At 40.4% G+C, this 61,831-nt stretch overlaps 1 pseudogene; it reads left to right on the top strand.

The window, feature by feature from the left end:
• Positions 1-44,931: 44,931 nt before the first annotated feature.
• On the top strand, positions 44,932-45,031 carry LOC138811472 (U6 spliceosomal RNA; annotated as a pseudogene).
• The last annotated feature ends 16,800 nt before the right edge of the window (positions 45,032-61,831 follow it).

Genomic DNA, 61,831 nt, shown 5'->3' with positions numbered 1-61,831 from the left:
GGAGAGATTTAGTTTCATTGTATCCATAAGCTTTGGGAAATCATGCAGTGAAGGGTCCAGGTTAGGAACATAGCTCCTCCTTCTGCAGGTTTTCCTGTATGTTCTCTTGGCCATTGAACAGAAGGGGGGTCTCTGAAAGGGAATTTATATGGTGTTCTCTGTCTGTCTTGGTCCATATAACATAGAACCACTTTCCCATCCCTTTAATGATTTAGACATGCTCCATGTGATTTGTGCTGCACTGCTCTCAATGTAGTAACAATGTAGAGGACACAACTGGATGTTGTATGGATAGCTGTCCATACTTGGGCATGAGTCCCCTTCCAGCCAGGGCCCATAACTCCATGCTGGGAAAGTGAGAGGAAGATTAGCTGGCTTATACCTATGTAGTCTGAATGACCCCAGGAGGCATTGAGGCCTCCTTTTCATGTCCATGGCCCCTCAGCATATTGATAAAGAATGACACACCATGCCCAATCATCACCAAAATGCTCACCTGGTCCTGGGCATTATCACCACCATCTCACCCACTTCTAGAATATTCCCTTTTTCAAGGCATTGCCAATCCTCCTCCTTGCATTCTCAGTTAAAATACTGCTGTCCATGAGTAAAGAGCAGAAGACAAGGAAGCAGCTACCCTAGGGAAAGTAAATACTGGACCTCTTCCATGGTGAGAAGATAATGCAACCTGCAACTATAAAATAGCGAAGGACTTAAGATGGTTGTGCACACAGTTTGTGTAGAAAAAATGCCAGACCTAGTATGCCCTGTTCAGAGTTTCAGTCCATAATCGTCTCTAACAAAGTCATCTCAGGTACAGATAAACCAAGTTCATAGTGTCTTTCCTTCTTTTATTCTGTGCCTTTCTGGGGCTTGCAATCAGGAAATGGATACTATACCTGTAGTTTGTTTTTCCCCTCAAGTCTACTGCTTTACCACTGGAGCCACAATTCTACTTCTAGATTTTTTTTGTACATAATTTGAGATAAAATTCGTATAGGCTTTCCTACCCAAGTTGGCTTCAATCACTGATCCTCAGCCTTATGAATAGCTAGGAGTACAGGCTTGGCCACTGAGCCTGGCAGCAATACTCTTCCTTTTTTATTTCCTTTTCTTTATTTTTTTTGTCAGTTACGGGCATGAATTCTGGGCTTGGGCACTGTCCCTCATCTCTTCAGATCAAGGCTAGTGCTCTACCACTTGAGCCACAGCGTCCCTTCCAGCTTTCTTTCTGCTTATATGGTACTGAGGAATTGAATTCAGGGCCTCATGAATGCAAGGCAAGCACTCAACCATTGAGCCACCTTCCCAGCCTCATTTTCGTTTTCTTAAAAAATATTATTAGGAATATGATGTTCAGAGGGGTAACAGTTAAGTCAGTTAAATTAAACAGTTGTCAGGTAATGAATACATTTTTGGGGGATAATTACACCCCTTCCCTTGCTCTCAGTTTATCCCTCCCACTGTGGCTTTTTTGTGGTTAACTGGAGATAAGGGTCTTCCAGACTTTGCTGCCCAGGGTGACTTTGAACCACAATCCTCAGACATCAGTCTGCTGATGAGCTAGGCTTGAGCTTTAAAGTCGGGATGACTGTTCTGAAGGTTGTTCTATATTTTCTATGGGCTGTGGGCCTGAATGGACTTAGGCAGTGAATGCCAGGCAGGTCTGTCATCTGGAAGCATGTGTCCTACTTAAGCCTGACTGGCTCTCAGAACAGATAGGTGATGCTTTCAGAGCAAGAACCAGTGTGTACTAGCTCAACAGAAGTCCTCACTATATTTATCTCATTCAACAACTACTGGGTTGCTTATCTTATCAACACTTTTTCTTTCTTAAGAATATATGTATTGTAAGATTGCAGTAACTACAGATTTGTAATGGTCTAAGAATATATGTGTGTTATCATATTTAATATCCAAACTACATAACTGCTCCAAATCATGTTTTATTTATCTTAAAGTAGTTCTTGAATAATACTCTTTATTAGTAATGATATTATTAATATAAGTATTAAAGTTCTTCAAACATGTTTCTCTTATTAGATTAATCCTTACAGTGACATTGAAAACACCTTCTGGAGCAGCAATGGAAAAGATACTTGGTGAATACTAAGAATGAGGGATGAGAAGTGTGAAAAACTAAGAGACTTACAAGTGTGACTGGGAAACATCTTCCACAGAGCAGAACCCCAGACTTTTGAAGGTATGTCAGTGTGAGAATAGGTCTTCAACCAGTTCACATGACCACATGGGTGAGTCTCAATGTTGCCACATAGATTCCTATATGAAAGACTCATGTCTGATGGGCTTTCACAACGCCAGATTTATGAAAGTTTGCTGTCTTCTTTCCTTCAATATTACTTCATACTTTAGTATTGAGTGCATTTTTTCTTTAAAGCATGAAAAAAACACCATCTTTTGGACTGAGGTGTTTCCTGTCTCCCTAAGAATAGCTCTGGTATTTAAGAGGATTCCTGACAGGTTCCAGTGCCTCACTTCTTTAATACCAGCTACTCATGAGGCTGGGATTTGAATATCACAGTCGAAGCCTGCCTTGGTAGGAGAGTCCATCAGAATCTCATCTCCAATCAACTACCAAAAAAGCCAGAAGTGGAGCTGTAGAGAAGCCTGAGTCCCTGCCCAGCCTTCAGGCACACACACACACACACACACACACACACACACACACACACACACACACACACACACACACACACACGTGTCTTCCTGCCAGGCTTGTCCATGGGGTCCCATGAAATTGTTGGAGACCTCTCTTCAAATGGACTCACCCTTGTATTCATGCCTTTAATGTGGAAATTGACTCTCAGTCAATTTTGCATCCCACTTCCTCTGCTTGTTTTCTTAGGTGAGTCTTGTAGCTCAATACAGCTGTCCATACACTTCAAGATGCTGCTTATGATCTCAGGGCATGCATTCACACTCCAAATGGAAAAATAAAATATAACCTGAGGGTCTTGTTTAAATAGGGATGCAGGTGGACCCATTGCAACAATGAGATGTACAAGTCATTATGTCAAAAAACGAACTTTGCAACATTGCTGGGGGGGGGAGGATCTGTTAAGGGGTAAGGGAAGGTATGGGAAGAGATGGGAAGGAAAACATAGGAGGAGGCAACAATGTTTGATAAGAAATGTACTCATTATCTTGCCCATGTAATTGTAACCCTTTGTACAGTATTTTTACAAAACAAAAACCAAAACAAGAACAAAAAACAAAAAAACAAATCAGCAACTTGCAGATGGCTGCCGGTTTTACATTTGTTTTCTTTGCAAGGTCACCATACTGGGTCTGAATGACATGGCTGAAAAGTGTTTCTAACCTGGCATTGCTGAAGTCTGGCAGGCTACCAAGGAAGCCATAGGCCAACACGGCCACATAGGCCCTGTGTTCGAAGCCTGGTCCTGACCCCTACCAATGCAGGGAGATGCTAAGAGTCTGGTTCCTATACATAGGAATACCGATAGAAGGTTATGAATGTCAAGGTTGAATTAGTTGTTCCTTAATGATAATACTATAAAATTAAACAGAGTGATTTTAAGAGGCCAATGGATTTTAATGGATATTTTTTGACACATTAAAAGAATACTATTAATTACATGGACACAATAGATTCAGGACAGTAGTTGATTTAATCAATATTTCATTAAGGATGGAAATGAAAATATTAATTACATGGAGGCATAATAAATACCCAAGAATTGCTAGGAATGTAGTTTATATAACTGAAGAATGTATAGACATCTCTGGCACTCTTTAAAGATCTATATTTATTTGTGTAGTACCATCTGCATGTCAATCTGTTCTTATTTTGTCAATCCCTGGGGCTTGATCTCAGGTGCTGGGAACTTCTTGTAAGCTCTATATGCCCCAGGCTGGTGTGCTGACACTCACCCATTCATGAATTGGGCCATGTAGGCTATGAGTGCAGATGCCAGCCCTCAGAAAAATTGAATGGTGGAGTAAGAAGCCTATGGTGACACATGTTTTCCTTTTCTGTGAAAGTCCTCGGTGTCAGGTGTGAAGTTTCATACATAGGCAAATCTATATCTTATGTAATAAATGTAGTAAATGTTTCATGTGTAATAACAGTCAATAAAAATAAATGGTAAATAAATAAAATAAAACAAAAAATAAAATGAATAACTACACTAAATGCAATATAGAGTCAACATACAGGGCTCGATCTCAGGGCCCTGGAACTGCCTGGCAGCTGAATTGGCTAGAGGCTGCTGTGCTGGCAGTCACCCATTCATGAACTGAACCTTCTAGGCCCTGAGTTTAGATACCAGCTCTGCCAAAAATGTAATCATGGAGTGAGAAGCCGAGTGTGACACGTTTTCCTCTTCTTTGAAAGTGCTCGGTGACAGGTAGCTTGTATAAATTGTATGCAAATCTATATGCTATGCAATAGGATGTCATAAATGTAAGAAATGACATAGGTGGAAGAAAAACAGATTGAATTAGTAGTGAATCATTCTGGGATAAAATTCAACGCAATAAATATAGGACTTGGATTAAGTTTAATTAATATTTTATTGAGCATTAAGAGAATAAAAATTACATGGAGACATAATTAAATACCTAATAATGGGTAGTAACACACGATGCATAATTTAATTTGTCTCATTTATAAAATATGTGATTATATGTATGGATGTATGTACATATATGATAAATAATAACAGGATATTGAGTAATTATTAATGCTTTATCAATTGTTCAACTGGGACACATCATTAAATGGAGACATAATTTAAAACCTAATAATTGGTAGTAATATTATCTATAATTCAATAATATACAGACATCTATCTTTTTGTGTATATAATACTTATATACAGGAAGCTCTACCCATTTATACCTCGTTCACTCCTGGGGCTCGGTGGTTGAGTGCTCGCCTAGTAAGCAAGAAGCCCTGGGTTGGATTTCTCAGTGCCACATAAACAGAAAATCCAGAAGTTCTGCTGTTTTTCAATCAATTAAATGCTAGCCTGGAGCACCAACACTTAGGGACATTTTCTAAGCCCTTACTCAAGCCCCAGGACTGCCGCCAAAAAAAGGTAGAATGTTCTACCTGCAATGATATAAGGACAGGACTTCAAATACATCAGCACAGAGCAAGCTAGGAGTCTGGTGCTGACAGCTGCCACCTAACCTGACTTAGATATATGTAAACGGCTGCAACCCAGCTGCACGGAACCAGACGCTGATGGCTGGCTTAACCCCATCATCCTAACTGTTTGGGAGCTTTAAAACTCAGCCCTGGTAGGAAGTCTGTTAGACTCTTTAAAATGTGGCCCCTAGTGGCAGAGCTCTAGCCCTGAGCAAATGTTATTAGAACAGTATCCACATACTTTGAGTTCAAGCCCCATGGTTAACCCCCCACACAAAAAAACACCCCTCTAAGCCATTAGATGTGATCTTGTGTGGTTTGTGAAATGTTCCTCAAAGAGGGGTAATACTGATGAAACCACCCTAATTCTAATGACAATTTGTGGAATAGAGCTATGTGCTGAGCCCTTCATAGGGTGCTCTGTGCTGAGTCTTGCACAGGGTGCTATGTGCTGAGTCCTTTACAGGTTGCAGTGTGCTGAGTCCTGCATTGGGTGCTGTGTGTTGAGTCATGCAAAGATTGTCACGTGCTGTGTCCTTCATAGGGCACATTCATTCATCTGGTCCTTGTAAGATCTCCACAACTGAGATGATTTTGCAGACAAAAAATGTGATATATATATATATATATATATATATATATATATATATATATATGTATATATATATATATATAATCACATTCTATGCCTCCATAAGAAAAAAATGACATTGCCACATTTGTTAGGAAATGGAAAGACTTGGAAAAAATTATATTAAGTGAAGTAAGACAGGCCCAAAGAAACATAGGTCCCATGGTTTTCCTTATTTGCAATAACTAGTATATGCCTGAGACAAGCAGAAAATGTCAGATATGTTGCTCTTAGGCGAAATGAACCACACCATAAGGATTCAAATGTTTTTTTCTTTCATGTGGTTGTTTCTAACATATTAATAAGATGATTTATTTGTTGCTTTGTAGGTCTCTCCCCCACAGTATAACCCCTGTTTTCACTGCATTTGATGTTGGTATAATTAATGGAGGGGAAGGGAAAAAGCAAATTGTTTAAATAGGGATACAGGTGGACCCATTGCCACAATGAGATGTACAATTCATTATGTCTAAAAACGAACTTTACAACTTGGGGGGTGGGGAGTGAGGGGGAAAGGATAGGAAGGGGAAACAAAGGAGGAGGCAACAATGCTTACTAAAAATTGTGTTCAATACTTTGCCAATGTAATTGTGACCCCTCTGTACGGTATTTTCACAATAAAGAAAAACAGGAGTTTGATTAAAAAAAGAATATTGTGGCTCAGATGTGTCCCCATGGCATGGACAAAATTATGTATTACTGAAGGCTAGTGAGTTGTCTCATGCAGACAATTGTTTTGTTCTATTTTTACTCAGTCATGAACCTTGAACTTGGGGCCTAGGCACTGACCCTTACCTCTGGGCTCAGGATAGCCCTCCACCACATGGAGCCAAGGAACCCCTTGCAGCAGAGTGCCACTGCCTAGGGGTCTATAGCTGAGGTCTGTCATCCTGCCATCTCAGGAAGCTGAGATCTGAGGATCTGGGTTCCAAACTATCTCAGACACAAAAGGTCCCAGGAGACTATTATCTCCATTGACCACTAAGAAACCTGAAGTGAAGTTTGGTGTTTGTTGCTCATGCCTGTCATCCTAGCTACTCAGGAGGATGAGATCTGAGGATCATGGATCAAAGCTAGGCTGGGCAGGAAAGTCCTTGAGACACTTAACTCCAACGAACCACAAGGAAACCTGAAGTGGTGCTGTGGCTCAAGTGGTAGAGCACAACACTTGAGCTGAAGAGCTCAGGGACAGCACCCAGGTCCAGACTTTAACTGCTACAACAGACAACAACAACAACAAGAAAAACACAGAAACAAACTAACAAACCTGAAGCAGAGGGCTGGGAATGGGCCTTAGGGGTAGAGTGCTTTGCATATATGAAACCCTAGGCATGATTTCTCAGGACCACATCACTAGAAAAAAGCCTGAAGTGTCTCTGTGGCTCAAGTGGGAGAGAGATATCCTTGTACAAGAGAAACTAGGTACACTGCTTAGGTCCTAAGTTCAATCTCCAGGACTGGTGTATGCACGAATGCACATGGAAACACACACACACACACACACACACACACACACACACACACACACACACACACACACACACCAGAAGTGAAGCTGTGACACCAAATGGTAGAGCAGTGGGTTTCTGCACTGAGCTCATGTTCAGCACTCAGTCCCTGTGTTCAACCCCAAAACCTAGCCACCCAGAGCCCAACTAGGACAGGTCAAATATTTCAAAACCTGATGAGTTTCACCAGCCCTAGATGATAAGAAGCGTTGTGATATCCGACATGTGCTTGATTTCCCAAGGTTCCAGAAACTTAGGAGAGGCATCATAGGCCCATCATTGCCTGCAATTAAACATTTCAATAGGTTCAGTGCCCTAGTTGTCCGCCAGAAGGACGCCTGAATTATATTGAACAATGTATCTGAACACCGGAATTTAGTCTCACAAAGGCAAGATAAGTGCAGGAAATTTGGCCTGCCAAGGGTGGTGGCATAAATGAAGGCTTCCTGTCAAAACAGAGCACTGGTGAGCGAGATAACTTGTGGTACAAAGAGGCCTTTTTTTCCCTGACTTTCAGAGCCTACCCACACTCATCCTCACTAATTGGCCCAGATGGAGTTGTTTGTTACACAGCTGTACAGGAGTGAGGCTTTTTGTCTGCCTGTCCAGACAATGAGAGACTTCTTCCAACAGGCCTGGGATGCAGAGAAACCCTCAGGCTACACTGGGAACAGTGAGGGGAGCCCTGGAATATGCAATGTCTTGAAAGCCCTGTCTGTGCTATGAAATCATTGTACTGAAAACAAATTTCCTAGTTCAGTGCCATTCATCATAGCTACTCTGGAGATTCACCTATAGGGATACATCCATCCATATACAAATACATAGAGCTACACCATCTTTTTCTTTTTTGGTGGGGGGCAGATCCTGGGGTTGGACATTAACCCTAGCCATTGTCCCTGAACTCCTTTTGCTCAGAGGTAGTGCATTAAAATTCACAGCCCCATTTCTGGGTTTTTCTCTGATCTCATAGATATAATAGTGTCAAATTTCCTACACTGGCTGGATTCAAACTAAGGTTCTCTACATCTTAGCCTCCTGAGGAGCTGGAATTACAGTCAGCAGCCACTGGCACCTGCCTTTCTTTTCTTCTTCATTTTTTACTCTGGACATCTGACTTCTTAACAGGGTCATTCCAATGGTTTGAATTTATAAGTAAACTACCCAATGTTCTTTATAGCTGCCTTCTCTGAGAAGGATTTTCTCTCCTTATCTTCCCCTCTGGCTACAGGTTTGAAGCCAAAAATGAGAAATGAGTGTCCCAGGATTTTGGAGCAAGTGTCCACAGGCCATGCTAGTTCAGTCACTTAGCATTGAGCTGCAGTGAACTTACTGTCTCAGGACGAGAGGACTGAAAACTTGAGCGATTTTCATACTGTCTGCATTGCTCCTTTTGTCTATAAAATTATGAATGTTATTTTTGTCTACACCCTTAAGTATCTAGAACACACTAGAAGCATCTTCCTGTTTCTGTTTTTCTCTAGAACCTCTTGAGATTTAGACTAAAGGTTTGTGTGGAGCGGCTTCTCAGTGAATCCCTAAGGAAAGCCGCTTAATCCTCCTAAGGAGATCACCATTCAAAGCCAGCCTGAGCAGGAAAGTCTGTGAGCCTCTTATCTCCAATAAACCACCAGAAAACCAGAAGTGGAGCAGTGGCCCAGAGGGTAGAGCTCCAGCTTTGAGAGATAAAGCCAAGCAGGAGATACTGTCCAGAGCAGGCAGTAAAGCCTGGGATGCGCTTATGTTCAATCATCAACCTGATGGCTGGAAGTGGAGCTGTGGCGGTGGTAGAGCCTCAGCCTTGAGCAAAACAGCTCAGGAATGCATTGGGCCCTGTGTTTAAGCCCTGGGATGCCCACAAAAAAATTCAAAAAGAGAAGGCCAAGTTATGTATCAGTGTCCTCCTACCAACTTATGTGTGTATATTACTTCCCTGAGTGCAAACAGACCCTATGCAATGCTTCTGCTTTTACTTACTGATTTATTTTTCAGATATGCTCATTGCGCATACTGCAGCATTCTCTTCATTTCAGGCCCACATCACTTTTCTCTTCCGGGGCTCCCCGCCTGCATCCTTATATGATGCACACTTAAGCTCTCAGCAGCCTTTATTTACATTTTATTATGAGGAACAGTCACAAATCAGGCAGGGGAAGAGATCAGGGTTCATAGTTATTACAGTCATTGAGAAAAATTAACTTGGGGACGAAAAATGGTAGCATACTTATGTAAAAACTACCATTAAGAAAAAGATGAGGGGGCTGGGAATGTGGATTAGTGAGAGAGTGTTTGCCCACCATGCAAGAAGCCCTGGGTTTGATTCCTCAGTAGCACATACACAGAAAAAGCCAGAATTGGTGCTGTGACTCAAGTAGCAGAGTGCTAGAGACAGTGCCCAGGCCTTGAGTTCGGCCCAAGAACTGCCAAAGAGATACCAGGTAGGTAGGTAGGTAGGTAGACAGACAGACAGACACATAGACAGACAGACACACAGACAGACAGACAGACAGACAGACAGACAGACAGACAGACAGACATAGATAGATAGATAGATAGACAGAGAGAGAGAGAGAGAGAGAGACAGACAGAGAGAGACAGAGACAGAGAGACAGAGAGACAGAGAGACAGATAGATAGACAGATGATAGGTGAATCTGGTCTTGGATGTCAGTAGGAAAGAAGGGAACACTTCCCCACCATGAGGCCTTCTGCAGTATGCCTGGAAACCAGCATTGCCTTCCCATAACCACAGAGCAGGAAGACTGTCTCTCTCCCACTTCTCAGGCAGTGGAGGGCCCGAGAGTCAAGAGGGCAGAGCCAAGTTTTAGCTCACATGCTTGGAGGCAGAAGAGAAAGGGCCCTGCCTCTCTTTGGACTGGGGATGTACATTAATGATGTGGAGAATGAAGGAAGGAGAATGGACTGGCAGAGGTAGAAGGGCCTTTAAATCTGACAGATAGAGTCAAGAACCTACTCCCTAAGACCAAAAGCAGTATTTTTCTACTCTGTTCCTCCCCTCTCCCCTACTAAACTGGCTCTCTATTGGTAACCTAAAGATAGCCTGAGGCTCCCTTCACCTGAGGGAGGAAGGATAATTAGTCATTGTTTGAAGAGGCTGAGAAAAGCCTGACCCTGGTGTGACTCTAACAAATATTTCAGGTTCCCCCCCCCATTGCTGGCTGTGCCTGGAATGAATGAAGTGGTTTTGCAGCTCACTTCCCTGTTGAGTGTATACATTCTGCCTTCTAATCCTGCAGACCTAGGTCTCTGCACCTAGCCTGTTTTTTTGAAACTGTTTCCTGTCCTTCAAATAAAGAGTTACATTGGAGTTCTTCCTGCTAGCAGGATGGGTCAATGATGTTTCTTTCCTGCTTTTATAGCTTGAGAACTCTAAGAACATTTAGAATGCAAGTAACTTCTCATCACCAAGGGAAACCCAGGAATTCTTGAACATGTGATCTTTCGGAAGCCCACTGGAGGACACAAGATGATTACAATCTTCACGTGAGTGGCTGGGCAGATGGATCTGCTACACTTGAACCTTGAACTCGGCGTGCTCTCCTAGTCCATTTCCTTCTTTGGTCCTTGTCCTGCTAGCTCCTCAGGAGCTTCCAAGATAGAAATAGATTGATCAAACCCAAAGGGAGTTACTGGCTTTTTCCTTCTTTTTCTGTCCTTTGCTTTAAATGTCTTGCAGGTCTTTGGGCTTGAATTGTGGATCTAGGCTCTGTCCCTGGGCTCCTTTGGCTTAAGGCTAGCGCTCTGCCATATGAGTCCCTTTCTGCTTTGTCTGTGGTGAAGTGGAAGTCAGAGCCTCATAGACATTCCTGCCCTGGCTGTCTTCACCCTGTGATCCTCAGACCTCAGACTGCTAAGCGAGGTTGACAAGCATGAGCTTCTGTTGCTCTGCTAAGTTCAGAACTGTAATGACATTGAAAATACAAGTCAACTGCTCATCATAAAGGGCTTGGGGAGCATATTAACCTTTTCAACGTTGGATCTTTCAGAACCCTGTAGAAAGCAAAGTTATAATGCTAAAGACAGAGAGCCTGAGCATATGAATCTGCTATACTTGAACATTGAGCTCTGACTCCAATTCTGATGTACACCAGCATTCATTTTCCAGAAAATGTTCTCATAATTAACAAATAGGAAAAGTACTTTGATTAACCCTCACTTTTTTTCCCAGATATGTGTCTCGAACTCAAGCCTGGGCACTATCCCTAAGCCCTTCAGCTCAAGGTGAACACTCTACCACTTGAGTCACAGCTCCATGTGGGGTCTTTTGGTGGTTCATTGGAGGTAAGTGTCTAACAGGCTTTCCTTGGCTAGGCTGTCTTTGGACTGTGGTCTTGAGGTCTCAGCCTCCTGATTAGCTAAGGTTGTAGGTGTGAGCCACCGGCATCTGGCCTATTGTTTTTGCCAGTGCTGAGGCTTGAACATAGGTCCCGGGGTACTGTTTCTGAGCTTCTTTTTCTCAAGGATAACACTCTACCACTTGAGCCATTCCACAGCTTCTGGCTTTTTCTGAGTATGTGGCACTGAGGATTTAAACCCTGGTATTCATGCATGCTGAGCAAGCTCTCTACCTATAAGCCACATTCCCAGCTTCACTCTTACTATTTTATCTCTCAACTTGCCTATCCTCAAGAAAAAGCCTCTGAGTATAAATCATCTAAAGAAATCCCTATAGGAAGTTGTCCAAAAATGAATAAGACAAAGCTCATACTGGGGACACATTGTAAACATGTGATGACTGTGACAAATGCCTCCATTTCATTATGTATCATATTTCAACACTTAATAAAGTATTAATGAAAAATGACTCAATGTCCTAAATTATTGTGTATAATTTTATAATAGATGTACAAAATGTAATAAATATTATGTATGTATGTAATAATACTAAATACATTAAACAACGAATAAATGAATAAAATAAAAATAAAAAACAATGACAATAATAATAAAATGTAATAAACATACATATGTAAGTATATATCATAAATATTGCTCCATTGCAGGGCCTTACTGCAGGCCTTGGGAACTATAGCCTGAATTTGTTTTCCTCAAGGACTGTAAGCTTTGCCTTTACCCATGGTGCAAAAGAGTTACCTGGAATGTGAGATCAAATCCCAGCAATGGCAGAAATACTGGCCCCATTTCCAAGACAGTGACAATTTTTTTTGATGAAAGCACTTACGTTTATTCAGTTCCATACTGAACATTTCAAAAAAAAGCAGTGTAGAATTTTGTACAGCTATTCAGACATCTTTCCCTTACCCCCAAAGTCCTTCTCTGAGCACTAAATTGTTTATTTTTTGTATGATGTTTATTGTAAAAATGATGTACAGGGGGTTACAGTTATATGAGCAAAGTAATGAGTACATTTCCTATTGAGCATTGTTGCCTCTTCCTTTGTTTTCCCCCTACTATCCCTTCCCTCCCATTTCCACAACTACCTCCCCCTGCCAAGATCAGTGACTTAATTTTAAATTTTGGCTTGGCACAGGGTTTGAACTAAAGTAGTGGTGACTCTGCACCTTGCCTCACATTGGTATGGATTTACCAAGACCCTGAGTTCAAATCCCAGGATAGAAAATAAAACTAGCAGAAATTCCAAATCAGGAAGCTTTATTTTTTAAATTTAGTTAAATAAATAAATTATTTATTTATTTGTTTGTTTGTTCTTTTTTTGCCAACCACGGGTTTTGAACTCAGATCATGGCAACACTGCCTGAGCTTTGATATCCCTAGGATGGGCTGCAGCCTCTTGACCCAAAGCCAATCCTGGGATCCCAAGCCAAGAGGGCTTGCAGGAAGAAAAAAAAAGTGGAACAGCACCAAAAGTAGTGAGCTGCAGAGGGTTGTGGGGGGTTATAATTTTTTTCTTTGCAGGGTGACCCTACTGGTTCTGAATGACACAGCTGCAAAGTGAACCTGACCTGCCATTGCTGAAGGCTGGCGGGCTATCAGGTAAGCCATAGGCCCACCTGTCAACATAGGCCCCAGGTTCAAATCCCTGTCCTGACACCTACCTACCAGTGGCGGAGATCCCAAGAGACTCGTTCCTATGCATAGGAATACTGATTGAAAAAGTAGTTCGTGCATTGGTTTAGTCTAAAATTGGATGCAAGAATCCTCGGATTCTGATTGATCTTAATTAATAGTTTATTAAGCATGAAAAGAATAATATTCCTTCAATGGACATATAATAAATACCTAAGAGTTCGTAGGAAAGTAGTAGATGTCATTCAATAATACATAGTCGGCTCTGGCACTTTTTACCAATATATATTTATTTGTATATCACCATCTGCCTATCTATGTATCACTGTTTTGGCCAAACCTGGAGCTCATTATGAACACCTGGGAACCACCTGACAGCTTCATTGGCTAGAGGCTGCCAGGCTCACACTCACCCATTCATGAATTGAGCCTGCTAGGCACTGAGTTCATATCCTAGCACTGTGAAAATTTAATCTTGAATTAAGAAGCTGAGTGTGACACATGTTTTCCTTTTCTGGGAGAGCCCTGCGTTTCAGGCATGATGGAGAACACATCTAAAAATCTAGATACTATGTGATAGAATATAAACAATATAATAAATGGTATAGGTGTCATCAGAGTCAATAAAATAAATGGTAAATAAATGAATAAAACAAAAAATACAATGAATAATCACACAAAACACAGTATGGACTGAACATCTATATGGAAGTATAAATCCTACCACACCAAACACGATATGGACTGAACATCTGTATGGAAGTATAAGTGCTATCTTTAAAATGCATATAAGGAGTATGTTTTCCAGGCCTGAGGCTTGAATTCAGCCACCATATTAAAACGGTATGGAGGGAGATCCCTAGATATTAGTTTATGGACCTAGGAAGAGTCATGGAATGCGATTGATGTCATCTTTGAACCAGTAGTTCATGCGTGATGGGAGTAGGAAATGACAGGCAAGAATCATGGGGTATTGCTTATTTGCAATGAAGATTTGATGAAACATGACAATAATCATCAGTTGTGAAATGGAGGCATCAGGAAAGATCCAAGAATCGGTAGTCACACAGCAGATTCGATTCCATCATAGGTGGCCATCTCTCCTACTCTATACAAATATGTACTTATTTGCATACTATCTTCAGCTTATAAATGGATGACTGCTGTGCACCCTCCCCCTACCCTCCACCTGGGGGCTCAATCTCAGGTCCTGAGAATGGCCTAGCTCCTTAGTGGCTCACAGGCTGGTGTGCTCACGTGGACCATTCACCTCTTGGGCCTGCTAGGCCCTGAGTTCAGACCCCAGCACTGCCAAAAGACTCATCCTGATGTCAGAAGCCAATCGTTGCACCTGTTTTCCTTTCCTGTGCAAGTTCTGGGTCTCAGCTAGGATGGAGAATGCATGAGTCACCCTGTGGCCATGGAAATTGGTTGTCATCCATGTCAGCACAGTTATACCTGTCATCATATACACAAGAAAATACACACTACATCCATGAATAGCATACAAAATAGAGAGAATAACTACACTAAATGATCGATGCAGTCCACACACAGATGTGAATGTACATCCCATGTTTCAATGATGTATTGATGTCTATTGTGGCATCCCTGGGGCTCGATTTCAGTTCCTGGGAACTGCCTAGTTCCTTCATGGATCACAGGCTGGAGTGCACACGTGGACCCATTGGACAGTTGGGCCTCCTAGGCCCCAAGTTCAAATCCCAGCACTGCCAAAAATTCACCCTGATGTGAGAAGCCAGTCTTTGCACCTTTTTTTCTGTGCTGTGCATGTTCTAGGTCTCAGCTAGGATGGAGAATGCATAGGCAACTCTCTACTTATGTGAATAGGTTGTCATCCAGGTCAACACAGTTATATTTGTCATTCTATACTCAAGAAAATACACACCACATCAATGAATAAGGTAAAATAATGAGAATGACTATACAGAACGCAAGGTACTGCCCACCCATGTATGGAAATAGAGGTCCTCTGTTTAAATTGGGAATTTATGACTATATTGGCCCCTACCCTGGGGGGCTTGATCTCAGGTCCTGGGAACGGCAAAGCTCCTTAGTAGCTCACAGGCTGGTGTGCTCACCATGTCCCATTCACCAATTGGGCCTGCTAAGCCTTGAGTTCAAATCCCAGTACTGCCAAAAGCTTCACCCTGATGTGAGAAGCCAATTGATCCATCTGTTTTCCTGTCCTGTGAATGTCATGGGTCTCAGCACAGATGGAGAATACTATATAGTCAGCTCTATAGACATGTGGATAGGTTGTCATCCATGTCATCACAGTTATATCTGTCATCATACTCAATAATCATGAATAAGACACAAAACAAAAAGAATAACTACACTGAATGCAAGTTGCATAACACACCTGTAGGTAAAGAGAGATCCTATGTTTAAAAAGGTGGGCTTATTATTTTGTCCATTGCTGGGGCTTCAAATCAGACCTGGGACCTGGCCTGACATTCTAGTCTTGAAGGATGGTGAGCTTCCCTTTCCACCACAATTCAACAGAGCTACCCAGACCTGAATTCACATCCCAGTACTGACAAAAGTTTCATCCTGATGTCAGAATCCAGTCATTGCAAATATTTTCCTCTCCTGTGAAAGTCCTGGGTCTCAACTAGGATGGAGAATGAATTCATAGGCAACCCTATAACCATGGGAACAGCTTGCCATCCATGTCAGCACAGTTATGCCTATAAGCAATAAAATACACAGTACCTCCATGAATTAGGAACAAAATAAGGAGAAGTGCACTGAATGCAAGATGCTGCCCACACATGTATGTAAATATAGATCCTATGTTTAAATTATGAATTTATGACTATCTGGCCCTCTCTGGCACTCGATGTCAGGTCCTGGGAATGGCCTATCTCCTTCATTGCTCACAGACCTGTGTCCTCACATTGACCCTTTCCTCAATTGGGCCTGCTAGGCTCTGAGTTCAAACCCCAACACAGCCAAAATATGAATCCTGATGTGAGAAGCCAATCGATTCACATATTTTCCTGTCTTGCGAATGTCCTGGGTCTCAACTAGGATGGAGAATGCATAAGTAACCCTATAGACATGGCAATATGTTGTCATCCATGTAAACACTGTTATATCTGTAACCATACGCAGTAAAATACACAATACCTCCATGGATAAGAAGTAGACCGAACACGAGATGCTGTCCACACATATATGTAAATATAGATCCTATGTTTAAACAATGAATTTATAACTATTTTGGCCCACCCTGGGGATCAATGTCATATCCTGGGAATGGCCTTCCTCCTTAGTTGCTCACAGGATGGTGTGTTCACATTGACCTATTTGCCAATTAGTCGTGCTAGGGCCTGAGTTCAGATTCCAGCACTACCAACAATTGGATCATGGAGTAAGAAGCTGAGTGTAAAACTTGTTTTCCTTTTCTCTGAGAGTCCTGGGTGTCAGGTATGATGGAGAACACGTCTACAAATCTAGATGCTATGTGATAGAATTAATGTAATAAACGGAATGGGTGTCATCATAGACAGTAAAATCAATGGTAAATAAATGAATACAACAATAAATACAAGGAAAAACCACACCAAACTTGTATGGACTGAACATCTATAGGTAAGTACAAAGCCTGTCTTTATATAAATAGTATGTTTTCAAAGGCTGGGGCTTGAATTCAGGCCTAGTCAAGAAGCCTGAAGTTCTTATCTTCAAATCCACTGCAGATTTACCCAGACCCTGAGTTCAAATACAAAACCTGGCAGAATAAATGGTGGGAATTGCAAGCCAGGGAGCTAAATTTATTTTATTTTATTTTTTCCCAGAGTGGGGCTTGCACTCGGGTCGTGGCAACTCTGCTTCAGCTTCGATCACCCTAGGCTGAAGTGCAGCCACTGGACCCACAGCTGATCCTGGGATCCTAGATCCCTAGGCCTTGAAGGGGAAAAAAAATCACAGGAAAAATGTGGCAAGATGGCCTTTTTATGTTTTCTTCCTTTGTGAGGTGACCTTCCTGGGTCCGAATGACACTGTTGCAAAGGGTATTTTACCTTCCATTGCTGAAGGCTGGTGGACTATCGGGGAAGCCATAGGACTACATGGCAACATAGGCCCTGATTTCAAATCCCTGTCCTGACACCTACCAATGGCAGGAGATACTAAGAGTCTCGTTCCCATCCATAGGAATGTTATCAATGTCACGGTTGAATGAGTTGATAGTGAATGATTCTTCTATAAAATTAGGCAAGATGATTTCAGTAAGCTGATTGATTTTATTTAATATTTATGAAACATTAAAAGAATACTATTATTTACAGGAATGCAATAATTTCAGGACACTGATTTAATTAATAGTTTATTAAGGATGAAAACAATAACATTAATTACATGGAGGCATAATAAATACCCCAGAATTTGTAGGAATGAGTCTATATAACTGAATAATGTATAGACATCTCTGGCACTCTATAAACATATATATTTATTAGTGTACTGTCATCCACATGTCAATCTGTTCATATTTTGTCAACCCCTGGGGCTCGATCTCAGGTCCTGGAAACTGCCTGTCAGCTCAATTTTCCCCAGGATGGCTTGTTGACACTCACTCATTCATGAATTTGGTCTTGCAGGCCATGAGTTCAGATGTCAGCACTCCCAAACAATTAATCGTGGAGTAAGAAGCTGATGGTGACACATTTTTTTTTCCTTTTCTGTGAAAGTCCTGGGTGTCAGGCATAAAGTGAAATACATATGCAGACCTATAATTCTATGTAATCAATGTTCTATGTGTCATAATAGTCAATAAAATAAATGGTCAATACAAGAAAAACAAAAATGAATAACTATACTGAGTGTAATATGGAGTGAACATTTGTATATGAATATAAATCATATATTTAAAATGTACATTAATAGGATGTTTTTTAGTGCTGGGGATCAATTTCAGGCCTAAGGAACAGACTTGAATTTCCTGACTTCAAGGAGGCAAGCTTCCCCTTCCACACAGTGCAACAGAGTTATCCAGACAATGAGTTCAAATCCCAATCCTGGCAGAAAAAATTACACCTATGTGAGGTCCAATTCTTAGGTATTTCGTTCTGCCTCCATTTAATGAATGTGATTATTTAAATGTTTAATGAAGTATTAACTAAAATTGATCGGTGTCCTAGGATATAATTGTGTATAATTTGATCCTAGAATCATTCAAGAACTACTCATTCAATCTTGACATTGATCACATTCCATTGGTAATCTTATGGATAAGAATGAGTTTCTTAGGTTCCCCTGCCATTTGGAGGTGGCAGGACCAGGATTCCAACTGTGAGCTCCAGCTCCCACCACTTCAACCCCAGGATAGGGAACTCACAGGTCTGTGCCAGAACATCAGCAAGACCAATGATTAGGCAGGCACCAGTGGCTCTCAGCAGTCCTCCTTGATACTTACAAGGCTGTGATAGGAGGACAATGGTCAAAGTCACCGTAGGCAGGAAAGTCCTTGAGACCCCTGTCCAATTTTAATGCCAACAAAGTCAGAAGTAGAGCTGTGTGGCTCCAGAGGTTGAGGGCTAGTCTCGAGCAAAAGCAGCTTACAGACTATGCCCAGATCCTGAGTTTAAGGTCCAGGACTGGCAACAAACAGACATACACAACAATCTAAAGCCGGTCACCCTCTTGTCCCCAACTGAATTAGACACAGTTCCCTGGGAAAGGGGCTGGGGAGCCACTGTCATCTTCACTCTGCCCATTCTGCCTGCATCACTGGATTCCGGCCATACTCCCATTCTTTCATGGTTCTTTCTGACCAATGGGATATAAGAATGGTGGTCACACCCCATTCCATGCTGCCTGATAGCACTGGGATTACTCTGTTGGTTGACAACACTACCAACAGTTGAGGAAGGTAGAGGTGGCTGAGTGGTCATCAAGACTCAAGCTGTAGGAGGAGAGGCCTTGCTCAGCCCTGCCACACACCTGCCCATGCCCCGGTCCCCTTCAGCATTCCGTGGCACTGCATTTCAAACCTAGCACTGCTTGCTTGGACCCATGGTACCTCTTGGAGTCCTCAGGTGATGGCACACCACAGGCAGGCTTGTGGCCCTGACCTGGTCAAGGCCCCCCTGTCTCTGCTCCAGGCCTGAGTATTTGCCATGCTACTGCCTTCGCTGCTCGAACCCACCAGGAGCTGCCTCCAACAGCTTCTCCCAGCAGCACATGTGAGTGGCCTCCTCCTGGGTCCATACCCTATGACCCCCACACCATGCCATTCCCCCCCTTCCCGACTGGACCTCCGGCTCCCCTATGCCCTACAGTCTGACCAGAGCGCTGCAACAAATGTGCCCCAGGGGTGGGGGTGGGAGTGGGTGTTGACCAGGGGATCCCACGCCCATCCCTAGCTGCCAGTGTCCCAGGAAACAGGGAAGTGCAGGGATGGGTGAGGAGGGGGCACCACAGAGACCCTGGCTTGGAGCAGTGGGAACCACACAGCCACGCATCTACACCCTTCCTCTTCCTGGTGGGAACCTGGTGGCTTTAGTCAGAGGTGGGGAGCAGCACCTCCACACCTGCCTTCTTGGGTCTTTTCCTTTTTTCTGAGGGCTGGGGGTGTTGGATGCAGAAAATAGGTCTCTCTTGCTGTGTGAGCCCTTGTCCTCTGTGCTCGGTCACCCTTTCACCTGAAGAGAGGGTCCCAGAAGAGCCCAGTAGGGAAGTGACAGTGCTGGGGGTCAGAGCAGAATGTGAATATCTGGGAGGAACACCCCCACAAACTCACATACACATACACCCAGCCTGTCCCTTCCCCCCAACTGTCAACAGTTCTCACAGAGTGATCACATTTCCCAGCTCTGCCAGCTTCTGCTGGTGCTCCCAGTCTATCTGGTCTCCTTGTCCTTCCCAAGAATCTGCCATGTGGCCCAGAAGCATGTAGGCTGGAAGTAGGGAGTAAGTCCATGTATGTAGCCTTTAGGACCCCATCCATTTCCCCAACACCACCCCCACCTGGGGTCAGACACCCCTCTGGGGTCACCATGACCCCCTGCTTGTTTCCTCTCCTGGCTCTGAGGAGCTGCTTGTCTCGGGACTCCTTCACCCAGCGTCCTGGACTAGGGTTTTGGTGAATGGGGAGTCAAGGGTCTGGCCCTGGAGAAAGGGATAGGCAGGGTGGTGCTGCATCATTAGAGTGGTGCTCCCCTTGGGTTGGAGCTCCTGATTCCTCCAAGGGAAGCCCCGTGCACTAGCTTGTACATTGTCCCAGATGAGGAACCAACAAACTCTGAAGAGGCACTACTCTGAGTCTGTTTGTGTGTGTATGTGTGTGTGTATGTGTGTGTGTTTGTGTGTGTGTCTGTGTGTGTCTGTGTGTGTCTGTGTCTGTGTGTGTGCATGAGAGAGAGAGGGAGAGAGAGATACCATCTTTCTCCTTGTATAACCTGACTGTGCTCAGGTGAGTGATCATTTGGAAAATTGCAGGTGCTGCATGGACGAGTCTTCTGTCACTGGTCTGGATTTGTGTGTGTGTGTGTAGAAGTGGGTTGTAATAAGGTGGCTGGGTCCTTTGGTAACTTGTGCCTGATACATTTGGGGGATGCATGGGCTTTGTGGCTGAGGTCTGGGGGCCTGGAAGTGTGAGACGCTTGAAGGGGACTCAGCAACATTAAATTATAAGACCAAGGGAACTGTGTGCCTTCGAGCTCTCTACTCCTTTGGGCCTGGTTGGTGGCAGCTGGAGCTTGGGAGGACCTGGGGATGGGGCCCACAGGGGTTGGCTTCCAAGGGGGACAGAGAGCATGGCCAGCACTTAGTAAGGAGGTGAGCCCTGCTGGTATGGAGTGCACCAGCATATGTCAGACTCCGGGTTTTCTCATCTTGACTTCTGATGGGTGAGGCCAAACCTATTTTAAATCTTTTGCTGTGATCTTCATATCTCAGCCTCCTGAGTAGCTAGGATTATATGCATGATCCTCTGGCACCGGGACTCTCGTTCTTTTTGGTGTATTAGGGTTGAACTCAAGGCCTTAGGCTTGCCAGTCAGGTCTTCTACCACGGTAGCCAAGCCTTTCTGTCTTGGGCATTTCCGAGATAGAGACTCACTCAATATGTGCTCAGGCTGGGCTGGATCATGGTCCTCCGATCTGTGACAGGCATGTGCCACGAGGCCTGGTCCTCCTTAGTTGGGATGGTAGACATATAGCTCCATGCTCAGTCATCCGTTTAGATGATTGTCCTAAACTTAGTTTACAGCAGCCGTAAAGCTCAGTCTCCTCCTGGGACAGTTGTGAGGAAACAAGGGATCAATATAGGGGGATCTCTGGAGCAGGGCCTGGCACAGAGGGAGCGGCTGTCAGATATGGTTCTTGGCAATTCTGGGAGCATATGACAGGAAGATAACTGGGAAAGGGCTCAGATGGGGCCTGTTATTAGTCCTGTGACATGTACAGGATTATGAAACAAAACATGGTTCTCTTTCATCCTTATCCTATTCCCATGAGGAAGGAGATCCTTCACTGTGTTCAGTTTTGTAGCTGGGGAAAATGAGGCACGGAGAAGATAGGTGACCAACTCATGTCCTCCAGTTGACAGAAAGCTCAGCCTGACTTCTCTGCCATGGTCCCTAGGAGAATGAGTGGTATTCAGTACACTTCTTGTGGTGGGAAGTCCACTTCTTGTCAGTCGTGGGGCTTGAACTCTGGGCCTGGGTGCTGTCTTTGATCTCCTCAGCTCAAGACTAGCACTCTACCACTTGAGCCACAGTGCCACTTCCAGTTTTCTGGTGGTTCTTTGGATATAAGAGTCTTATGGACGTTCCCGCCTGGGCTGGCTATGAACCATGTTCATCATATCTCAGCCTCTTAGTTAGGATTATAGTCCTGAACCACCGGCACCCGGCTTAATTGTAATTCTGGCTTTCTTTCTCTCTCTCTCTTTCTCTCAAAGGAACTGGTTGAATGGGTGCTGAAGAGGTGGCCCAGTGTCCCCATGTGGCTGGAACCTAAGGTGGCCCTCTCATTCTGGAGGTGGGCTGTGGGTCAGGAACTGTCTCACTCAGCCTGTTGAACCAGCCCCATGAGGTAAACCCCTCTGTGCCCTGGCTAGACCGTCCAGCCTTATTGTCCATCCAGCCTTATTGGACTTAGTATTGTTTTCTATGTCCTTTTCTAGCAACTGGCCAAAATTATGATGCATAGTTATGGAATGAAAATATAATACCATCTTAAGAAAGTCATTTAGAACTCTGGGAATGTGGCTTCATGGTACGGTGATTGCCTATCATGCATGAAAACCTGAGTTCAATTCCTCAGTACCACATAAACAGAAAAAGAAACACTGGAAGTGGTGCTGTGCCTCAAGTGGTAGAGTGCTAGCCATGAGAGAAAGAAAAAGCCCAGCAATAATTCCCTAGCCCTGAGTTTAAGCCCCAGGACTATAGTACTGGCAAAAAAAAAAACCCCAAAAACATAAAAAAATTTAGTTAGTAAATGCAAAATAAATAATCCATACTTGGAATATATATTGCTTCTTCCATACTAATACCTGACAATACTCCCTAATTCATGTACTTTACCTATATTAGGATACTGTGTTGAAAAAAAAAGTTTTGTTCATTAAGTCACAGCAATTAATGCTAGGAATGTGCTTAGATGTCAGGTGAAGATTAATTCTGGAAATTCAAAGATTCCAGGCTTTTGAGTGGTCACTGCTAATCACAATGAGAAGGATAGTCTAAGTGAGATTTGGAAATCTTTTTGGTCAGTCATGGCACCAAAAAGGCAGAGGCAAATTATCAGTTGGGACAAGAGAAGGAATAATTCTAGATGGAAGGAACAAATGATAGTAACTAATGCATACCAGAAACCATTCTAGGGAACCATTTTTGGTTATTGAAGAACTAGTTATCAGCCAGGCTTTTTCTTCATTGCCTTTAGCATTCTAAATATCTTAGGCTAGTTCTTAATCTCTGTGTGATAAATGTATCTCCTCCTATGCTGTTTTTCCATACCTGAACTCTTTTGCTTTCTAAAAATCACAGTCTTTCCTGATACTAAATACACCTACACAGATGGCAAGGGGTTGCTAATGTAAGGGTCCCATAGCTCATGAGTCATTAATGTAACAAAATGGAATAGGAGGACTTATTTATTGCTACCTCAATTTTCTGAAAGCTGCCATGTCATCATTTGATTCAAATTTCCATTCTTTGTCTACATAGTGTCATTAAGTGCACTAAATGGAAATATGAGCTGGGTGCTGGTGGCTTAAGCCTGTAATCCTAGCTAATCAGGAGGTTGAGACCACAGGATTGTGGTTCAAAGCCAGCCTGCTCTGCAAAGTCCATGAGACTCTTATCTTCAATTAACAACCAGAACCTCAGAAGTGGTGACATAGCTAAAGTGGTAGAGCACTGAGCTTGAGCTGAATAGCTGAGGGACAGCACCCAGGATCAGAGTTCAAGCCCCAGGACCAACAAAAAGTGAAAATATGACTTTAAGTTTCCCCAAAAGGAAGGACAAGGTCAATAGTAATCTTCCAAAGCAGAAAAAAATAATACCAAAATAATACAGTGCACTTACTTTTGCTGAGTTATTTAAGTTATGGCTTCTTGGCTGGACATATTCTCTTCTTTTAAAAATTGTCAAATATTAGCTTTATAATAAACTTCATTTAGTATTTCTTGGTTCAAAACAGAAGTCTTGATACAGTTGATGTCACTTGGCTTTATTTTTTTGCCAGTCATGGTGCCTGAACTCTGGGCCTGGGCACTGTCCCTAAGCTCTTCAGCTCAAGGCTAGTGTTCTACCACGTGAGACACAGCACCACATCCAGCTTTTTCTGCTCTTGTGGTGCTGAGGAATCGAACCCAGGGCCTCATGCATTCAAGGCAAGCACTCTACTCCTGAGCCACCTTCTCAGCCCAAATCACTTGGTTTTCTTACTATCTCAGTTCAAAGCAAACCCAGGCAGGAGAGTCTGTCAACCTCTCATCTCTAATTAACCACCAAAAAGTCCAGAAGTGGAGGTTTGGCTCAAGCAGTAAAGTACTAGCTTTGGGGGCAGGTGGATAGGAAAGACATCTCTTCAGGGACATGGTCCAGCCTCTGCGATCAAGCCCCAGAATCAGCACAAACTGAACTAACAACCAAACAAACAAACAAAAAAAAACAGGTATTTCTTTGGGACCCTCCTTAAAGGAGAACTGGTCTGAGAAGAGACTGCTTTTGCTGATTATACTCACTGAATCCTGCTTTTGTGGAATCCTTATTGCTATGGAGAACTCAGGACCAGACTAAAGGAATGGATAACTAAATCCTGCAACAAGAGAATCATCTCAGGAGTGAAATATCCATCCATAAAGCACTTTAAAATCTCCATGTCTTTTTTTCTTTGCAGTAGAACACTTTTAAAACAACGTTATTTCCTTTTGTTCTATGCTGGCCCTCAAATGGCACATTATTTCCTTTTGTAATATTCTCGACCAGAAGTTTACAAACAAGTTTTATATGAGTAAAATACACACTCGAAAAGTCAGGGACAGAGTTTACCTCAATCCTTGGATCCTTTTCTTGTACAGTAAAAAGGAAAGCACAAATTAACTTGAACTTTGTCATACCTTTACATTCAATTCCTCTCCTGGGATCAGTTTCCACCTTCAGTAATAGTTATTTCCCGTAACAATTTACGGTGCTGCTTGAGGTATAATGAATGTTTGCTGGCTTCATTGAAATAGCACAAGGACACCTTTGGTCATCATGTAGCAGTTTTTCAGAGACAACTTGGTAAAGAGAAAATATGAAATTTAAATTGCTTATAAATACATTATCCATGAGTACATTGAGTTCAAACATCATAAGTGCTCTGTAAATTAAGATGAATTTTAAATGGGAAGAAGGTTCTCAGATAATTTTTTTGTGAGTGTATGTGCTGTGCATTATTTTCCAAGTGTACAAGAGTTAACAATAAGAGAAACAATAGCAATAATAGGAGAAAGAGAAGTTCTGTGTTTAAGGGTTCAATACAATATAGAAGACTCTACAAATAAGACAACATTGAAACAATGAAGCCAAGTTCAGTATGTAGATTTACAGAAGTGATATAGAGAAAGCATTTCTCCTAAGTGGAACATGAAGTATGAGGCCATTCCCTTTCTAAATCACACTTCAAATCATGCAAATTTGTAAAAAGTAGAATAGAAGAATGATTCTGGTTCCATGCAAGTCAGATATAAGCGAATGGACTTAATGGAAAAAAGTCCATCTTGAAAGAGAAGGGATTATACTAGCAATGAACCGGAGGCAAAGATCATATTTCTTTTTATTTCCTATATATATATTTACATATAAAAATATATAATATATAAATAAATATAGGTTTATAAATATATAAATAAATATATATAAAATGTATATAAAATATATATATATAAATAAATATATATTTATATATTATTTCCTATATATATAGGAATGTATATATTGTTGGTTGTGGCACTTGAACCCTGGGCGCTGTCCCTCTGCTATTCAGGTCAAAGCTAGTGCTCTACCACTTGAACCCCAGTGCCACTTCCAATTTTCTTGTAGTTAATTAGAGAAAAGTGTCTCCAGGACTTTCCTACCCGGGCTGGCTTTGAACCTCAATCCTCAGATCTCACCACCACCCAGCTTAAGATCACATTTCTAACAGTGTACATTCAGCATATGTAATGTGTATGTTCATCTATCTTTATATGAATTTTTTAGTTAAAAATCTGGGCTACAGGTTAGACTTCACACTCACAAAAAATGTTTGTAGTTTAAAAGTTGATACTCCTGGAAAAATAAAACTTAAGAATGTAAAGGAGTCTGGGAAGAGCAGTCTTTGAGACACTATCTATAATTAACCAGCCAAAGCTGCATTGGAAGAGCAGTTCAAGTGATGGAATACCACTCATGAGCAAATTGTTGAATAAGAGCTTGAGGCTTTTGCATACATACATACAAGCATACGCCTACACACAGAGGCACTTATATGTGCACACATGAATACACAAATGAAACAACTCTCAGAATATGTAGAAAAGTTAGAAAGCAATAGAAAATATGTCCTGAGTAAAACTAGAATCAAGTGATAAATTTTAACACTAAAAAGTCCTCAAGTGAACTTTCTTCAAAGAAGTTTGAGACTATTACATAGGTAGGGGCCAGAGATAATAAGAAAGTCAAGTAATCATTATTAAAGGGATCGGATCCATGGAGGAATGAATCAGAGACCCCTGCATGTGCATCTGAAAATGTTCATATCCTGTGTCAAATGTTAGAACATCTTTCAAAATTGTACATAAACAGTCTGAGCATTCAATGGATAAGATCATCAGAGAAGTTCAGAATTGCTAGTGTGTTTCTAGATTAAATAAACCAACAAACAATGGCAGGGCAATTTGATACAAGCCTGGAATTCTAGCACTCAGACTAAGACAGGAGATTAGAGAGTGGAATTACATAGTGATACCTTCCCTGGACCAGATAGTATAATTTTGTCTCAATAAAACAAACCAAATTACAAGAAAGGAATACGGAGTTCGAAGTTTGGGCTAATTTTGTCATTATGTTTTGAGAAGTCAAGTTTCCTATTGAAATGCAACTGATATATAATCCTCAGTTGTATTTAAATGATCTCCTAATTACAGAACATTCTTAGATGTAAAATAGCTCATGATTCCCATCCAAAATTTGAAAAAGTAAGTAAGCGTCATTCTGTTGGATGCCAAAGAAATGATGAAGGTTTACAAAACTTAAGCCTGGAGAAATAGCACAGTTTGTCTAATGTAGGACTTTGTGGACCTTGCAAAATTAGAATTCAGATTCAAAATAAATAGTTTGTTTTTTTTTTGTAATTCTATATTTTATAGGATACTACAAAATTCTTTTTAAGTAGAGGTCTTAACTGACAAATTCACAAATGATTCTGGCATTCTATTTCCCTGGAATATTCTTTCAAGAGAGTTATAATTAGAACTTAGTTAATAGATAATTCCAACAGTTCATGTATAAAATGATAATGTGAATAATCTAGACAGAGTTGCCAACAAATGGATGATATTAATTTATAAATTTAGAAAAAGCATTTTTTGAGGATTTGGTATGACATGGTATGAAGAGAATAATTGTGTGACATCTTCCTTCTTCTACCTATATGTTACACAGGAAGCTATTTCCTTATGTGCCTCTGTATACAATGAGAAAAATGCTAGGTTTGGGTTTATTTTTATTTTATTTTTGTGGGAGGGGGTCGGGTCATGAGGCCTGAACTCTGGGCCTGGGTACTGTCCCTCAGCTCTCCAGCTCAAGGCTAGCGCTCTACCACTTGAGCCATAGTGCCACTTCTGGCTTTTTTTCTTTTTGCTAATGTGGTGCTGAGGAATTGAAACTAGGCCCTCATGCATGCAAGGCAAGCTCTCTACCACTGAGCCACCTTCTCAGCCCAATTTTTGTTTTTGTTTTATTGGTTTGACCTAGGGCTTGAAATCTGGGCCTGGACTCTGTCTCTGAGCTCAAGGCTCCTGCCCTACCACTTCAACCTCAGTGCCACTTGTGTCTAGCTTTTTCTGAGAAGTTTATTGGAGATAAGATTCTAAGGGACCTTCCTGCCTGGATGGGCTTTGAACCATAATCTTCTGATCTTAGTATCCTGAATATCTATGATAGTTAAAAAGTATAAATATAAATAATATTTGCAAGTGTTCTGAATACCACTGGGGGAAAATTGATGCAACTGAGTTTATTGTGGTGTTCTTTGCAGAATAAGGGCATCACAATACCAGAGGTGTAGCATTTTTTCACAGTAGAGATAAGCTATTCATGATGTGAATTAAGGGAATTTTAAGGTGCAACTAACAAGTTGGAAACTGTTGGGCTAGGATGACTTTATGGCATAAAGCTTGGGATTGCTTACTCTTGAAGAATTATTACAGATGCTTCATAGTTTTATCCTCTACCAGAATGTGGCTATTTTTCTGTTGACTTCTCAATCTGTAACACCCCATTGGAAACTGCATCTATTGCAGAATTATATAACGTGAAAACAAGTACTGTTTTGAATCTCTCAGGTATGGAATGTTTAGAATTTGAAAATGAGTAGTTATTAGTCATAGGAATTTTGAAGAACACATGTATTCTGTCCTAACAACTTATTTAATTTTAAAAGTTATGGGTTTCCATAGAATTAAACTGTTTTCGATTTTATGTGTGTGAAAGCGCTAAATTTATTTTTTCCAAAATATGCAAGTATATTGTGAAAATATTGTCTAGTTGGATAATATTCAAGTTGACGACCTTCTGATAAAGGGTAATTAAATCAAATTAGATGCCAAATAGAATTGATTTTTAAAATTTTACTACATAAAGAATATTAACTATACCAATACAGTGAAATTTTATTTTATGCAGCTTATTTTTTAAATTTAATTTTATTGTCAAAATGATGTACAGTCGGGTTTCAGTAATTGTAAGGTAGTGAATACATAACTTTTCAAACTTGTTACTCCCTCCCTCACTTTTCTCACAGTTTTCCTTCAGCTCAGTACCCCTCATAAGTTGTAATATATATTCCCAACATATTGTCTTGTGAGTATTGCTAATGCATTGGTTTGCCCTTTGTCATTTGTGTCACCATTGTGATGTTCCTTTTCCCTTCCCTAATAAAGGTAAATGTATACAAAATACACAGGGTACCAAAATCAAATACAGCAAGGGATAAACCAAAGGGGAAAAACCAAAGAAAATAGAAATCACATAATACATAAAAAACAACAACCGCAAATAAAAATCTCTGATTCCATATTTTGGAGTTCATTTTGCTCAGCATCAGCTTATGTGGTCATATATACGCATAACGAAGCCACTGGAAAATAATAGTTGCATGGACACTATATCATGAAAACAACATGTTAACAGTTTTTGATGGTAAAGGTGGAATTAGGATTGATGAATTCGCGATTCTGATAAAGGAATTTCAAAAGTTTTAAAATTATGACATGTAATATTTTAATTGTTCAAACTTTTTAACAACATAGCCTATTAAGAAAATTTAAAATTTCCTGGGAAAATAGGGTTTCATGCAAAGAAATCCATGGAGACTTAGTGGAGAGGGAGCAATGTGAGTGAAGATGGCTCATTTTCACACTAAACAAACAAACCTCAGAAACCTTGCTGTAAATCCTGTAGCTTCCCTTGAAAATTGTCCTTACCCAGGAAATATACTCTCACTTTGTGAAACAAGGTTATAGTGCAATTTAATTCAAATTTCTTTAAAAAAAAAGACATCAAAATTTGTGAATTGACCTTTAATTACCAAACAGTAATTCTCTGAAAAAGATAATTTGGGTCAAAATATTTAGAGAGAAAGTGTCCTCCACAATGAAAAAAGGTATTGGGTTTACACTTTTCTGTTTGTAATACTTTCCACAATGTCTTTGCACGTGAAGCACTGAAACACAGAAAAAAAAATCTGATTGGATACTTCAAACCAGTGATTTCACATTTCTAAGTGGCTCACAAATATAATATCCTTATTAACATGAGATAGCTTATTACATAAGCCAAAAAGTTTTGGGTTCAGAAAAAAATTGAGCACATGAAAAAGGTAAGAAATCAGTGTTCTTAGAAGCCCTAGCTAAGCAAATTGGCTTTAGCAGTGGAGGGAGCCCAAAACTTTTTGATATAGATTGTAATATTTTTGCTACCTAAAGTGATTTTACAGAGCCTATTTGGCTCACTACAATGCAGAACTGATTGAATGAAGACATGAAAATAAATCCCACATCCAAACGAGGCAACTTCAAAGAGTTTTAAAGGAGAAACCATGAAGATGTAGCAGTGGGGGAGGCCTTATAGTCCTTCAGCTTCACTAGACTTGAAGCCAAGAAGCTGTGATTAATTGGAAATCAGGCAAGAGCTAAGATGAGGACATAGAAGTAGGACATAGAAGCATTGTCCTTTGTAACAGACACTGTCATCCAAGGTATGGATGATTTAACTTTATTCTCTTCCATACATCTTGTTGAGCAAATGCAAGACTAAGAGAAAAATAATCTATTGAAATAATTTTGCAAAGAATAACTTCACTGTTCCTGATATGGTATCTAAGGAGAGTCTTAAGAGAGAAGATAAAAGTGGAGTAATCTGTGGTTTCCTCTAAGCATCTTGTTAGCAAAATATATCTTTGAGGTTAGAAGTGATTGAACCAAAAAGTGGTGGAGTACTTATGTTTGTGCGCACTTTAAACACAAGAAGACTTTCTTTTTTTTGGGGGGTGGGGGGGTTCCGGTCGTGGGACCTGAACTCTGGGCTTGGGTGCTGTCCCTCAGCTCTTCAGCTCAAAGCTAGCGCTCTACCACTTGAGCCACAGCGCCACTTCCGGCTTTTTTTCTTTTTGCTTATGTGGTGCTGAGGAATCAAACTCAGGGTCTCAGGCATACAAGGCAAGCGCTCCACCACTGAGACACCTTCCTAGCCCGACACAAGAAGACTTTCAAGGTAAAAGAAAAAAGAAAAACGGATATCCAAATATTTATGATCACAGTTTCTTGGACTGATTTTTTTGGAGACAAAGTTTTACATTAGAGTTTGTCCTGATTAACATCAATGTTGGGTTTTTATGGCAACCAAATGCAGGGGTGAAGTTTAATGGACTCCCTTGAACAAGTAAACAGCATGATAAAAAAATGGCAAATAATATTTAGTGAATTACTTTCACCAATTACTTTTACAGAACAAAGAAGGAAATATATAACTCAAAATCAACTGACTTAAAAGTATGAAGAAAGAGTAGTGAAGAGCGATGAAAGAAAACTTAGAGGATTGTTTTCTCTCCAGCGGAGTAATGGGTTCGTGATATTTTTCTCTTCCATTCTATCTTCACAAGCTATCAAGTGTGGCTCAGGACTGGAGTATCCAGTTCACTCAGAGAGAACTCACAGAAGGAAGATAACATTTGAAGCAGATATAGTTGGTTTATAACCTTAGACAATCTATTTAAATCTGTTCAAATTTCTCCCTTACCTCAAATGCCCTCTTTGAATAGTTTTGTTTGTTTTTCCCAAGACTGCCCTTCATTAACTGCTTAAAAATTTGAGAGGTCATATTCATACTTTCTAGAGATTGCTGTTTGGTTGTAATTTTTGTGTGTTTTTTTTCACTGAATTTCAAAAAGTTGTGCAAGTGTGTTACAATTAAATATGTCCATCTAATTGTCCAATGCTCATGGATCAGATTCACTCCTTCCATCATTGTCAACCAACTCCTTCTCCAAGATTTATTTCAGATTAACCACTTTCTTTATCACATGTGCACATTGATATTCTAGCTGTACTTGCCCCTTGTTCTATTTTTCATTCATTCTATGTATTTACTATTATTCCTCTCTGGTTTCAACTTCCTGATAGTCAACCTGTTAAACTGTCTGTTAAAAGTTTGAAAGGTTTATATACATTCCATGGAGTTTCAATCCTGCATATACTTGAACTTATGTCAGCTTATATTTCCATAATTCATTCATCTGCAATAATAATTTGAAAGACTGGAGGCGTGAAGCACCTAGACATGATTTAATTCTCATCCATTTGGAAGATTAATCTTTAGTCAACAAGAAAGTTTAAAAATGGTTTAGAATGTATTCCAAACTACCAATTTTTATAAATGGCTTTGTACAATGGTGTGTAATCATTTTATTTTACATGGGATAATATTTTCTTTTTTTTCTTTTTTTTGTATTTTTTTTTGGTCCAGTCGTGGGGCCTGAACTCTGGGCCTGGGCGCTGTCCCTCAGCTCTTCAGCTCAAGGCTAGCACTCTACCACTTGAGCCACAGCGCCACTTCTGGCTTTTTTTTTTTTTTTGCTTATGTGGTTCTGAGGAATCGAACCCAGGGCCTCATGCATGCAAGGCAAGCACTCTACCACTGGGCCACCTTCCCAGCCCCCAATGGGATAATATTTTCTACTACATTTAAGTTTTGAAAAAAGAAAATTAAAATGTACTATTATAGAGGAATATGATAAAAATAGAAGACAGATTTTATGTTTGTCATATCTCTGATGAGTACCCATATTCAAGACTTACTATGTTAGACAGATAGGGAAAACATAAAATAACATATTATAAGGCAACTATTTGTGACTTTTTAAAATGTACCTTATTAAATGATGAAATTTACTTTATTAGCTAACGTTTGGGTTTGAAATATGGGAGGCTGATATATTTAACAAATTTTGGAAGGCATCTAATGAACAACACAATTGGTGAGTGGCACTATTTCTACAGTTTAATGAATGGTTGAACCTGATTGGCATTAGTGCTGGGTAAACAAATCAACTCTATTGTAACTCTATTGCCACTAAGTATCATCTATTTGTCAAATGTTACTTTGGCAAATGTGAATTTTTTTTGGAAGGTCGTGGGGCTTGAACTCTAGGCTTGGGCACTGTCCCTGCGCTTTTGAGCTCAAGGCGAGCACTCTACCACTTGAGCCACAATGCCACTTCTGATATTCGGGTGGTTTATTGGAGATAAGAGTCTAACGGACTTTCCTGCCCGGGCTGGGTTTGAACCGTGATCCTCAGAACTCAGCCTCCTGAGTATTTAGGATTATATGCGTGAGCCACTAGCACCTGGTTTGCGAATTTGATTTTTCAAAGAGTATTTGAAAAAGAATACACTTGGGGCTAGGAAGATGGTTCAGTGGTAGAACGCTTGCCTTGCATGCCTGAGGCCCTGGGTTCGATTCCTCAGCACCACATAAGCAAAATGAAAAAAACAAGCCGGAAGTGGTGCTGTGGCTCAAGTGGTAGAGCTCTAGCCTTGAGCTGAAGAGCTGAGGGACAGAGCCCAGGCCCAGAGTTCAGGCCCCACAACCGGACCCCCCCCCCAAAAAAAAGAAATGTATAAAAAAAAGAAAAAAAAAAGAAAAAGAAAAGAAAACACTTTCAAGAGATTAAATATTTTGAGAATGACAACAGTTTTATACCACAGAACCAAGTTTTACTGAAGTACCAGTGTTTTTTTAATTGTGAAAATACTGTTCAGAGGGGTTAAAATTACATGGGCAAGGTAATGAGTACATTTCTTATCAAGCTTTGTTGCCTCCTCCTTTGTTTCCCCTTCCCATCCCTTGGCATCCTCCTCCTGCCCCCTTACCCGATCCTCCTCCCCCCCAGCACCAAAGTTGTAAAGTTTGTTTTTGACATGACAACTTGTACAACTCACAGTGTTATTAAGCACTAAGGATCTTCTCAATTAATGTTTTTTTCTGAATTACATTTGACTTCTAAGTCAAGTTTTCCTGGCCTTGATAGACCAATTGTGGATCTATCCTTCCAGGAGCTATTTTTCTGGCCCACTTATGCTGGACTGAAATCTTTCATTAATCATTAGGAGAGGGGTATTAAAAATAATCTTGTAGAGACACAGCAGAGACACAGGGGGCCGCTTTCAGAACATCAGGTACAGGTTTGCAGAACAGCAGATCGCCAGGAACAGAGAAACCTACCAGCCGGGAGTCTCCACGAGGATCCCACCCCCACCCCTCACTCTCCACCCGAGCAGAGAGGCTCCATCCCGCCAAAGCTGCTCGGCACCAGCAGCGCACCAAAGGGTCCTGTCTGCAGACCACCAGCCCGCCCGATCACGATCGCAACGACCTGGCGGGGTCACTGGGGCCCCAGAGGTACGGAGAAGAAGCTGCCTGAGCGTGGACACTCTTGACCCGACAGCTTCGACAGAGGCAGAGACAGAAAAGAATCACACAGAGCCACCACCGCCCAACCCAGCCCGGATTGCAACAACAACTGACGACCTACACCACACAGAAACAAAGAGCTCCAGGGTGAGTACCCCACAGGGGAAGTGTATCCCTCAAGGGAGACCAGAGCTGGAGGGAATCCCCAGACCCTGACCTAGACTCCCTACCCCTGCACCCGGACCACAGGACCCACTAAAACTGGGAACTGTTTGAGAGCTCCACCAGCCCTTGGAGCACACTCAGCTGGCCAGGCTAGAGCAAGAGCGCCCCTGGAAGGGAGCTTAAATGCCCAAGCCAGGAACAGCGCCCCTGGGTCAAGACTACCAACAGTAGAAGAAATTTGAACTGTGTCCCCCAGGCTGTATAACCTAGGTGGTATACACATCAGCACAGGCCCAGCGAGTGCGCTCCAGGCCTAACGAGTGCACTCCAGGCTGCATAACCTAGGTGGTATACACATCAGCACAGGCCTAACAAGCGTGCTCCAGGCTGGGGCCGGAACCAGGCCCGAGGATCTGGCGCCTGAACAACACAACCAACTCCTCCCAATTGAAGTAAAAAGCTGAGCATACGCCTCAACAGAGGGGAGAAAACCAGGAAACAACACTCCCCCAGGAAGCACGCCTGTGACAACAAAAGACCTGGAGGCCCAGGACAAGAGAAGCCCAAACCCCACCAAAACTCCACCCATATAACCTAGACTGGGAATTGGGCAACACAGGCTGCCAGCACCTGATAGTAAGCAGGAGCTCAGACTGTTAAGGTGGCTCAGCAATAGAGTGATAGTCTTGGATGTATGAGGCCCTGGATCTGATTCCTCAGCATCACAAAAGCAAAAAGGGTCAGAAGTGGTGCTGTGGCTCAAACGGTAGGGTGCCAGCCTTGAGCTGAAAAGCTGAGGGACAGCACCCAAACCTAGAGTTCAAGCCCACAACCAGCCCAAAACAAACAAAAACACATCAGGAGCCCATAGCAGACTCCAGCATTTGGGAGAGTGCATCCAGAGCATCTGTTCTTCACAAGAGCACCCGTAGGAGCAAACACAAGCAGTCTAGGCTGCTCAACCATTCGAAAGGTGGGAACTGCCAGCAATCTACCGCATAGAGCTGAGAATCCTAAGTAAGTCAGAATAGCAGCTGGAAATAGGCTCCCAACAGAACCCAGATCAGGCACAGACTCTCTCTACCAATACAGAACCAGCAACCAAGCAAAGACAGACACACCAAAACAAAATTGAAGAGCAGTCTCCTGAACCTCCATGCGAAAATCACAGAGAAAAATCACAAGGTTTACTACCACCCAGGACAGCAAGCTCACCTCAAAAGCCAGCAGCCACACAGGGGAGAGCCCCAGTGGGAGCAAAACAGGAATGGAAGACAAAGGCTACTTCCAAGGGTTGCTGGAGGCAATGACTCAAGAAATAAAGCGAGAAATTGATCAGAAATTGAAAGAGCACAAGGATGAACTATCCAAAGAGATACAGGGTATCAAACAAGAGATGCATGCAAAAGTAGAAGCTGCACAAACCTCAGTAAGAAGTGAGATAAACGCCAAATTAGAGGTAATGCATACCTCATTGAGAGGTGAGATCAGTACTCTGAGAACCAACATTGAATCCATAAAGGGATCCATTTCCTCCATGCAAACCACAATAGAAGCCACTGTCAACAGAGTGAATGAAATGGAAGGTAGAGTGTCAGATACAGAAGACAGAATACACCAACTGGACCAAAAAGTGACAGATATGGAAAAATCACTCAAATTAAAAGAAAGGGATATTCAAGAGCAAGCAGATAATGCTAAAAAATTTAACCTTCGCATAATTGGAGTGGACGAAGGTGAGGAATTCCAGAGCAAGGGAATGCAACACCTATTTAACAATATAATCAATGAAAATTTTCCCCACCTCAAAAACGACCATCTTAACTACATCACAAAAGCTTATCGAACACCCAACAAGCAAGACCCCAGGAGAAACACTTCTAGACACATTATAGTAAAAATGATAGATCTGAATAATAAGGAAACAATCCTGCATGCAGCAAAAATGAAGAAGAAGCTATACTACAATGGGAAAAAAATAAGAATTACTGCAGATCTCTCCACACAAACAATGAATGCAAGAAAAGCCTGGGAAAGCACCATATGAGCCCTGAGAGCCAATAACTGCCAACCCAGACTGATCTACCCGGCAAAGCTAGCATTCATATTTGACGGAGAACTGAAAACTTTTAATAGCAAAGAAAAACTAAATGAATACATAAACATTAAGCCAGCATTACAAAGAATTCTAAGAGGGGGCACACAATCTGAAGAAAGCAGCCAGGAACTGGGGCCTGCCCCAAACAGGCGTTACTCAAAGTCTAACTGAGCAAGCACAGGAGGAAAGGAAAAAAGAAAAACTTAGGAAAACGGAATGGCAGGGACAACAATGCATCTCTCTATACTTTCTCTTAATATAAATGGGCTGAATTCGCCAATTAAAAGAAAACGAAATGAGGACTGGATCAGAAAACAAGACCCATCCATCTGTTGCCTTCAGGAGACCCACCTCTCAGCCAAACATACAAACAAACTCAGAGTGAAGGGGTGGAAAAGGATCTACCAATCAAACGCCCCCAGTAAGAAAGCAGGTGTAGCTATCCTGATATCTGACAAAATAAACTTTTCATTAAAATCAGTACAGAAAGACAAGATGGACACTACATATTAATAAAGGGAACAATCCAAGAGGAGGATATAACCATCATCAACTTATATGCCCCAAATATTGGTGCACCCAGATATGTAAAACAAATGCTCTCAAACTTACAGAATAAAATAGATCCCAATACGATAATACTACGAGACTTTAACACACCACTCTCACCAAAGGACAGGTCTACCAACCAGAGGATTGGCAAAGAAGCTACCGAATTAAGAGAGGCCATACTTCAAGCGGAATTAACTGACATCTACCGAGTATTTCACCCTAAAACAACACAGTACACATTCTTCTCAGCAGCTCACGGAACTTTCTCCAAAATAGACCATATCATAGTTCATGCAAGAAACTTAAGCAAATACAAAGGGATCGACATAATCCCCTGTATCCTATCTGACCACAGTGGAATCAAGCTAGCTCTCAATAACAAAGCATACCGCAGAAATTTCTCCAATACATGGAAATTGAACAGCACACTCCTCAACAATGCCTGGATAACAGACGAGATCACAGAAGAAATAAAGCATTTCCTACAACTCAATGAAAATGAAAACACCTCACAAAGAAACTTGTGGGACACAGCAAAAGCAGTCCTGAGGGGCAAATTTATTGCCCTCAGTGCCCACATCAAGAAAATGGAGACAGACCAAGTAAATAATCTCATGTTGCAATTAAAACAGCTAGAAAAACAGGAAAAAATGGGACCTAAAGCTACTAGAAGAAGCCAGATAACCAAATTAAAAGCAGAGATTAACCAATTAGAAAATCAGAAAACCATAACCAAAATAAACAAAACAAAAAGCTGGTTCTTTGAAAAAATAAACAAAATTGATGGCCCATTGGCTAGATTAATTAAAAAAAGAAGAGAGGAAACCCATATTAATAGGATTAGGGATGGCACGGGAAAGATCACAACACGTACCCAAGATATCCAAACAATTCTAACAGACTACTTTCAAAAGCTATACTCTCTAAAGGAAGAAAATCGGGCAGAAATGGATGCATTTTTAGAGAAATACAAGTTGCCCAAACTGAGCAAAGAAGAAGTTAACCAATTAAATAAGCCAATATCCTATAATGAGATACAGGAAGCTATCAAAAGTCTTCCAACAAAAAAAAGCCCAGGACCAGATGGATTCACAGCAGAATTCTATAAGACCTTTAAACAAGAACTAATACCCATACTCCTCAAGCTCTTCAGAGAAACAGAGAAGGAAGGAGCTATCCCAAACTCATTCTACGAAGCCAATATCACACTCATCCCCAAACCAGGCAAAGACCCAACCAAAAAGGAGAATTACAGGCCAATCTCCTTGATGAACACAGATGCAAAGATCCTTAACAAGATTCTAGCTAACAGAATCCAGAAACACATAAAAAAAATAATTCACTATGACCAGGTAAGCTTCATCCCAGAGACACAGGGATGGTTTAACATAGGTAAGTCAATAAATGTAATCCAACATATCAACAGAGCCAAGGTCAAGAATCACATGATTATCGCTACAGATGCAGAAAAGGCCTTTGACAAAATTCAACATTAATTCATGGTAAAAGCTCTGGAGAAAATAGGAATAGAAGCAACATTTCTAAAAATAATAAAGCCATTTATGACAGACCAATAGCCAATATTATACTTAATTGGGAAAAGCTACAACCAATTCTCCTAAAATCAGGAACAAGGCAAGGATGCCCACTGTCTCCACTCCTCTTCAATATAGTCCTAGAACCCTTACCCAGGGCAATAAGGCAAGAAAAAGACATTAAAGGGATCCGCATAGGGAAAGAAGAAGTTAAACTATCCCTTTTTGCAGACGACATGATACTATACCTCCACGATCCCAAAAACTCCATCCCCAAACTCTTAGAAATCATAAATCACTTCGGCAAAATAGCAGGATACAAAATAAACCCACAAAAATCAGTTGCCTTCCTATACACTGATAATGTACAGGAAGAGAGGGAAATAAAGGGAGCAACCCCATTCACAATAACCTCCCAAAAAATATAATATTTAGGAATTAACCTAACCAAAGATGTAAAAGAACTATTTAATGAGAACTATAAAAAGTTAAAGAAAGAAATTTCAGAAGACACTAGGAAATGGAAAGACCTCCCATGCTCCTTAATATAGTAAAGATGGCAATACTTCCAAAACTAATATACAAATTCAACGCAATTCCTATTAAAATCCCAATGACGTACATCACTGAAATACAGAAAACAGTCCAAAAATTCATATGGAACAACAAAAGACCTAGAATAGCCAAAACAATTCTAGGGCATAAAGACAATATGGGAGGGCTATCCATGCCGAACTTCAAACTCTACTACAGAGCTATAATAACAAAGACAGCATGGTACTGGCACAAAAACAGACCTGAAGACCAATGGAACAGAATAGAAGATCCAGAAATAAATCCACAGGCCTACAGCCAGCTGATATTCGACAAAGGAGCCAAAGACATACAATGGGAGAAACACAGCCTCTTCAACCGCTGGTGCTGGGAAAACTGGGCAGCCACATGCAGAAAACTTAAAGTGGACCCCAGCCTATCACCATGCACCAACATCAACTCAAAATGGATTAAAGACCTTAACATTAAACCTGAATCTCTGAAACTACTGCAGGACAGAGTAGGAGAGACACTTGAACTAATAGGCACACCAAGGAACTTCCTGAACAGAGTCCCAGGGTCACAACAAATTGGAGAGAAACTCGACAAATGGGACTACCTTAAAATAAAAAGCTTCTGCACAGATAAAGCTATCGCAACCAAGCTAGAAAGACAACCAACTAATTGGGAAAAAATATTTACCAGCAATATATCAGACAAGGGGTTAACATCCTGTATATACAGGGAACTCAAGAAACTAATTCCTCCCAAACCCAACAAACCAATTACTAAATGGGCAAGGGAACTAAAGAGGGACTTCTCAAATGAAGAAATAAAAATGGCAAAGAAACACATGAGGAAATGTTCATCATCCCTGGTGGTGAAGGAAATGCAAATAAAGACAACCCTGAGATACCACCTTACCCCAGTCAGAATGTCCCACATCCACAAATCAGCCAACGACAAATGCTGGAGGGGATGTGGAGAACGAGGAACGCTATTACACTGCTGGTGGGAATGTACACTCATACAACCACTTTGGAAAGCAGTCTGGAGGGTCCTTAGAAAGCTAAAGATTGACCTCCCTTACGACCCAGTCATACCACTTCTAGGCATCTACCCTGAACAACAGGAACCAATATACAAGGACACGTGCACCTCCATGTTTATTGCAGCACTGTTCACAATAGCTAGGATATGGAAACAACCTAGATGCCCCACCACAGATGAATGGATCCAAAAATTGTGGTATCTATACACAATGGAATATTATGCAGCCATTAGAAACGACAAAATAATGGCATTTGCAGGGAAATGGATGGAGCTAGAAGGAATCAATGTGAGCGAGGTAAGCCACGAACGAAGAGACAAACAGTACATGGTCTCCCTGATAAGTGGATGATGAATCCAAAATGTTAGGTGATATGACAAAACTAACAGGACTTAAGAAACAAAGAACTCCCACTCATCTGGTTGAACCACTACTAAATATCCCCATGCTGCTGATCACATATATGGTATATAACATATGAGCACCGTTATATATTACAGACTGTGATAGACAATTTGCTCCAGGAAAGTTAGAATGAACTTGTGACTTTAAATGTGCATCATTATTCCACAATACTGTGAATTTCCGGAAATTAAGTAATCACTAAATCACAATCAAAAAAAAAAAAAAAGAACCTTGGGGAAGGGAGGGAGGGAGGGGATGGTAGGGGGAAAACAATGGAGGGGGTAACAATGTTCAAGAGGAAGTGGAAGTGTACTCATTACCTCACTCATGTAACTGTAACCCTCTGTATAGTATCTTTACAATAAAAAATTAAAAAAAATAATCTTGTGACACTTTGTGATTTTGTTCACTCATATGGGATAGTCATCTGTAAATTGAAAGTTTGAATTGCAGTACTTTCTCTTAGATTTTGTGATCTCATCCATCATTTTAAGTTGACTTACATTTCACTATTGCTTACTGCTAATTCCTGTTTCTCAAGGAATTGGGGCCCTGAAATATTATAGGAAATGAGAAATTGACATGACTCTTCAATTACTTTCTGTTGGCATGTTGCCTGGGCCTAGTTGAGAAGTCTTGACCCTGTTATCTGATGATGCAGGTAACTGGGACATAGGATCTTAGGACCCATACATCTTGCAGAAGAATAATATCTTTTATACATCATATCAGAAAAATTTGGGTATAATCAATATGAATGCTTCAGAAATGTGGAGAAAAATATTTTGGAACCTGTGAGTTAAAACAATAAACAGAGCAGCAGATTAAAATCCCTTATAGATTAGAGGAAAACATTTTTTTTTAACCATGTGAATTCAGAACAACAAGAACACTTAGAAGGTATAGCAAGTTTATAGTGAAGACATTACATTGATACTTTTTATATTCTAGTATGTATTCTAAACCTAATTATTTATATTCCAATTCTCTTTATTGGAATAAATAATTATCAATTTATTTGTCAAATTATCAATTAATTCTACTGAGTTTCACTGTGTGAAATAAGAAATCAGCACATATAAATATAAAATATATAACTATATGTAATATAATAAAAAGGGCACATGTTTTGCATTGTTCTGTTGTGGTTAGGATATCAAAGAAAACTCTGTTTTAAAGTATGATTGCATTATCTGTACCTCAGTGTTAGGTAGAGTTAGACCTAAAGCTTTACCATTTGTAGATTTACAGCCTGGAGGCAAGAGGAAACACTGTGATTAAAACATTACCAATTTAAGGCCTAATAATGAGGAGAAACATGGACTTCTCCTGGAGCTATGGAAATATTTGGTGATAGAAAGGCAGTAGTGTAAGTTCCTGCCTGGTTGGAAGGTAGACAGGCCACACATCAGGAAATCATGCATATGAAGAATTTTTTTTAATTTAATTTTATTTTATTTGTGAACATACTGTACAGAAGAGTTACAATTACATGGGCATGATAATGCGTACATTTCTTACCAAGCATTGCAGCCTCCTCCTTTGTTTACCCTTCACATACCTTCCCAGCCTCCCCCCTCCCCCCCAATCCCAATCCCAATCCTTCTCCTTCCCTCCCTTCCCTCCCCCCCCCCCCCCGCATCGACTTTGTAAAGCTCGTTTTGGACGTGACAACTTGTACTTCTCATTGTTGCAACAGGTCCACCTGTATCCTTAAACAACTGGATTTTCCCCATCTCCTCCACAAGTTATACTGACATCAAATATAGTGAAAGCAGGGGTTATACTGTGGGGGAGGGACATACAAAGCAATCAAGAGATAATCTTATAAATGCATTAGAAACACATGCATAAAAGAAAAAAAACATTAAAATATATATCTAAGGGTTCATTTTCCTGACATCACATTATCTGACCTTTTCCACGTGACTCATACATCTACTAGATATTACAAACAAGGGAAACCATGGGAGCTATGTTTCTTTGGGCCTGGCTTACTTCACTTAATATAATTTTTTCCAAGTTTTTCCATTTCCTAAAAATTGGGGCAATGTCATTCTTTCTGATGGAGGCATAGAATTCCATTGTGTATATATACCACATTTTCTTGATCCATTCATCTACTGAGGGGCATCTGGGTTGGTTCCATATCTTAGCTATGGTAAATAATGTTGCAATAAACATAGTTGTGCTGGTAGCTTTAGTGTGGTCTTGTTTGTAAACATTTGGGTAAATGCCCAAAAGTGGGATTGCTGGGTCATAGGGGAGTTCTATGTGAAGTCTTTTGAGCAACCTCCATACTGCTTTCCAAAGTGGTTGAACAAGTTTACATTCCCACCAACAATGAAGTAAGGTTCCTTTCTGTCCCCATCCCCTCCAGCATCTGTTGCTGTTAGAGTTCTTGATTTTTGCCGTTCTCACTGGAGTGAGGTGATATCTCAATGTTGTTTTGATTTGCATTTCTTTTATGGCTAGGGATGTTGAACATTTCTTCATGTGTCTATTGGCCATCCTTCTTTCTTCTTCAGAGAAGTTTCTCTTTAAGTCTTTCGCCCACTTATTTATTGGGCAGTTGTTTCTTTGAGGATTTCTTATTGGGGGGTTTAATTTTTTGAGTTCCAAGTATATTTTAGATATGAGACCCTTGTCCGTTGGATGGCTAGTAAAGATGTTCTCCCAATCGGTGGGCTTTCTATTGATCTTGCTAGCTATGTCATTTGCCCTGCAGAAGCTCTGCAGCTTTATGCAATCCCATTTGTCCAACCTTTCTTTGATTTGTTGTGTTTCCGGGTCTCTATTCAGAAAATTTCGGCCTGAGCCAAGGAGACCTAGGGTTTCTCCTATTCCATCCTGTAATGTTTTCAGAGTGTCTGCTTTGAGTTCAAGGTCTTTGATCCATTTGGAGTTGATTCTGGTGCAGGGTGATATATAAGGATCTAGCTTAAGTTTTCTACATGTAGTTACCCAATTTTGCCAGCACCATTTACTGAAGAGGTTGTCTTTCTTCCATTCTATTGTTTTAGCTCCCTTATCGAAGATTAGATGGCTATAGGTCTGTAGGTTCATTTCTGTGTTTTCAATTCTATTCCATTGGTCCTGAGGTCTGTTCTTATGCCAATACCAAGCTGTTTTGATTACTATGGCTTTATAGTAGAGTTTGAAGTTTGGTATTGATATTCCTCCAGCAGTGTTCTTTCCGTTGAGGAGCGTTTTTGCTATTCGGGTCTTTTATTGTTCCATATGAATTTTTGGATTGCCTCTTCTATTTCCTTGAAGATTGAGGTTGGAATTTTGATAGGTATTGCGTTGAATATGTAGATAGCCTTGGGAAGTATTGCCATTTTCACGATGTTAATCTTTCCAATCCAGGAGCATGGGAGGTTTTGCCATTTTTTAAGTTCTGTGTTGATTTCCTTTTTCAAGATTTTAAAGTTTTCATCATAGAGGTCCTTCACTTCTTTAGTTAAGTTAATTCCTAGGTATTTTATTTTTTGTGGTGCTATTACAAATGGAGTTGCTTTCCTAATTTCAGCCACACTTTTCTCATTGTTGGCATACAGAAAAGCCATTGATTTTTGGGGGTTAATTTTATAACCTGCTATTTTGCCAAAGTTTTGAATCAGCTTGAGTAATTTGGGAGTGGAGTCTATGGGATTCTTTAAATACAAGATCATGTCATCTGCAAAGAGGGAGAGTTTTATTTCTTCTTTCCCTCTTTGGATCCCCTTTATGTCTGCATCTTTTCTTATTGCTGTAGCTAGGCATTCTAATACTAGATTGAAGAGAAGTGGAGAGAGTGGGCATCCTTGTCTTGTTCCTGAGTTAAGAGGAAATGGCTTTAGTTTTTCACCATTGAGTATAATGCTGGCTGTAGGTTTGTCATATACAGCCTTTATTGTATTGAGCAATGTTCCATGTATTCTTAGTTTTTCCAAAACCTTCATCATAAAGGGGTGTTGGATCTTGTCAAATGCTTTATATGAAGAAATTTTCACGTTGGCGTTAGCTACTTTTGAAATGGTAGGTATAATAAACACTTACATTTTGATAAAATACCTTCTAGTCTGACCAGTTCTGTCCGAACTGTTCATCTCTCTATGATCCCTTGTAACTAAGATTAGTTTTGTTCTAGTAAGACAAACTATGCTGTCAGGGTAGGATATTTTGGTTGGTCTGTTCCTACGTGGAAGAAGGATAAAAGGTAGACATTTGTGCCAGTAAGACCTCATTTGGGAAAATTTCAGCTGCAGAAGTTTAGAAGTAGTTCTTAAGCAAGGCTTACTTTGAATCTATTAACTCCACAAAGCTAACTCATTTACGTAAATAAGTACTCGAAAAAGTCATCACCTTAGGACCTAGCTGTAAGTGCTTCAAAGTATGATCAAATCTAAAATGAAAAAAGACTTAAAATTGTCATTGACAAAAAATGCAAATGTGAGCAATCGACCAAACAATATAATTTTTTTCCCACTATACACATTATTTTAGGGAAATAAGATCAATAGTATTGTTAGGAACAATAAGGTTTCCTTGCTACAAATAGGCACCCAAGGATATAAGCCTATATAAAGATTGCATCATTAACTACTTAAATTTAGAGGATACTACATGCTTCAGCAGCACGTATACTCAAATTACAACAATACAGAGATTAACATGACACTTGCACAAGGATAATATGAAAATTTGTGAAGTATTCCATATTTTTCATTCTTCAGTTGCAGAAATGAAAAACAGTTATTAAAAAGTTGATTACAAAATTACAAGTGTAACAATATTTGCAAGTGTTAGAATTAAACATTAGTTTGACATCAGTGTATTAAATCTTCACCTTAGAAAGGCCTCTACATAGAATAACCTTTACAAAACTTTTGAAATTAGTTAACATTGTCATTTTATCCAAAAAAATATACTACTATAAGAACCTAGAAAAAGGGGCTGGGGAGGTGGCTCAGTGGTAGAGCGCTTGCCTTGCATGCTTGAGGCCCTGGGTTCGATTCCTCAGCACCACATAAGCAAAAAGAAAAAAGTCGGAAGTGGTGCTATGGCTCAAGTGGTAGAGCGCTAGCCTTGAGCTGAAGAGCTGAGTGACAGCGTCCAGGCCCAGAGTTCAGGCCCACGACTGGACCAAAAAAAAAAAAAAAAAAAAAAAAAGAACCTAAAAAAAAATAATCTTAAATTTTCTATATGGAATACAATCTGAAAGGACACATTTATTAATGAATATATATATATTATAAAACAATGTTGAATGCAAAGTATATCTAGGAAACAATGAAATAGATTATGGATATTATGCAAACACAGAATATAGAATATTTTAAAATATACTTTTTTCAGACAAGAAGCAGAAATATCTTTAGTTTCTGTACTACTCATTTCAACAGATAAGATAAAATTATTTCTGATTAAAAAATCACAAACTCTGCAGAAATCATTGTAGATGTACACAAACAACTCAAATACATTTGACATCAAAGTCAGGCAATTCACTTGGAAAAATTCCACGGAATTTTTACAGTAAGATATTGCTGTTATTTGAATTCTGAAAATATTTTATATGGACACAAAGAGTGGACTGGCATTTTGATGTTTAAGAAACGTAACTGATATCTTAGCTATGCTAAATAATGCTGCAATAAACATAGTTGTTTTGGTAGCTTTTGTATGGTCTTGTTTGATGCCCTTAAGTAGATGAATGGATTAAGAAAATAGAATTCTATGGAATGGAATTTTATTCCTCCCTCAGAAAGAATGTCATTGCCCCACTTGTTACAAAATGGAAAGACTTGGAAAAAATTATATTGAAGTAAGCCAGGCCCAAAGAAACATACATCCCATGGTTTCCCTTATTTGTAACTAGTATATGTCTCAGACAAGCAGAAATGGTCAGATAAGTTGATGTTAGGTGAAATGAACACCAAGATAAGGATTCAAATGTTTTTTTCTTTCTTGTGATTGTTTCTAACATATTTATAAGATGATTTCTTTGTTGCTTTGTATGTCCCTCCCCCACCGTATAACCCCTGCTTTCATTGTATTTGATGTTGGTATGATTTGTGGAGGGGAAGGGAAAAAACAAATTGTTTAAATAGGGACACAGGTTGACCCATTGCAACAATGAGATGTACAAGACGTCATGTAGAAAAACAAACTTTTCGACTTTGGCCGGGAAGGAGGAGTAATGAGGGGGGAGGGGAGTGGGGGGAGATGAGAAGGTATGGGAAGGGGAAATAAAGGAGGAGGCAACAATGCTTGATAAGAAATGTATTCATTACCTTGCCCATGTAATTTTAACCCCTCTGTATGGTGTTTTCACAATAAAATAATAAAACTCAAAAAAAAAAAAAAAAGAAAAGAAAAAGAAAAAAAAGAGAAAAGAAAAGAAACTTAACCAAACCATTACAACTAAATAGAACAATTTGTACAGCCTTCCACAACTTCAAAGAGGTAGTGATACATACTTATCCTTTTGGTAATATCAAAGGCAGTTTCTTCCAAGTTGTTCTTCAGACCTGGTTTGATATAATGGTTCAACAGAAGGAGATCCAGTGTATCTTTGCTATCTATATTCCCAGCAGCAAGATGCAAGGGAGTCAAGAGGCATTTAGTTTGGGCATTGGTAACTGCATCATGATGAAGTAAGAAAGACGCCACACTGGTATTATTTCACGAGTAAGCACTGTGCAGGGGTGTCCAGCCATTAACAATTTTTGCATGAATATCTGCTGCTTGAGCCACCAACTCATGGACAATATCTAAGTGTCCACTGTATGCTTCCCAATGAAGAGGGGTATATTCATTGTCATCCCTAGTATTCACATGAGTGGCCTTTATGGAAAGTAGTCACCACACTCTAGTAAGCCGATTATTTTCAGCAGCCCAAAGAAGAAATTTGCTTGGATCCTACTCCATTTTTTTTCTTGCAATTGATACGATTCCTCACTTTTTCATTTTGTTCCTCATCTTCATCAGAATTGCCTAACTAGAGACTTTCAGTGCCAGTGAGAATATTTCCCCAATAGTTTATAATGGTTGAACTTGTGAGAAAAATACAGTGAATTTTCTGCATCTGTTTATTTTCATGATGATTTATTTTCTCTTTTTCCATTTTTATTATTCCAAGTCATTCTAACTGGAAAGTAGGTAATTGATGGAGAGCAGAGGAAAGATGTTCGTCTGTATTCAAAGGTACAGACTGAAAATGAAGATCAGTGTTGTTTTTATGTGCAGCTTTTTCTAGGAATGAAAAAATAGAAAGTGGCTCAGTGGTGGAGTGCTTGCCTTACATGTATGAGTAACGGCAGGTCATGTCCACTTTGTAGCCTTGTCATTCAGACCCACTGTGCAAAGAAAAAGACATAATACCCCAGCCCTCTGAAGCTCACCACTTTTTGTGGTATCCTACTTTTTTTTCCTCCTGCAAACCCTCAGGGCCTAGGATCCCAGGATCGGCTATGGGTCCAGAGACTGCACCACAGCCTAGGGTGATGAAAGCTGAGTCAGAGTTGCCACAACCTGAGTTCAAGACGTGTGGTTGGCAAAAGAAAGAATAAATAAAAAATTCATTAATTATTTAACTAAATTAAAAAGAAATAAAGCTCTCTGGTTTGGAATTTCTGCCAGTTTCCTTCCTTAGCCTGGGATTTGAACTCAGGGTCTTGGTAAATCTGTAGCAATGTGAGGGAAGGTGCAGAGTTGCCACTATTTGAGTTCAAACCCTTTGCCAAGCCAAAAATAAAAAAAAAGTCACTGAGCTCGGCAGGGGGACTAGTTGTGGAGATGGGAGGGAAGGGATGGTAGGGAAAAAACAAAAGAGGAGGCAACAATGCTAAATAGGAAATGAACTCATTACCTTGCTCATGTAACTGTGATCCCTCTGTACAACATTTTTGCAATAAAAATGTACAAAAATGAAACAATGTAGTGCTCAGAGAAGCACTTTGGGGATAAGGTAAGGATGTCAAAAGCTGTACAAAATTCTACACTGCTTTTTTTAAATGTTCTGTATAGAACTGAATGAACATAACTGCTTTCATTTAAAAAATTAAGCCACTGTCTTGGAACTGGGGCCAGTATTTCTGTAATTGCTTTGATTTGATCTCACCTTCCAGGTAACTCTTTTGCACCATGGGTGAAGGTGAATCTTACTGTCTTTGAGGAAAACAAATTCAGGCTAGAGTTCTGAGGGCCCAAATGAACACCCTGCAATGGAAAAAATATTTCTATACATGTGTAATATATGATATATACTTACATATGTATGTTTATTACATATTATTATTTTTATTATTGATTTTGTATTTTATTTTTTATTTTATTCCTTTATTTATTGTTTATTGTATTTAGTATTATTATACACATAATATGTAGTACATGTTTTACATCTATTATAAAATGATTCACAATAATTTAGGACATTGACTCATTTTCATTTATACTTTATTAAGTGTTGAAACATGATACATAATTAAATGGAAGCATTTGTCACAGTCTTCACATGTTTAGAGTCTCTCCCACAGATGAGCTTTGTCTTCTTTATTTTTGGACACCTTCCTATAGGGATTTCTTTAGATGATTTATGATCAGAGGCCTTTTCTTGAGGATAGGCAAGTTGAGGGATAAAATTGTAAGGGTGGGGCAAGAAATGTGACTTAGTGGTAAGGAGCTCGCTCAGCATGCATGAATGCCATGGTTTGAATCCTCGGTGCCACATACACAGAAAAACTCAGAAGCTGTGGAGTGGTTCAAGTGGTAGAGCTCTATTCTTGAGAAAAAGAAGCTCAGAGAGAGTGCCCAGGCCCTAAGATCAAGCCCCAGGACTTTCAAAAATAATAGGTTAGATGCTAGTGGCTCACACCTGGAAAACTAGCTTCTCAGGAGACTGAGCACTGAAGACCACAATTCAAAGAAAGGCTAAGCAAGGAAAGCTTGTTAGACTCATCTTCAATGAATCACCAAAAGACACTGTGGCTCAAGTGGTACTGTTTGCTTTGAACTGAAGGGCTCAGGGACAGTGCCCAGGCTTGAGTTCAAGACACACAACTGGAAAAAAGTGAGGGTTAATTAAAGTACTTTTCCTATTTGCTAATTAAGAGAACATTCTCTGGAAAATGAACGCTGATGTATACCAGAATTGGAGTCAGAGCTCAAGGTTTAAGTTTAGTAGATCCATATGCCCAGTCTCTGAGACTCTAGCATTATAACCTTGTGTCCTACAGGGTTCTAAAAGGTCCAATGTTGAAAGGGTTAATATGCTTCCCAAGCCCTTTGTGACTTGTACTTACAATGTCATTACAGTTCTGAACCTAGCAGAGAATTAGTAGCTAACGCCCGTCACCCTAGCTTAGGTCTCAAGATCACGGTGAAGCCAGCCAGAGTAGGAAAGTATATGACACTCTGACTTCCATTTCTGAAAGGTCAGATATTCAAGAGCTTCCTGGGTTTCCCTTGGTGATGAGAGGTTACTTGTACTCTAATTGTTCTTAGAGTTCTCAAGCTATAGAAGCAGGAAAGAAACATTATTGACCCATCCTGGGTTCAAATGAAGTTCTCAGGATCCAAGCCCTAGCCCTGTTAGCAGGAAGAACTCCATTGTAACACTGTATTTGAAGGACAGAAAATAGTTGCAAAATCCAGGCTAGGTGAAGAGACCAAGGCCTGCAGGATTAGGAAGCAGAATGTACACACTCAACAGGGAAGTGAGCTGCAAAACCATTCATTCCAGACACAACCAGCAATGGGGGTGGGTGGGGCGGGGAGAACTTCAAACATTTGTTAGAGTTACACCAGGGTCAGGCTTTTCTCAGCCTCTTCACACAAGGATTGATTAACCTTCCTCCCTCAGGTGAAGGGAGCCTCAAGCTATCTTTAGGTTACCAATAGAGAGCCAGTTTAGTGTGTGAGTGTGTGTGTGTGTGGGGGGAGGAACAGAGTTGAAAACCCTGATCTCCGGTTGTAATGAGTGGGTTTTTCACTCTTCATCTGTCAGATTTGAAGGCCCTTCTTCTACCTCGGTGAGTCCATTCTCCTTCCCTTATTCTGCACATCATTATTGCTAATCCCCAGTCCAAGGAGAGGCAGGGCCATTTCTCTTCTCTCTCCAAGCACTTTATTTAGAACCTGGGTCTTCCCTCTTGGCTCTGGGGCCCTCAGCTGCCTGAAAAGTGGGAGAGAGACAGTCTTCCTGCTCTGTGGTTATGTGAATGCGATGCTGGTATCCTGGCACACTGCAGAAGGCCTCATGACTGCTAATTGTTCCCTTTTTCCCTCTTGATATCCACGACCAGATTCATCTATCATCTTTGTATCTATCTATCTATCTATCTATCTATCTATCTATCTATCTATCTATCTATCTATCTATCTATCTATCTATCTATCTATCTATCTATCTATCTATCTATCTATCCATCTATCTATCTATCTACCCACCCACCTACCTACCTACCTATTTATCTCTTTGGCAGTTCTTGGTTGAACTCAAGGCCTGGGCACTGTCTCTAGCACTCTACTACTTGAGCCACGGCACCAATTCTGGCTTTTTCTGTGTATGTGCTACTGAGGAATTGAACCCAGGGCTTCTTGCATGCTAGGCAATCACTCTCTCTCTAATTCACATTCCCAGCACCCTCATATTTTCTTAATGGTAGTTTTTACATAAGTAGGCTGCCATTTTTAGTCCCCAAGTTAATTTTTCTGAATACTGGTTACTTCTAAGAAACCTGATTTTGTCTTCCCCTGCTCGATTTGTGATTGTTCCTGTGTTGGCCTCATAATAAAATGTAAATAAACCCTGCTGAGAGCCTAAGTGTGTATCATATAAGGACACAGGCCTGGAACCCTGGAAGAGAAAAGTGATGGGCCTGAAATGAAGATTATGTTGCAGTATGTGAAACAGGCATCTCTGAAAAATAAATCAGTAAATAAAAGCAGAAGCATTGCATATGGTCTGTTTGTAATCAGGGAGGTAATACACACATAAGTAGGTAAGGCACTGATACATAACTTGGCCTTCTCTCTTTGAATTTTTTTTGTGGTCATCCCAGGGCTTAAACTCAGGACCCTATGCAATTCTGAGTTGTGTTACTCAAGGCTGAGGCTCTACCACCACCACAGCTCCACTTCCAGCCATCTGGTCGATAAAAATTGGACATAATTGCCTCCCAGGCTGTACTGCCTGCTCTGGCCAGTATCTCCTGCTTGGCTTTTTCTCTCAAAGCTGGAGCTCTACTCTCTGGGCCACTGCTTCACTTCTGGTTTTCTGGTGGTTTATTGGAGAAAAGAGGCTCACAGACCTCCTGCTCAGGCTGACTTTCGACGGCTATCTCCTGAGGAGGATTCAAGCAACTTTCCTCAGGATTCGCCGAGGAACCGCTCCACACAAACCTTTAGTCTAAATCTCGAGAGGTATTAGAGAAAAACAGAAACTAGAATATGCTTCTAGTGTGTTCTAGATACTTAAGGTTGGAAACACTCATAATTATTAGTTCATTTTACAGGCAAAAGGAGCACTGCAGACTGCATGAGGATCATTCCAGCTTTCGATCCACTCATCCTGAGACAGTAAATTTCCTGCAGCTCAATGCTAAGTGACCGAACTGGCATGTCCTGTGGACATTTGCTCCCAAATCCTGGAACACTCATTTCTCACTTTTGGCTGCAAACCTGTGACAAGAGGAGAAGATGAGGAGAGAAAATCATTCTCAGAGAAAGCAGCTATAAAGAACATTGGGTAGTTTACTTATAAATTCAAACCAATGGAATGACCCTGTTAAGAAGTCAGCTTGTCCAGAGTAAAAAATGAAGAAGGAAAGAGAGGGAAGTGACAATGGCTGCTGACTGTAATCTCAGCTCTGAGCAGGCTGAGATGTAGAGAACCTTAGTTTGAATCCAGCCAGTATTGGAAAGTCCATGACACTGTTATTTCTAAGTCATTTAAGGATACAGGTTGACCCGTTGCAACAATGAGAAGTACAAGTTGTCATGTCGAAAATGAACTTTACAAGTTTGGTGCATGGGTGGGGGGGAGAATTGGGAGGAGGGAGGCTGGGAAGGGATGTGAAGGGTAAACAAAGGAGGAGGCTGCAATGCTTGATAAGAAATGTACTCATTATCTTGCCCATGTAATTGTAACCCCTCTGTACAGTATGGTCACAAAAAATAAAAATTAAAATAAAAGAAAAAAGAGATCACAGAAAAGCCCAGATGTGGGGCTGGACTGAAGGTTAATGCAATACCATTGAGCAAAAGCAGCTCAGGGACAATGCTTAGGCTCATAATCCAACCCCAGGACCTGCCTCCGCAAAAAGGGCCTATACCTCCATGTCTTTGCATATGTATGGATGTATTACTTTAGGTGTAGCTCCAGAGTAGTTATAATGAACAGCACCAAACTAGGAAATTTGTTTTTAATACAATGATTTCATAGCATAGAGAGTGCTTTCAAAACAGTGCATGTTCAGGGACTCCCCTCACTGTTCCCAGTGTTGCCTGAGGGTTTCTCCCCACCCCATGCTGTGGGAAGAATTCTCACTCATTGTCTGAACAGGCAAACAAAAGGCCTCACTCCTGTACAGCTGTGTAACAAACAACTCCATCTGGGCCAATTAGTGAGGATGAGTGTGGGTAGGCTCTGAAGGCCAGGAGATAAAGGCCTCTTTGTACCCCAAGCTATCTCTCTCACCAGTTCTCTGTTTTGATAGGATGCCTTCATTTGTGTAACCTCCCTTGGCAGGCCAAGTTCCCTGCACTTATCCTGCCTTTGTGAAACTATATTCCGGTGTTCAGATACAGTGCCCAATATAACTCAGGAGTCCTTCTGCCAGAAAACAAGGACATTGAACCTAATGAAATGTTTATTTGCAGTCGATGATGGGCCTATGATGCCTCTCCTAGGTTTCTGGAACCTTGGGAAATCCAAGCACATATCGTATATCACAAAGCTTCCTGTCATCTAGGGCTGGTGAAGCTCAACATGTTTTGAAACATTTGACCTCTCCTAGTTGGGCCCTGGGTGGCTAGGTTTTGGGGTTGAACACAGGGCCTGGGTGCTGAACATGAGCTCAGTGCAGAAGCCCAGTGCTCTACCATTTGGTGTCACAGCTTCACTTCTGGTGTGTGTGTGTGTGTGTGTGTGTGTGTGTGTGTTTGTGTGTGTGTGTGTATGTGTTTGTGTGTGTGTGTGTGTGTGTGTGTGTGTGTGTGTGTCCCTGTGTTTGCATGCATACACCAGTCCTGGAGCTTGAACTCAGCACTGTACCTTGTTTTTCTTGAACAAGAATAGCTCTCTCCCACTTGAACCACAGAGCTACTTCAGGCTTTTTATAGTGAAGTGGTCCTGAGAAATCAAGCCCAGGGTTTCATACATGCAAAGCACTCTACCCCTAAGGCACATTCCCAGCCCTCTACTTCAGGTTTGTTAGTTTCTGCTTTTTTGTTGTTGTTGGTTGTAGATGATGTATCGGCCTGCGTGCTGTCCCTGAGCTCTTCAGCTCAAGTCCGGTGCTCTACCACTTGAGCCACGGAGCCGTTTCAGGTTTTCTGGTGGTCCATTGGAGCTAAGTGTCTCAAGGACTTTCCTGCCCAGGCTAGCTTTGAACCATGATCCTCAGATCTCATCCTCCTCAGTAGCTAAGATGACAGGCATGACCAAAACTACCAATCTTCCACTTCAGGTTTCTTAGTGGTCAATTGGACATAATAGTCTCAGAGGACCTTTTGTGTCTGGGATAGTTTGGAACCCAGATCCTCAGATCTCAGCTTCCTGAGAAGGGAGCTATCGACCCCTAGGTCATGGCACTCTGTAGCAAGGGGGTCCGTGGTTCCACATGGTGGAGTGGTAGCTATGCGCCCAAGAGGTAAGGGTCAGAGCCTAGGCACTGAGTTCAAGGTTCATGACTGAGCCAAAACAGAACAAAACCATTGTCTGCTGTAGACAACTCACTAGTCTTCAGTTATACATAATTTTTTCCCTGCCATGGAGACATATCTGATCTCAAAATTCTTGTCTACATAATCATCTCAGTGTGTAGCTCTTACAAGGACCCAATGAAAGATTGCATTTTGAGAAGGACACAGCACATGGCACTCTTCGCATGACTCAGCACACAGCATCCTGTGAAAGACTCAGAACACAGCACCCAATGCAGGACTCAGCACACTGCACCCTGTGAAAGACTCTGCACATAGCTCCCTGTGCAAGACTCATCACAGAACACCCTTTGAAGGACTCAGCACATAGCTCTATTCCACAAGCTGTCATTAGAATTAGGGAAATTTTAGAAATATACTGTGACATCATGAACATTGTGACATCACATGGCTAGATGTAATGACTGTTGTGTCACATTTTCACATCACAAATCTGTTCTGACTTCATCACATTTGTGCCAACAAATGCCTTTGGAATCCTCACAATCCCATTCTAAACTTATATACTCATTGTGAGTTAATGACAATTGAGGTCTGGAATGCCATTGTCACATCAGCAATCTACTGCAACATCACAAAGGTATTTTGAACTCATCACTATTATGACATCACCAACTAATTGTCACATAATACTCTTATGACATAATTTGACATCATATTGCAATTGTGATATTACTGTACCATCATGCTTTCACAAATCTATTATGCCCTAATCACATCTTAGAAAATTCATGGCCTTTGGGATATCAAGCTATTTCTATGAACGTGTATCATTGTGAACTTGTAGCAATTGAAATTTGAAATAAGATGTGATATTACAAATAACCTATTTTTATATCATTAACATTTTGAAAACTGAAACCTGTTAGGAATGTTAGCACTTTTGACAAAAAAACATGGCCTCTGTGTTATCACAGTTCATTTGTGTATGTCATCATGATTTCATTCTCATATCCTCACTATAAACTAATGGCAATTAAGATCTGACATGCCATTTTGACATTACAAACACTTTGTGACATCATCATCAATGTGACATCAGACTGTCGTTATGACACGATCAGCTCATGGTGACATCACCAAGCTACAGTGACACCATAGCATTATGACATCACATTGCCATTTTGCTGTAATAGACACACTGTGAATGTATATTCTGTGATTTGATAATATTTAAAATGTGGCATATCAGTTGATATCAGAAACACATTGTGACCTCATAACCATTGTAGCATTATAAACCCTGTGTGATATCATAACCAGTGTGATGTCACATTGTTATTATGACATCTTTAGCTTATTGTGACATCACAAAATGACAATGACATTATGGCATTTGCCTTTATGTCATTGTGACATCATAGTTACATTATGAATGCCTAATCTGTGATTTCATTGTATTTGAAATTTGGCATATGGTTGATATCAGAAACTCATTGTGATGTCATAACCATTGTCACATTAAAATCCCTTTGTGACATCAATTTGGCAAAGTGCCATCACAATGGCTATGTGATGCTACTATGGCACCGTCATATCACAATGGTCATGAACTCACAATGGGTTTCTGATATCAACCAACATGCCACATTAGAAATAGAATCAAATAACATAATAGGCAAACACAACGTGTATATGACATCAGAATGACAATGCGATGTTACAATGCTATAATGTCATTGTAGTTTCACATGTCAAAATGGGCTGATGGTGTCATAATGGCAACATGATGTCACAATTATGATAATGTCAGAAAAGATTTGTTATGTTTCAATGGTATGTATGATGTCAGTTGTCATTAGTTCCCCATGAGGATATGGATACAAAAAAAGTGCTGTGATGTCACAGAGGTCACGTGTGTTTTCAAATGTGGTAAGAGGTCATAATAGGTTTGTGATGGTACAATGTGATTCATAATGTCACAATGGAAATTAGATGTCACAATGGAAATGAGATGATTTATTGTGTTTTTGATGTCACAGTGGTGATGAGGTCACAATGGTTTTGTGATATCAGTGTATTTGTAATATCAGAATGATATATCCAATTTCAATTACTCATAATTCAATGTGAGAATACCAGGTGATAGAAGAAGCTTCATAGTATGAGGTCATAGCATTTGAAAACCCAATAGGACAGTGATTTCACAATGACAATGTGATGTCTCAACATCATGTTATAATAATGTTTTGAGGTCACAATTGGTGACGCCATAATGATGAGGGGTCACAATAGATTTGAAATGTCCCAAGGGGTTGGTGATGTCACAATGGCATGTAGGATCTCAATTGTCATTAATGCACCATGAGTATATGAGTTTGGGAAGGGATTCTGATGTGACCAAAGTATATGTAGTCACAAAGGTGAAGAACTAACAGGTCTGAGATGTCCAAAGTGACACAATGGTTATGATGTCCAGTGGTGTGATATCATGATGTTACACTGGATTTTAGATATCTCATGTCATATCTGAAATATGAGGTCGAACACAGATTTTCAACTCACAAAGGTCCTAAGATATCACAATGGCATGTCACAAAAATTATGAGGACAGGAGAGGTATTTGATGTCACAGTGAGTTAATGATATAACAAAGGCAATACGCTGTGACAAAGAGATTTGATGTCACAAAGGTTATGAGTTCACAATGGTTTCCTGATATCAACTCACATGGCACATTTGAAATTGAATGAAATCAAAGAATAAGCATTCAGAATGGGTCTATGACATCAAAATGACAATATGATGTAAAGGCAGCAATGTTAGATAGGATATGTACTCATTACCTTGCTCATGTAACTGCAATCCCTCTGTACACTATACTTACAATAAATAATACACAGAAGAAAAAAAAAGAAAAAATGGTATGGTGCATTGGGGTTTAGTGATGTCACAATGAGATGATAATGTCATGATGACAATGTGATTTCACAGTCATGATTATTGCTCAAAGTATTTGTGATGATACAATGCTATGTGTGATCACAATTTTCATTAGTTTACTATGAGGATATGGGTACACAAAGGGTCTGTGATGCCACAGAGGTCATGTGTTCAATAAAGGTGCTAAGAGTTCACAATAGCTTTGTGATGTCACAATGTGATTGTGAAGGCACAGCAGCAATGTGATGTCACAATGGGTTTGTGTTGTCACAGTGGTGATGAGGCCAAATGAGTTTGTGATGTCACTATGAGTTTGTAATATCACAATGACATGTGTAATTTCAATTTCTACTAGTTCACAATGAGGATAAAATTTCGAAGAAAGAAATTTAAGCTCAAAAGACCTTGAGTTTTTTTTTTTTTATCATAACTCGTGTTATATGTGAAAGATTAAAAATTAGAATTACATTTTACAATTGGAAATTGTAAATGGAAAGACTTGGAAAAAATTATATTGAAGTAAGCCAGGCCCAAAGAAACATACATCCCATGGTTTCCCTTATTTGTAACTAGTATATGTCTCAGACAAGCAGAAATGGTCAGATAAGTTGATGTTAGGTGAAATGAACACCAAGATAAGGATTCAAATGTTTTTTTCTTTCTTGTGATTGTTTCTAACATATTTATAAGATGATTTCTTTGTTGCTTTGTATGTCCCTCCCCCACCGTATAACCCCTGCTTTCATTGTATTTGATGTTGGTATGATTTGTGGAGGGGAAGGGAAAAAACAAATTGTTTAAATAGGGACACAGGTTGACCCATTGCAACAATGAGATGTACAAGACGTCATGTAGAAAAACAAACTTTTCGACTTTGGCCGGGAAGGAGGAGTAATGAGGGGGGAGGGGAGTGGGGGGAGATGAGAAGGTATGGGAAGGGGAAATAAAGGAGGAGGCAACAATGCTTGATAAGAAATGTATTCATTACCTTGCCCATGTAATTTTAACCCCTCTGTATGGTGTTTTCACAATAAAATAATAAAACTCAAAAAAAAAAAAAAAAAGAAAAGAAAAAGAAAAAAAAAGAGAAAAGAAAAGAAACTTAACCAAACCATTACAACTAAATAGAACAATTTGTACAGCCTTCCACAACTTCAAAGAGGTAGTGATACATACTTATCCTTTTGGTAATATCAAAGGCAGTTTCTTCCAAGTTGTTCTTCAGACCTGGTTTGATATAATGGTTCAACAGAAGGAGATCCAGTGTATCTTTGCTATCTATATTCCCAGCAGCAAGATGCAAGGGAGTCAAGAGGCATTTAGTTTGGGCATTGGTAACTGCATCATGATGAAGTAAGAAAGACGCCACACTGGTATTATTTCACGAGTAAGCACTGTGCAGGGGTGTCCAGCCATTAACAATTTTTGCATGAATATCTGCTGCTTGAGCCACCAACTCATGGACAATATCTAAGTGTCCACTGTATGCTTCCCAATGAAGAGGGGTATATTCATTGTCATCCCTAGTATTCACATGAGTGGCCTTTATGGAAAGTAGTCACCACACTCTAGTAAGCCGATTATTTTCAGCAGCCCAAAGAAGAAATTTGCTTGGATCCTACTCCATTTTTTTTCTTGCAATTGATACGATTCCTCACTTTTTCATTTTGTTCCTCATCTTCATCAGAATTGCCTAACTAGAGACTTTCAGTGCCAGTGAGAATATTTCCCCAATAGTTTATAATGGTTGAACTTGTGAGAAAAATACAGTGAATTTTCTGCATCTGTTTATTTTCATGATGATTTATTTTCTCTTTTTCCATTTTTATTATTCCAAGTCATTCTAACTGGAAAGTAGGTAATTGATGGAGAGCAGAGGAAAGATGTTCGTCTGTATTCAAAGGTACAGACTGAAAATGAAGATCAGTGTTGTTTTTATGTGCAGCTTTTTCTAGGAATGAAAAAATAGAAAGTGGCTCAGTGGTGGAGTGCTTGCCTTACATGTATGAGTAACGGCAGGTCATGTCCACTTTGTAGCCTTGTCATTCAGACCCACTGTGCAAAGAAAAAGACATAATACCCCAGCCCTCTGAAGCTCACCACTTTTTGTGGTATCCTACTTTTTTTTCCTCCTGCAAACCCTCAGGGCCTAGGATCCCAGGATCGGCTATGGGTCCAGAGACTGCACCACAGCCTAGGGTGATGAAAGCTGAGTCAGAGTTGCCACAACCTGAGTTCAAGACGTGTGGTTGGCAAAAGAAAGAATAAATAAAAAATTCATTAATTATTTAACTAAATTAAAAAGAAATAAAGCTCTCTGGTTTGGAATTTCTGCCAGTTTCCTTCCTTAGCCTGGGATTTGAACTCAGGGTCTTGGTAAATCTGTAGCAATGTGAGGGAAGGTGCAGAGTTGCCACTATTTGAGTTCAAACCCTTTGCCAAGCCAAAAATAAAAAAAAAGTCACTGAGCTCGGCAGGGGGACTAGTTGTGGAGATGGGAGGGAAGGGATGGTAGGGAAAAAACAAAAGAGGAGGCAACAATGCTAAATAGGAAATGAACTCATTACCTTGCTCATGTAACTGTGATCCCTCTGTACAACATTTTTGCAATAAAAATGTACAAAAATGAAACAATGTAGTGCTCAGAGAAGCACTTTGGGGATAAGGTAAGGATGTCAAAAGCTGTACAAAATTCTACACTGCTTTTTTTAAATGTTCTGTATAGAACTGAATGAACATAACTGCTTTCATTTAAAAAATTAAGCCACTGTCTTGGAACTGGGGCCAGTATTTCTGTAATTGCTTTGATTTGATCTCACCTTCCAGGTAACTCTTTTGCACCATGGGTGAAGGTGAATCTTACTGTCTTTGAGGAAAACAAATTCAGGCTAGAGTTCTGAGGGCCCAAATGAACACCCTGCAATGGAAAAAATATTTCTATACATGTGTAATATATGATATATACTTACATATGTATGTTTATTACATATTATTATTTTTATTATTGATTTTGTATTTTATTTTTTATTTTATTCCTTTATTTATTGTTTATTGTATTTAGTATTATTATACACATAATATGTAGTACATGTTTTACATCTATTATAAAATGATTCACAATAATTTAGGACATTGACTCATTTTCATTTATACTTTATTAAGTGTTGAAACATGATACATAATTAAATGGAAGCATTTGTCACAGTCTTCACATGTTTAGAGTCTCTCCCACAGATGAGCTTTGTCTTCTTTATTTTTGGACACCTTCCTATAGGGATTTCTTTAGATGATTTATGATCAGAGGCCTTTTCTTGAGGATAGGCAAGTTGAGGGATAAAATTGTAAGGGTGGGGCAAGAAATGTGACTTAGTGGTAAGGAGCTCGCTCAGCATGCATGAATGCCATGGTTTGAATCCTCGGTGCCACATACACAGAAAAACTCAGAAGCTGTGGAGTGGTTCAAGTGGTAGAGCTCTATTCTTGAGAAAAAGAAGCTCAGAGAGAGTGCCCAGGCCCTAAGATCAAGCCCCAGGACTTTCAAAAATAATAGGTTAGATGCTAGTGGCTCACACCTGGAAAACTAGCTTCTCAGGAGACTGAGCACTGAAGACCACAATTCAAAGAAAGGCTAAGCAAGGAAAGCTTGTTAGACTCATCTTCAATGAATCACCAAAAGACACTGTGGCTCAAGTGGTACTGTTTGCTTTGAACTGAAGGGCTCAGGGACAGTGCCCAGGCTTGAGTTCAAGACACACAACTGGAAAAAAGTGAGGGTTAATTAAAGTACTTTTCCTATTTGCTAATTAAGAGAACATTCTCTGGAAAATGAACGCTGATGTATACCAGAATTGGAGTCAGAGCTCAAGGTTTAAGTTTAGTAGATCCATATGCCCAGTCTCTGAGACTCTAGCATTATAACCTTGTGTCCTACAGGGTTCTAAAAGGTCCAATGTTGAAAGGGTTAATATGCTTCCCAAGCCCTTTGTGACTTGTACTTACAATGTCATTACAGTTCTGAACCTAGCAGAGAATTAGTAGCTAACGCCCGTCACCCTAGCTTAGGTCTCAAGATCACGGTGAAGCCAGCCAGAGTAGGAAAGTATATGACACTCTGACTTCCATTTCTGAAAGGTCAGATATTCAAGAGCTTCCTGGGTTTCCCTTGGTGATGAGAGGTTACTTGTACTCTAATTGTTCTTAGAGTTCTCAAGCTATAGAAGCAGGAAAGAAACATTATTGACCCATCCTGGGTTCAAATGAAGTTCTCAGGATCCAAGCCCTAGCCCTGTTAGCAGGAAGAACTCCATTGTAACACTGTATTTGAAGGACAGAAAATAGTTGCAAAATCCAGGCTAGGTGAAGAGACCAAGGCCTGCAGGATTAGGAAGCAGAATGTACACACTCAACAGGGAAGTGAGCTGCAAAACCATTCATTCCAGACACAACCAGCAATGGGGGTGGGTGGGGCGGGGAGAACTTCAAACATTTGTTAGAGTTACACCAGGGTCAGGCTTTTCTCAGCCTCTTCACACAAGGATTGATTAACCTTCCTCCCTCAGGTGAAGGGAGCCTCAAGCTATCTTTAGGTTACCAATAGAGAGCCAGTTTAGTGTGTGAGTGTGTGTGTGTGTGGGGGGAGGAACAGAGTTGAAAACCCTGATCTCCGGTTGTAATGAGTGGGTTTTTCACTCTT

Source organism: Dipodomys merriami, unplaced genomic scaffold (genome assembly GCF_024711535.1).
Source record: "Dipodomys merriami isolate MVZ:Mamm:240054 unplaced genomic scaffold, mDipMer1.0.p SCAF_53, whole genome shotgun sequence".
In the NCBI taxonomy this organism is placed as follows: Eukaryota; Metazoa; Chordata; class Mammalia; order Rodentia; family Heteromyidae; genus Dipodomys; species Dipodomys merriami.
The sequence above is the reverse complement of the archived record's forward strand: the minus strand, read 5'-3'. Positions and strand labels throughout refer to the sequence as shown.